Consider the following 72089-nt stretch of genomic DNA (forward strand, 5'->3'; position numbering starts at 1 on the left):
ATGCGGAAACACTTCCTACGTCTGCACCTAACACTCTAACATGTACCCCGAGTCTAAACACCCCTAAGCTTACACTTATTAACCCCTATTCTGCCGCCCCCGCTATCGCTGACCCCTGCATATTATTATTAACCCCTAATCTGCCGCTCCGTAAACCGCCGCTACTTACATTATCCCTATGTACCCCTAATCTGCTGCCCTAACATCGCCGACCCCCACAACGTCGCCTCCACCTGCCTACACTTATTAACCCCTAATCTGCCGACCGGACCTGAGCGCTACTATAATAAAGTTATTAACCCCTAATCCGCCTCACTAACCCTATAATAAATAGTATTAACCCCTAATCTGCCCTCCCTAACATCGCCGACACCTAACTTCAATTATTAACCCCTAATCTGCCGACTGGAGCTCACCGCTATTCTAATAAATGTATTAACCCCTAAAGCTAAGTCTAACCCTAACACTAACACCCTCCTAAGTTAAATATAATTTACATCTAACGAAATTAATTATCTCTTATTAAATAAATTATTCCTATTTAAGCTAAATACTTACCTGTAAAATAAATCCTAATATAGCTACAATATAAATTATAATTATATTATAGCTATTTTAGGATTAATATTTATTTGACAGGCAACTTTGTAATTATTTTAACCAGGTACAATAGCTATTAAATAGTTAAGAACTATTTAATAGCTACCTTGTTAAAATAATTACAAAATTACCTGTAAAATAAATCCTAACCTAAGTTACAATTAAACTTAACACTACACTATCAATAAATAAATTAAATACAATTCCTACAAATAACTACAATGAAATAAACTAACTAAAGTACAAAAAATAAAAAAGAACTAAGTTACAAAAAATAAAAAAATATTTACAAACATAAGAAAAATATTACAACAATTTTAAACTAATTACACCTACTCTAAGCCCCCTAATAAAATAACAAAGACCCCCAAAATAAAAAATGCCCTACCCTATTCTAAATTACTAAAGTTCAAAGCTCTTTTACCTTACCAGCCCTGAACAGGGCCCTTTGCGGGGCATGCCCCAAGAAGTTCAGCTCTTTTGCCTGTAAAAAAAAAAACATACAATACCCCCCCCCCCAACATTACAACCCACCACCCACATACCCCTAATCTAACCCAAACCCCCCCTTAAATAAACCTAACACTAAGCCCCTGAAGATCTTCCTACCTTATCTTCACCATACCAGGTTCACCGATCCGTCCTGAAGAGCTCCTCCGATGTCCTGATCCAAGCCCAAGCGGGGGGCTGAAGAGGTCCATGATCCGGCTGAAGTCTTCATCCAAGCGGGAGCTGAAGAGGTCCATGATCCGGATGAAGTCTTCATCCAAGCGGGAGCTGAAGAGGTCCATGATCCGGATGAAGTCTTCTATCAACGGTATCTTCAATCTTCTTTCTTCGGGAGCCATCATCTTCCATCCGACGCGGAACATCCTCTTCTCCCGACGCCTACTAGCCGAATGACGGTTCCTTTAAGGGACGTCATCCAAGATGGCGTCCCTCGAATTCCGATTGGCTGATAGGATTCTATCAGCCAATCGGAATTAAGGTAGGAATATTCTGATTGGCTGATGGAATCAGCCAATCAGAATCAAGTTCAATCCGATTGGCTGATCCAATCAGCCAATCAGATTGAGCTCGCATTCTATTGGCTGTTCTATTGGCTGTAGTGACTACCATTATTACTGCAGCATATATTGCTCCTGATGCTAATGCAAAAATAGCAATTAGACATGTGCACGGCTAAAAAATTCGGTTCGTTTTCGGTTCGGATCGATTCGGACTTTTCGAATTTCGGTTCGGATCAAATCGGATTCGGCAAAATTTGAATGAATTCGTTTCGGATTTATTCAGATTTGAATAAATTTGTTTCAGATTTATTCGGATCTAAATAAATTCGATTCGGATTTATTCGGATTCGGCTGAATTCGGTTCTATTCTGTTCCGAAATTCGGTATGTTTTAGTACACTAACACCCATTTAGTACACTAAGGCCTAGATTTGGAGTTTGGCGGTAGCCGTGAAAACCAGCGTTAGAGGCTCCTAATGCTGGTTTTAGGCTAACTCCGGTATTTGGAGTCACTCAAAATAGGGTCTAACGCTCACTTTTCAGCCGCGACTTTTCCATACCGCAGATCCCCTTACGTAAATTGCGTATCCTATATTTTCAATGGGATCTTTCTAACTCCGGTATTTAGAGTCGTGTCTGAAGTGAGCGTTAGACATTTAACGACAAAACTCCAGCCGCAGGAAAAAAGTCAGTAGTTAAGAGCTTTCTGGGCTAACGCCGGTTTATAAAGCTCTTAACTACTGTGCTCTAAAGTACACTAACACCCATAAACTACCTATGTACCCCTAAACCGAGGTCCCCCCACATCGCCGCCACTCAATTACATTTTTTTAACCCCTAATCTGCCGACCGCCACCTACGTTATACTTATGTACCCCTAATCTGCTGCCCCTAACACCGCCGACCCCTATATTATATTTATTAACCCCTAACCTGCCCCCCACAACGTCGCCTCCACCTACCTACACTTATTAACCCCTAATCTGCCGACCGCAAAGCGCCGCCACCTATGTTATCCTTATGTACCCCTAATCTGCTGCCCCTAACACCGCCGACCCCTATATTATATTTATTAACCCCTAATCTGCCCCCCACAACGTCGCCTCCACCTACCTACACTTATTAACCCCTAATCTGCCGACCGGAGCTCACCGCTATTCTAATAAATGTATTAACCCCTAAAGCTAAGTCTAACCCTAACACTAACACCCCCCTAAATTAAATATAATTTTAATCTATTGAATATTGGTGTTATTAAAACTATGTTTTCAGCTGAGATCACTTAGTTGTGACATTCATAGTTAAAGGGATACAAAACCCAAAAATCTTGTGATTCAGAGAGAGCAACCCATTTAATGAAAAATCTACCCATTCACTGCTATTATAAAATTTGCTTCATTCCCATGGTATTCTTGGTTGAAGAGATACCTACGTGTCTGGAGCACTACATGGCAGGAAATAGTGATTCCACCTAGTACTCTTGCAAATGGTTAACATTCTTACAAAACTGCTGCCATAAAATGCTCAGACATGTCCACGTTCATTAGCTTACGTCCCTGCTTTTTAACAGAAGATACGAGGAGAGTGAAGAAAAGTGGATAATAGAAGTAAAATAGATTTAAAATTGTATGCTCTATCTGAATTATAAAAGAAAAATTTGTGGTTTCATGTCTCTTTAGCTATTTCAATTTCAATCCATTTTCATCAGCACTACTGCTCACCCAGCTAAATAAATATTTTAGGTAGAATGGGAAGACTTTGCACTCTTTTTCTATCACATTCACTATATGGTTATTTTGCAATTTTCATAAGTTTTTTTTAAACAATATTTGCTTCTATTGATTGTGAAAGGTCCATTTACATTTTTTTACTGATAAAATAGTGACTACACGCTTTTATTCAAAACACATTTTACTGGATTTTACCATTCTTTGTTACAATGCTGCCTTGTTGTTTTGTATCTTCCTAAGAGACCCTTAAATGTGATTGCACTTTTGTAAATGGGTTTTTATAGCGGACGCGCATCCATGCATGCTTAGTACAAACTCGTTCACAAGAGTACCTTTCATAGTGCCTACATTACTGAACTCAAGGTCACAAATGCTTGTTCAGGATTAAAAGTTCAAAAGTACATGGGAAAATGGAAAGGACCTTTAAAAAACTTTCGCCTAGATTACGAGTCTTGCGTTAGCCTTAAAAAGCAGCGTTGAGAGGTCCCAACGCTGCTATTTAACGCCCACTGGTATTACGAGTCTGGCAGGTACAAGTGTACCGCTCACTTTTCTTCCGCGACTCGAGCATACCGCAAATCCACTTACGTAAATTGCGTATCCTATCTTTTTAATGGGATTTGCCTAACGCCGGTATTACGAGTCTTGGGAAAAGTGAGCAGTACACCCTCTCCTGTCAAGACTCCTACCGCATTTAAAAGTCAGTAGTTGAGTTTTTTGGGCTAACATCGTAACATAAAATTCTTAACTAAAGTGATAAAAAGTACACTAACACCCATAAACTACCTATTAAGCCCTAAACCGAGCCCCCCCCCCACATCGCAAACACTTAAATACATTTTTTAACCCCTAATCTGCTGACCGGACATCGCCGCCACTTCAATAAATATATTAACCCCTAAACCGCCACACTCCCACCTCGCAAACATTAGTTACATTTTATTAACCCCTAATCTGCCATCCCTAACATCGCCGACACTTACCTACATTTATTAACCCCTAATCTGCCGCCCCCAATGTCGCCGCAACTATATTAAATTTATAAACCCCTAAACCTAAGTCTAACCCTAAACCTAACACCCCCTAACTTAAATATAAATTAAAATAATCTAAATAAAATTACTACAATTAAATAAATTATTCCTTTTTAAAACTAAATACTTACCAATAATAGTTACATTGTATCTATCTTAGGATTTTTTTTTATTTTACAGGAAACTTTGTATTTATTTTAACTAGGTACAATAGTTACAGCTATATACCTGTAAAATAAATCATAACCTAAGTTATAATTACACATAACACTACAATATCATTAAATAAATTACCTAAATTAACTACAATTAAATAAAGCCCCCCAAAATAATAAAAATCCCTACCCTATACTAAATTACAAATAGCCCTTAAAAGGACTTTTTGTGGGGCATTCCCCCAAAGTAATCAGCTCTATTACCTGTAAAAAAAAAGACAATACCCCCCCAACATTACAACCCACCACCCACGCACCCAACCCTACTCTAAAACCCACCCAATCCCCCCTTAATAAAACCTAACTCTACCCCCCTTGAAGATCACCCTACCTTGAGAAGATCACCCTATCTTGAGACGTCTTCACCCAACCGGGCAGAAGTGGTCCTACAGACGGTCGGAAGTCTTCATCCTATCCGGGCAGAAGAAGTCCTCCAGACGGGCAGAAGTCTCCATCCAGGTGGAATCTTCTATCTTCATCCATCCGGAGCGGAGGGGGTCCATCTTCAAGACATCCAACGAGGAGCATCCTCTTCTTCCAACGACTAACTCTAAATGATGGTACCTTTATATGACGTCATCCAAGATGGCTATAGGATTGAGATTGCATTCTATTGGCTGATTGGATCAGCCAATAGGATTGAACTTCAATCCTACTGGCTGATTGCATCAGCCAATAGAATTTTTTCTACCTTAATTCCGATTGGCTGATCCCTGAATTTTTTCTACCTTAATTCCGATTGGCTGACGACCGGCTCCATCTTGAAGACCTCCAGCGCGGATCCATCCTCTTCTTCCGACGACTAGACGACGAATGACGGTTCCTTTAAGGGACGTCATCCAAGATGGCGTCCCTCGAATTCCGATTGGCTGATAGGATTCTATCAGCCAATCGGAATTAAGGTAGGAATTTTCTGATTGGCTGATGGAATCAGCCAATCAGAATCAAGTTCAATCCGATTGGCTGATTGGATCAGCCAATCAGATTGAGCTCGCATTCTATTGGCTGATCGGAACAGCCAATAGAATGCGAGCTCAATCTGATTGGCTGATTGGATCAGCCAATCGGATTGAACTTGATTCTGATTGGCTGATTCCATCAGCCAATCAGAAAATTCCTACCTTAATTCCGATTGGCTGATAGAATCCTATCAGCCAATCGGAATTCGAGGGACGCCATCTTGGATGACGTCCCTTAAAGGAACCGTCATTCGTCGTCTAGTCGTCGGAAGAAGAGGATGGATCCGCGCTGGAGGTCTTCAAGATGGAGCCGGTCGTCATCGGATGGAAGAACATAGAAGATGCCGCTTGGAGAAGATGTTTGCCGGTCCGGATGTCCTCTTCTTGCCGGATAGGAGGAAGACTTTGGACCCTCTTCTGGACTTCTTCAGTGGATGTCTAGCCCCCGCTTGGGTTGGATGAAGATCTTGGAGCCAGGACGGATCGGTGAACCTGGCATGGTGAAGACAAGGTAGGAAGATCATCAGGGGCTTAGTGTTAGGTTTATTTAAGGGGGGTTTGGGTTAGATTAGGGGTATGTGGGTGGTGGGTTGTAATGTTGGGGGGGGGGTATTGTATGTTTTCTTTTACAGGCAAAAGAGCTGAACTTCTTGGGGCATGCCCCGCAAAGGGCCCTGTTCAGGGCTGGTAAGGTAAAAGAGCTTGTAACTTTTTAAATTTAGAATAGGGTAGGGAATTTTTTATTTTGGGGGTCTTTGTTATTTTATTAGGGGGCTTAGAGTAGGTGTAATTAGTTTAAAATTGTTGTAATATTTTTCTTATGTTTGTAAATATTTTTTTATTTTCTGTAACTTAGTTCTTTTTTATTTTTTGTACTTTAGATAGTTTATTTAATTGTATTTATTTGTAGCAATTGTGTTTAATTAATTTATTGATAGTGTAGTGTTAGGTTAATTGTAGGTAATTGTAGGTAGTTTATTTAATTATTTTATTGATAGGGTAGTGTTAGGTTTAATTATATCTTAGGTTAGGATTTATTTTACAGGTAAATTTGTAATTATTTTAACTAGGTAACTATTAAATAGTTCTTAACTATTTAATAGCTATTGTACCTGGTTAAAATAAATACAAAGTTACCTGTAAAATAAATATTAATCCTAAAATAGCTATAATATAAATGTAATTTATATTGTAGCTATATTAGGATTTATTTTACAGGTAAGTATTTAGCTTTAAATAGGAATCATTTATTTAATAAGAGTTAATTTATTTCGTTAGATAAAAATTATATTTAACTTAGGGGGGTGTTAGTGTTAGGGTTAGACTTAGCTTTAGGGGTTAATACATTTATTATAGTAGCGGTGAGCTCCGGTCGGCAGATTAGGGGTTAATAATTGAAGGTAGGTGTCGGCGATGTTAGGGAGGGCAGATTAGGGGTTAATACTATTTATGATAGGGTTAGTGAGGCGGATTAGGGGTTAATAACTTTATTATAGTAGCGCTCAGGTCCGCTCGGCAGATTAGGGGTTAATAAGTGTAGGTAGGTGTCGGCGACGTTGTGGGGGGCAGATTAGGGGTTAATAAATATAACATAGGGGTCGGCGATGTTAGGGGCAGAAGATTAGGGGTACATAGGGATAACGTAGGTGGCGGCGATTTGCGGTCGGAAGATTAGGGGTTAATTATTTTAAGTAGCTTGCGGCGACGTTGTGTGGGGCAAGTTAGGGGTTAATAAATATAATATAGGGGTCGGCGGGGTTAGGGGCAGCAGATTAGGGGTACATAAGTATAACGTAGGTGGCGGTCGGCAGATTAGGGGTTAAAAATTTTAATCGAGTGGCGGCGATGTGGGGGGACCTCGGTTTAGGGGTACATAGGTAGTTTATGGGTGTTAGTGTAGTTTAGGGTACAGTAGTTAAGAGCTTTAGAAACCGGCGTTAGCCAGAAAGCTCTTAACTCCTGCTTTTTTCAGGCGGCTGGAATCTTGTCGTTAGAGCTCTAACGCTCACTGCAGAAACGACTCTAAATACCAGCGTTAGAAAGATCCCATTGAAAAGATAGGCTACGCAAATGGCGTAGGGGGATCTGCGGTATGGAAAAGTCGCGGCTGTAAAGTGAGCGTTAGACCCTTTAATCACTGACTCCAAATACCAGCGGGCGGCCAAAACCAGCGTTAGGAGCCTCTAACGCTGGTTTTGACGGCTACCGCCGAACTCTAAATCTAGGCCTATGAATGTTGTATAATGATTGATGATAAGAAAATGTCTGTATATAATATATAACGGCCACAAACATGGATTTAAATTGTCTGTAAAAATAAATGATGGTGATAATATTAAATTAAAAGTAATGGAAGGTTTGAAGTGAAGAAAACAGTAAATGATAAAGGATATGTAACATACATAGTAACATAGTAGATAAGGTTGAAAAAAGACTGAAGTCCATCGAGTTCAACCTATACAAATCTAAAATACTTACAAAAAGCTCCAGTTAAGCTTAAATAACCCCATTAAAATGTGACCCATTTAATACTAGCAATCATATCCATGAATTTTGTTTATATACAGAAATTTATCCAGACTATTTTTAAATGAATCTATAGTATTGGCATTCACTACCTCCTTTGGTAATGAGTTCCACAATTTTATTGCTCTTACAGTGAAAAAACGTTTCCGTTGCAGGAGATTAAATCTCCTTTCCTCCAACCTTAAATTATGACCTCTTGTCAGAAACAATTTTCTTGGAATAAAAAGAGCTTCTGCCATCTCTGTATATGGGCCTTGAATATATTTATATAAAGTAATCATGTCACCTCTCAAGCGCCTTTTTTCTAAAGAGAACAGACCCAGTTTGGCTAGCCTCTCCTCATAGGTTAATTTCTCCAATCCCCTTATTAGCTTTGTGGCCCTTCTCTGAACTTTTTCTAGTTCTGCAATATCTTTTTTAGCAATCGATCCCCAGAACTGCACTCCAAACTCAAGGTGAGGTCTTACAAGGGCTTTATATAATGACAGAATTATGCTTTCCTCCCTTGAATCAATGCCTCTTTTAATACATGCTAGTATCTTATTAGCCTTTGAAGCCGCTGCCCTGCATTGTGCACTCATCTTTAGCTTGTTATCTATTACTACTCCCAAATCCCTTTCCTCCTGTGTTTGGCTAAGTCTTATCCCATTTAAAAAATACGTAGCCTGCTTATTTTTACTTCAAAAATGTAGAACCTTACATTTTTCCGTATTAAATCTCATTTTCCATTCACTAGCCCATAGTTCTAATTTTAGCAAATCCCTTTGTAAAGAGAGTTTGTCCTGCTCTGACCTAATGACCTTACTTAACTTAGTATCATCTGCAAAAATAGAGATGTTGCTATTTAATCCTTGCTCCAAGTCATTTATAAAAATATTAAAAAGAACAGGGCCCAGTACTGATCCCTGGGGGACGCCACTGATTACCTTTGTCCAATCTGAGTATGATCCATTTACTACTACTCGTTGCTCCCTATCTTTTATCCAGTTATTTATCCATGAGCTAACATTTTCAGCTATTCCCAGTCCCTTAATTTTGTGCATTAATCTCTCATGTGGCACTGTATCAAATGCCTTTGCAAAATCTAAGTATATCACATCAACTGATTCCGCTTTATCTATATTTTTACTTACTTCCTCGTAGAATCTAATTAGATTAGTTTGACATGATCTATTTCTCCTAAAGCCATGCTGATTAGAACTCATAATCTTGTTTACACAAATATGCTCATCAATATAATCCCTTATAATCCCTTCAAATAGCTTCCCCACTATTGATGTCAGACTAACTGGTCTATAGCTTCCTGGATCATCCCTGCTTCCCTTTTTGAAGAGTGGCACCACATCAGCTTTACGCCAATCCTGGGGTACCATGCCTGAGGATAATGAGTCTTGAAAAATTAAGAGTAAAGGTTTGTCTATAACAGTGCTAAGTTCACTTAACACCCTTGGGTGTATTCCATCTGGGCCTGGAGTTTTATTTACCTTAATATTTTTTAGTTTTATCCTGATATCCTCTAAACAAAACCCAGTTAGTGTTATGGACTGGCATGATCTATTCAGTACTAATGGGAAGTAGAAGGGGACCTACATTTAGTGGGAATTTTTTTTTATATTGCTAAAGAATGAACATAATGGTGCTGCGTGATGATACTTGTGATATTGGTTTATGGATTTTTGTACTAATGTTTAAAATAAATTTCTCACTGGTTTTGAGATGGGCATGAACCCGTGTCCTTGTGTGTGGTAAACCTATGCTAGGTCTGATGAGCTGTCTGTGAATGGCAGAATAAAAGATGATCTTAATTAAATTGACTCTAATCTTATAGATGAGTCATTTGTAATACTATAGACTGATTGCAATACTTAATCTAATTGGTTCTCTATGTATGTGTGTGCCTTTGGTAATGTTTTGGTGATAAGGGTGTATTTGAAAAAGTAAGGTGAAGTCTATTAATATAAACTAAATGTCGTATGTAATAAATTCTCTATGTGTAGTGGTGGTATAAATATACTTAAATGAAGGCTGCCAAATCGACATTGGCATTCAAACCCTGAGGATACAGGGTTTTGAGTTTGTGTATCCAATAAGTTTCTAGTTGTCTAAGTTTAATTAGACGGTCATAATCAGTAGATGGGGGTACATGGTCTATCGGAATAATTTTGAAAATGTCTGATCTACCATCATGTATCATTTCACAATGATTGGGAACACTATGATTAATTTTTCTTTTTTTACAATTCTTGCAATTTCGATAATGTTCACCCCAATGGGTGCGTATGTTTCTGATGGTACGTCCAATATATTGGACCCCACATACACAGTTTAAAAGATAGATAATGTACTTAGATTCGCAATTAAGACGATGTGATATCCGATAAGTCAGACCGGTGGTATTGGATTTAAATGTTTTTTGGGAACTAATGAATTTACACATATTACATCCTCTTTTGCCACATTTATAGGAACCATGTAATCTTAAAAAATTCTGAGTTTTTTTCGGGTTATTTAAGGAAGATTGGCAATGTTTGACCCTTTTACTTGGTGCTAGTTTATTCCTAAGGGTTGGTGCCCGTCTATAGACGATTTTGGGTCTTTCCTTAACTATATTTTTCAATAAAGGATCCTTTTGAATAATGTTCCAATGTTTGTTAAGAATATTGCAATTTTTTTTGTGATTACTATTGTATTGTGTTATGAAGAGAGGTTCGCTATCAGCCTTCAAATTAGTTGAATTACTGTAATTAGTTGTTTTATTTTCAAATTGTTTGAAAAAGAGATTTCTGTCCAAATCTCGTGCTTTGTTTAGGCATCGGTCAAGTAGGTCTATAGGGTAACCCTTGTCTAAAAAACGTTGATATAAAATCATACTTTGTGAGTCAAAGGTGTTTATATCTGAACAGTTCCTACGTATTCTTTGGAATTGACTAAAAGGGATATTTCTTTTCCACCCAATGTGGTGGTTGCTGGAAAAATCCAGGTAGCTATTGCTATCCACCTTCTTGAAGAAGGTTTGAGAGACAACATTCCCTGTACTATCCCAGCTCAACAGTAAATTCAAATATTCTATGGAAAAATCTTGAATATTTGCTGTGAAAGTGAGACCCATATGGCTGGTATTTAGGTGTTCTACTATTGAATTGGCTTATGTGAGATCCCCTTTTAAAATAAAAATAAGATCGTCAATGTAGCGGCCATAGAATACCAGGTTCACCCAAAAACCTGCAGAAGAGATGTATTGATCTTCAAAAATTCCCATAAAGAGATTGGCGAAGCTTGGGGCGAACCTGGTACCCATGGCCGTACCCTTGACTTGCAAGAAAAATTTATCCTGGAAAATAAAATAATTGTGTTTGAGTATATATTCTATCCCTTCTAAAATAAATTCCTTTTGGAGATCTGGCATATATGGATCATTATCCTAAAAAACAGAAATCGCATTGATTCCCATGTTGTGGCAGATGTTGGAATAAAGAGAACCAACATCACAAGTGATCCATATTAAATCATTATTGTTACATAATAATCTACTGATTATGACCGTCTAATTAAACTTAGACAACTAGAAACTTATTGGATACACAAACTCAAAACCCTGTATCCTCAGGGTTTGAATGCCAATGTCGATTTGGCAGCCTTCATTTAAGTATGTTTATACCACCACTACACATAGAGAATTTATTACATACCACATTTAGTTTATATTAATAGACTTCACCTTACTTTTTCAAATACACCCTTATCACCAAAACATTACCAAAGGCACACAAATACATAGAGAACCAATTAGATTAAGTATTGCAATCAGTCTATAGTATTACAAATGACTCATCTATAAGATTAGAGTGAATTTAATTTAGATCATCTTATATTCTGCCATTCACAGACAGCTCATCAGACCTAGCATAGGTTTACCACACACAAGGACACGAGTTCGTGCCCATCTCAAAACCAGTGAGAAATTTATTTTAAACATTAGTACAAAAATCCATAAACCAATATCACAAGTATCATCACGCAGCACAATTATGTTCATTCTTTAGCAATATAAAAACATTTTCCCACTAAATGTAGGTCCCCTTCTACTTCCCATTAGTACATAGTTATCGTTTACTGTTTCCTTAACTTCAAACCTTCCATTACTTTTAATTTAACATTATCACCATCATTTATTTTTACAGACAATTTAAATCCATGTTTGTGGCCGTTATATATTATACACAGACATTTTCTTATCATCAATCATTATACAACATACATAGAAAATAAGGTTTCAGTCCAATTTAGAACCTAATAACATATATTTAATAATCATTACTATTCCTTTATCTCTGTAATAAAGATACGAGGCCTTGTTATAACAAAAAAATTTTTTAACAAATGGTACCCTAATAATTATCGGTTTTTGTTTATTACTATTACTTTGGCATGTTTTGGTACAATTAGACCAATACAACCTTCATTTGTTATCACATCCGAATAGCTCTTTTAGATAAGCACAAAACCAGCATACACAAGGCCAAGGGTTCTAGCCCAACCTAGAAATTTATTGCAGCTTATATTATTTTTAAGATAGATAAAGTGCTGATCTCTATTGGGATCGGATCTTATGACATTGGCCATTTACATCTAAGAGGGTTCATTCATTAAATGATCACTTATTTAGAATATAAACATGGGCGATGCACTCTCAGAAACGTTACTACAGGTGTCATCCATTAGCATAAACATGCGCTAAAACGGCTAAAATGTTTATTTGTATATGTTTCTTTTTGAAATTACATGACATGTATTTGTTTTCTGAATACTGCTCAACATGACATCGTTATATGTTCAACTTTTAATGTATTACTTTTAATAATCTTTTAATGTTAATGGTTTGGAGATGACCTCCACATTAGATTCCGGGTCATTGTCAGGTATAAATAGTCACCTGTGAAACACCTTTGTATATGCCTGAGGAAACGGTCCTTTACGGACTGAGAAACGCGTAGCAAATAAAACATTCTGTTCTTATACAGACCCGGTTTCTTGCTATTTTATATTGCTGCCTGCAACGTTTTTTATCTTGTTGGATTTTAAAACAGTTTTCCTTATATGGACCATCTCCAGTTCATTTGGGTTCAAATCTGATTATACAAACAGCACTGTTTGGGAAAATCTACACAGCTGTTTGCACCTCTCCACTGGTGATCCGGCTTACCATACGATCTACAGCTGATCCTACCTACACCTCCCTCCACTTATCCATAGGTCTCCCGGGTGAGACCTCCAGCGTACTGACTGCTGGTCCTGAATGTCAGCCTGCCTGCACGCACCTTGTTGATTCAAGGTGCCACTCCACTTGTGAGTATATTTCATACACTTTATTTTCACAGTCGATGTAAACTGATTCACACTATGTTGGCGCCCGTTGTTTTTTCATCCTCACACTTTTCCCCATAGAAATCAACTCTGCTTTTTTGCAGGTGTTAGAATCTTTTTCAGACGAATCAGCCCCATTGATTCCTATGGGGAAATCGTGCACGAGCACGTTTTTCCAGCTTACCGCTACCGTAAGCAGCGCTGGTATTGAGGTGAATTGTGGAGCTAAATTTTGCTCTATGCTCACTTTTTTTGCGGCTAACGCCGGGTTTCTAAAGACCCGTGATACCAGCGCTGTCTGTGGTAAGCGGTAAGGAAAACTGTGCATTAGCACCGCACACCATTACTTACAAAAACTCGTAATCTAGCTGAATATAAATAGATGTTTAGTATAATACTTGTGAAAGTTTCAAAGCCATCATATAACAATATAGAAAGAGTGCACAGTCTTCTCATCATAAAAAACAAATAGATGCATTTAAATGAGTTAACAGTGGTGCAGATAGAAACAAATTAAAATAGTTAGCTATGAAACTAGTGACTAAAGGCCCAATATTCAAAACTTCTCCAGCATGGAGACAACTCACACAATTTTTTTTTTTAGATATTCGTTTAAAACTACATTTTAATAACTATCTGGGACAATCACGACAGCGCAGATAAGACTTACAATCCTATATTAAAAATAAAATATAATATTTAAAATAAAATATAAGATCTTACTATTTGAGATACTGGTGTCCTGAAGTGTCTTTTCCTGCAGATATATTTATATAATTATATAAAAATAACAAAGGGACTGCACTCACTGGATTTGTACAATGTGAGCAATAGCAAATGTATTGCATAATAGTGGTCAGCAGCCCCTTGCTCAGACCATGGGCGCGATCACATATTTGGCGTTGGGGGCAAAACCCAGCATCGCCAATTTTTAGCCTAATCGAGCGATTACATATACGGCAAAGCAGAAAAGTTACACGCGTATATTTTACACATCGGCTGCTGTTTTTACTCCCTTAAACCAACATAGAACTGGCGTCACCAGTCGGTATCACATATGCACACATAGGCAGGCACAGCAAGCCTTGTGCTGAGTAAAAATGTACCGTAACTCCCTGTAAGCCTTAACAAATACCTAAGGCATGCACAATATCAACCCTTAAACCACCATCCCCCCACATCGCAATGTCTAATAAACATATTAACCCCTAAACCGCCATCCCAGATCACAAACTACCTAATAAATGTACTAACCCCTAATCCGTCACCCCCCACATTGCAAACTACATAATAAATGTATTATCCCCTAAACCGCCAACTCCTCACAATGAAAAGTACCTAAAAAACTATTAACCCCTAATCCACCATCCCCCCACATTGCAAACTACCTAATACATGTATTACCCCTAATCATCAACCCCCCACAATGCAAAGACCTAATTAAACTATTAACCCCTAATCTACAAACCACCTACATCGCAAACACCTAATTAAAATATTAACACCTAATCCGCCAACCTCCTACAATAAAAACTATCTAATTTAACTATTAACTCCTAAACAACCAAAAAACGCAAAGTATTATTCTAATAACTAAGCCCTCTAACCTAACACACCCTACCTTAGCACCAATTAAAATACACTAAAATAAATTAAAAAGATAATAACTACCTTAAAAATAATATAAAATTAAAAAAAATAAAAAACCTAACATTACAAAAAATAAAAAAACCTAAGCTTGCAAAAAATAACAAACTAAATTATCCCAAATAAAAAAATATTCCTATTCTAATACCCCATTAAAAAAAAAAAATACAGCAAAATAAAAAAAATACTTAATCTATAAATAAACTACCAATAGCCCTTTAAAGGGCCTTTTGCAGGGCATTGCCTTAAAGTTAACAGTTCTTTCACAAAAACAAAAAACAAAGCACCCCTGACATTACAATCAAATAATAAAAAAAAAAAAATAACTAAAAAAAAACTAATCTACCCATTGCCCCAAAAAGGGCATTTGTATGGGCATTGCCCTTAAAAGGGCATTCAGCTATTTTGCAGCACATACAAAATAAAAAAAGCCCTAGTCTAAAAAAAAACAAAACATCCCATAACCCCCCCAGAAACTAACACTAAACCCAAAATAGGTACTCACCATTGCTGAAGTCTGGCATTCCATCTTCTTCCTGGTGGCGAAAGGTCTTCATCCAGATGGCTTTATCTTCATCCATCGCGAATCCATCTTCTATCTTCTTGGTGGAGGCGGAGTGGTCTGCAGAGGCAGAGCAGTTGGCAGAGGAGGAGCGGTTGACAGATGCGGAGGTCATTGATGACACAGAGGTCCTCTTCATGCGATCGGCTGCCGCACACTGAAGATTGAATGAAGGTACCTCTTTTAAATAGGGCTACCCTTGGATTGCTATTGGCTGAAAAATTCAAATCAGCAAATAGGGTGAGAGCTGCGATGGATGAAGGTGGAGCCATCTGGATGAAGACCTTTCACCGCTGGAAAGAAGATGCATAGCCAGACTTCCGCAATGGTGAGTACCTATTTTGGGGTTAGTGTTAGGTTTATTTTTTTTTGGGGGGGGGGGGGGTTCTTTAGATTAGGACTTTTTTTATTTTTTTATGGCCTGCAAAAAAGCTGAATGCCATTTTAAGAGCAATGCCCATACAAATGCCCTTTTGGGGGCAGTGGGTATATTAGGGTTTTTTTAAGTGATTTTTTTTTTTTTGTTAAGGAGTACTTTTGCAAAAGAACTGTTAACTTAGGGCAATGCCCTAAAAAAGGCCCTTTAAAGGGCTATTGGTTGTTTACTTAAAGATTAGTAGTGTTTTTTATTTTGGGGTGTTTTTTTAACGGGGTATTAGAATAGGAATATTTTTTTATTTTGGATAAATTCATTTGTTATTTTTTGTAATGTTAGCTTTTATATTTTTTGTAATCTTAGTTTTTTATTTTTAGTAATGTTAGTTTTTTTATTTTCTGTAATGTTAGTTTTGTTTTAATTTAGGTAATGTTATTTTTTTTTTTAATAATTTAGCTTTTTTATTTTTGTAATCTTTTATTATTTTTAAGGTAGTTAGTATCTTTTTAATTTATTTCAGTGTATTTTATTTTGCGTGAAGTTGGGGAGTGTTAGGTTAGGTTAGGGGGTTTAGTTATTAGGTTAATACTTTGTATTGTGGGGGGTGGCGGTTTAGGAGTTAATAGTTTAATTAGATACTTTGCGTTGTGGGGGGTTGGTGGATTAGGTGTTAATATTTGAAATAGATGTTTGCGATGTGGGTGGTTGGCAGATTAAAGGTTAATAGTTTAATTAGGTGTTTGCAATGTGGTTGAATGGTGGTTTAGAGGTTAATAGTTTAATTAGGTGTTTGCAATGGGAGGATGGTGGTTTAAGGGTTAATAACTTTTATTATTTATTGTGATTTTGGGGGATGGTGGTTTAGAGATTAATAACTTTTAATATTAATTGCAATGTGGAGGGATGGCAGTTTAGGGGTTTGGAATGGCGGTTAATTTTTTTTTGGTCCGGTTTAGATTTTTACGTGCAAAACATTTTTTACGCACTGCAATATGATATACTGGTGTAAGTTACTGGTGACGCCAGAAATGTGTAGTTGGACACTTTTCTGAACCTTACTTACGACTTAAGGCAGTATATCATCTGGTGCCGCGGGTTATGTGATTCATTCGATGTGCAAGGTGAACTTACAGGCACAGTGGGTTTCAGCAAAGAAAACTTTCTCCACATATGTAATCTCGCCCTATATGTGTAACAACAAACAGTGCAACTTAAATAGACAATAAAACCCACCCCCAAAATTCAAAAAATGCTCCAAAAACCATTGTCATGGAAACATACAAACAACCCTGGCTTAATTAGACAAAAACTGTAGTGCAGCCATTCATCAAATTTCAAAAAATGTGTCACAATTGCTTGTGTATAAATTCTTCAAATATATACCCAATTATATGTACCCATATGTAAAAAACAATACATGTGAATATCTTACAAGATATAATCATGGAATTTAGCTACAGGAACAATATCATATCCTTTTATAATATAATTTTTATAATATAATGTCAAGAAGCTGCTAGTTGTACGGGAGATTGCTACCTGGGCTAGACTGCTAGTTAAATAGATAGATAGAATATAGCTTACCAAGTAATGGCTAAGTATTTACAAAGTGTTGTCATAGCATCAATATACAACTTACCCCTGGCTTTAGATGGCATGTTCTAGTGGTTGTTATTGATATAGATTTGTCTGTAGACTTACTTACCAACCAATCTATATGTATACTATAAAGGATGCAATCAGTGCCTGTGTGTCTGTATATTTCTCAAACCCATTTGATATGCGGTCGTTCATCTAATATTAACACTAAACTGGAAGTAGTAAGGGTGGCGTCCAGTTGCTATGGGAACCAACTGCAACATAATATAGTATGTGTCAAAGTACCAAATCTAGTTATCAGCAACATAGTAGCATTAATGCAGTTCTTTTGTGTGGTTTATACACTTATTTATTATGGTTAAAGATATTTGCTATAGCATTGAACGATATTGTCATGTCAAGAACATGAAATAAAGTTGTCTAGCACTGTAGGTGTAGTCACGTGTTACTCTACTTATTATTCAAGCTTGCAAAAGTTATACAACTATGTGGGGTTTCACAATGTTGCCTTAAAGGGACATGAAACCCAAATAATTATTTCATGATTTAGATAGAGAATACAATTTTAAACAACTTTCTAATTTACTTCCATTATCTAATTTGTTTTATTCTCTTGGTATCATTTGTGGATGAAGCAGCAATGCACTACTGGTTTCTAACTAAACTAATGAGTGAGCCAATGACAAACTGTATATATTTGCAGCCACCAATCAGCAGCGAGAACCTAGGTTCTTTGCTGCTCCTGAGCTTGCCTAGATAAATCTTTCAGCAAAGGACAACAAGAGAAGGAAGCAAATTAAATAATAGAAGTAAATTGGAAAGTTGTTTAAAATTACATCATCTATCCGAATCATGAAAGAAACATTTTGGATTTCATGTCATTTTAAGATTAAGAAGAGGAAAAAAGTAGCCACATCAATGTGACATATTGGGACATGCCCCAGACTACTGGATAATCTAGCTTTGAACTTGACTGTCTCAACAGTAAAAATTCTCCCAACTTAGCTATTCATACCCAGTCACTCCATTGGTTCTAAATTAGTTCTAGTTTGAGTGTAATTTAAGGGCCTCTGGTTACAGTGAATATGAGTAGGCAGGACTTGGGTAAATAATCCCAAACATAAGACATAAAAATCAAAGATAGAAAACAGACACTTATTGTGTACTTTGCGCCAACCTTACTCGGTATCAAGTAGCCTTATCATAGATCATAGGTTACTTGTGACAAGTGACAATCAAGGGGATTTTTTGCTTTGTTTACTCTGTATGCTAAAGTACCACTGGATTGATAAACAACAGATTGATTTCTTGGATCTCAATATCTACAAGAATGGAAATGGTTTATCTACCACACTATATACCAAGCCTATGGAAAGAAATTCCCTACTATATGCCACAAGTAACCACCCTCTACACACAGATGATGAGAGTGATCTACAACAACACAGATGAAACGAACCGAACAACACAAATGGGATTAATGAAGGACAGATTTCTACAACGGGGTTATAAACCCAAACTCATCAGAGAAGTGTCTCAAGAGCTAGCACAGGAAACTAAAGAAACCAATCTGGCAAAAGCGAGAGCTAAACAACCTGAAACAAGGATGACTTTTACCACTACATATAACAAAGACAAAATGAGATGTCCAAAGTACCACAGAATAGATAGGATATTGTAAAAACAGACCCACTACTACCACTAGGAAATTTTGATCCACCCTGTGTGGGATTCAGAAGAGGTAGGAACCTACTGGATTTATTGATGCTGACTGATCACGAAAAATGCTATAAAAAAGAACAGTGGCTGGGGACAAAGAGATTGGGTTGCTATCACTACCTGCAATGGAATGTTACAGAGCAACACCTTTCAAAACCTGTACACGTATAAGAAGTACAAGATCCAATATTATATTATATGTACCACTAGTTTTGTCATTTACCTACTAAATTGCTGCTGTGAACATTTTTAAGTTGGAAAAACTTCAGACAATGCAAGAATTAGAATGGCCAACCACAGTGCTACTATACATGCAGCCATCAAAGATCAAGGAGTGACCAAACAGTTCAAACAGGGGCAAGGCATTTCTACACAGTGGGCCATATAGTGACTGATCTACATTTCATACTCATAGATCACATACCCCCACTAAAGAGGGGAGGGGATAGAAACAAGAAACTCATGCCTGGAAGCAAGATTAATAAATTGTCTGGCCATAGATTGGCACTGCTTCTAATAATCAATCCAACAACCTTAATAAAGACCTGGGTGTCATGAATACCTCATGAGTTAGATGTTAATGGGTTAATTTTCTTTAGCTAGTGTAATAAAAACATTTGTTTTTTCAGAAGAAATGTGTTGCTCTGTTTTCCCTTTGATAAGCCGAACACGAGAGAATTTTATAGTCTAACTGGTCAGTTTTATTGCCACAACCTTTCAGCACAGAGAATGATGAAACACAGTGCCTCTATCCAGGTACATGAGGTAATTGACAGGAAAACGAGCCTTGCAATTTAATATACTTTTATAAGTAATAATGCCTCTGAAACATAAATAATGCAAAATATATGGTATTTGATATCAAAATACTTCTACTTACATCAAAAATGGATTGCCTATCTGTGTGTATGAGTTAGATATACATAACAGAAGTTATAAGATGTTATATAATTTCAGCCAAAAACTCTGAACTTTATGACATGTCGTAAAAAGAGGGGAATGGATATTTCTGTCAAAGGAAGGGAGTGGATCTTTCTGGCCCCTCTGTATGAAGGTTATGTCAAGCAATTTGATATCAGAGCAACATGTTTCTCAGTGGTACATCCACCATTTCATCAGAGCCTGTGGATGTACCACTGAGAAATGCATTGATTTTAATAAACCTGTTAACTTTTTACTAAGGAACTTTGTCTCCTCCTATTTGCTGTGGTCCTGATATTGTGCCACTCTTCCCAAGCACTGATATTTTAATTCCTTGGTGCCCAAGTGTGTGTCTTTGGTAATAGAAATGGGCAAGCTGGGGCAGAGTTAACCACCTGATCATGACATCACATACTGCACCCACGCTACCCTGCCAGCAAACTAACATCGCTGAGCCGGCCTCTGCTTCCTCCTTATAGCTGCTTGCCTGGGTCAGTCTCACTGGGGGGGGACCAGTGTGCCCCAGTTTCTGAGTTGCCCTTTGTCTGTCTCAAGGTGTCACTTTCTGTTTGGACATACTCACCCTATGAGGCACCTCCTGTCTCTTTTCTTGTCATTCTAGTATACCTGGGATTCAGAATCCCTTTCTTGGAGTGACGACTCATTGGGTGCTTCTTACACTGTTGGACTTTATACTCCATTGTGCTGTATATTTCCTGCTGTATATGTTATATAGTTTTTTGTTAACATATTTTGTTAATACATTTTGTTTATTGTGCATATAGTGAGCGCCCCCTATTATCTCACTTATATAAGGTGTCTGCCTCTTATATAGTTTGATATAATTTGTTATGATCAATTTTGAGGCTACTTGAAACCGAGTAAGGTTGGCACAAGGTACACAATAAGTGTCTGTTTTCTTTCTTTTATTGTTGTCTTATATTTTAGATCATTTGCCCAAGTCCTGCCTACTCAGATTCCCTCTGTCAGGATCTCTGTCTCTAGTTAGCATAAGGTCAACCCACTTCCCCTTTAAATGCACCTAGCATACAAAACCAGGTGCTTAGTATTTTTAATTAGTTGCACAGCCAGCTAGTTGCTACACTGAGCTCTACCTTGTGGTTTTGTCTCCTATTTGCTTACTGCAAACTTGTCTGGACCTTCTGTCCTGCTAAGTCCCTTCAGCTACAAGGAATCTACAAGAATACTTAAGTACCATCTTTTTACAACTCTTGTCTTCAGGATTATTTACTTCAAGTATTCCTCCCTCATTGTATGCAGCATCTGCAGCGTCTGTTTGTACTCAGTGAATACTCGCCTTCATTACTGAGAAATCGAAGCCGTTTCTCACCGGAAAGGAATATTCTCTCTCATCAATCTCACCCTTTCCAAGACACTTCAGCATTGTACTACTAAGGAAATAGAGATTTGTCATATAACAGAAGCCAAACAATACTTGGATTTACCTATAGGAAGAAATGTCCTTTCTCCGGTCTCAGAGTTAGTCTCTGCCCCTTAATGATGTCATACATACGTCACAAGTGAAGATACATTGTTTCCAATAAGGTTCCTGTTATTTCTGGCAGATTTGAATCATTTTGCTATATTCAACTAAGGTTGTCCACAGTACACAGGAAAAGTTGATATCAATTTGCTCAGTCACTGAGTTCTGAGTTCTAAGTCATGTTTTTCACGCATTAATTCACTTTAATTACATATACTTTCTGCTTCATAGAAAGTTATTTATAAGGGTAATACAAACCAAATATTTATTTTAAGGTATAGTTTTGCAGTTGTGATCCAAATTAGAATATTACTGTGCAGATCTTACACCCTCTAACCAGAGGGCCTTATACTTACACTCAAACTAGAAGAAATATAGAACCAAAAGAGTGACTAGGTATGAATAGCTAAGTTGGGAGAATTTTTACTGTTGAGACAGTCTGTGTTCAATGATAGATTATCCTGTAGTCTGCGGCATGTCCTAATATTTCACACTTTTTTCCACTTCTTAATATTAAGGCAACATTTTGAATCCCCACATAGTTGTATAACCTTTGGTTATAGAACCAAGCTTAAATAATAAGTAGAGTATCACATGACTACACCTACAGTACTAGACAAATTTATTTCATGTTGTTGACATGACAATACCTTTCAATGCTATAGCATATAGCTTTAACCATACTAAATAAGTAGATAAACCACACTCCTACTGATCACCATACCCGACTAGCACATGCAAAGAACAGCATTATTGCTACTTTGTTGCTGATAACTAGATTCGGTAGACACATACTATATTATGTTGCAATTGGTTCCCATAGCAACCGGACACCATGCTTACTACTTCCGGTTTAACAGTAATTTTAGATGAGTGACCACATATCAAATGGGTTTGAAAATATACAGACACACAGGCACTGATTGCATCCTCTATAGTATACATATGGATTGATTGGTACCTAAGTCTACACATAAATCTATATCAACAACAACCGCACTGTTTGTTGTTACACACATGGTCTGAGGAAGGGGCTGCTGACCACGAAACATCACTACTATTTATTATTTTTATTATACTTCTTTGATCTGGCACCCTGGTTGATGACTATTGTTTGGGAAGTGAGAGGGCAGATACATTTGGACTATATATATACATATGTCCAAAATAAGAAAGGAAAAACAGAATGAGTTAATCCAGCACTACTCATATATAAACCAATAAGTAAAATTGATATTTGTCTTGAAATTATCACAAAACAGCTGCTGTTTAAGGTCAAACGAAGGCAATTTATTAAATCAAAAAATCCTGAATGAGGATTAAAAATTATCAAGCATATATAGAATTAAACAAACTAAAGCAATCCATAATACCCCCGGGGGTTAAATGACCATAAATTAATAAAGCTAAATTCTGTACATATGCTGCTGTTGATAGTACAACATACAGTAGTAATCCTAAAAAAAGGAATACAAAGTGACCAGCAGAGCAAATAACGGCAACAAGGTTTCAAACTTTGATTAAGCAAAAATGCGATTATCAATGCATAGCCCAGAAAATTCACATCAAGTTTAAAGAATATAAACAGAATCGTAACAAATCAATTTATGCATCAGCTGTGTAAATCAACCATTAATAGATATATACAGTTCATCCGTTAGTAACAGATACCCAATGTTACTGCCAAGCTTATGTGTTAGTCAAAAGCAAAAGGATTCCCAAAGCATAATGATAAAAGCATGAACAATCGTTAATTGCTTGTAGAAAAAGTCAGCTTATGTAACACAGATCATGCACAACTTCCAAGTAGATTAACTGCAGCTGAATATATCCTTGAAATAAACTTGTTGTAATGGGGTTAAGCAGAAAACACATGCATCAGACTTCATGCAGCTAACTTTAACAGTATTCAATGTATCTGCAAAGCGTCCTGTATATGGAGACACTATATGAGACCGGGTATTGAAAGGCTCGAAAGCCCACAGCTCACAAAACTCGACTTCTCGCCTCTTGCTCACCAGACCAGGCCAGTATTCCGTAGGCTGTACCGAGCTGCCCCTCCGTCTCCGTCTGTCTCCAAACACGCTGCTCCGTCTAGCATGTAGTAACAACAGGTCACACACCTCCCAGGTGGACAGTGGTTGACGTCCTCTACCTTCCTAGGTACGTCACCTTCACGCTACGCGTGTTTCACCCGTAATGAAATTGCAAAGGGCTTTCTCAAGCGTCATGTGCTTTGTTGCATAATTGCAACTTTTATAGGGTAATGCTAATTGCTATTAGGTGAAATATAGGCTTCGGATCGCTTCCATATAAACAAAAAATAGAAGTTTTTTAAATCTTAAACAACATTATTAGAACATTATTTACATTTGGATACTATATATACATCAGTACAGAATCATAAATTTAGAGAGTGGGAGCAAGACACAACGACTATTGTACAATGATGATGAAAGTCGGACTGGAGCTCTCTGCCCTTTACCAATCCAGCCACGGGCCCATCCATCTGGCCCATCAAGACTCACTCTCATTTCATCAGTCCATAAAACCTTAGAAAATCAGTCTTGAGATATTTCTTGGCCCAGTCTTGACGTTTCAGCTTGTGTGTCTTGTTCAGTGGTGGTCGTCTTTCAGCCTTTCTTACCTTGGCCATGTCTCTGAGTATTGCACACCTTGTGCTTTTGGGCACTCCAGTGATGTTGCAGCTCTGAAATATGGCCAAACTGGTGGCAAGTGGCATCTTGGCAGCTGCACGCTTGACTTTTCTCAGTTCATGGGCAGTTATTTTGCGCCTTGGTTTTTCCACACGCTTCTTGCAACCCTGTTGACTATTTTGAATGAAACGCTTGATTGTTCGATGATCACGCTTCAGAAGATTTGCAATTTTAAGAGTGCTGCATCCCTCTGCAAGATATCTCACTATTTTTGACTTTTCTGAGCCTGTCAAGTCCTTCTTTTGACCCAAAGGAAAGGAAGTTGCCTAATAATTATGCACACCTGATATAGGGTGTTGATGTAATTAGACCACACCCCTTCTCATTACAGAGATGCACATCACCTAATATGCTTAATTGGTAGTAGGCTTTCGAGCCTATACAGCTTGGAGTAAGACAACATGCATAAAGAGGATGATGTGGTCAAAATACTCATTTGCCTAATAATTCTGCACTCCCTGTATATATACATCCCAACTCTCCCTGAAGTTCAGGGAGTCTCCCTGATTGTAATAGCGGCTCCCTGATGCCAGCAAATGGAATGCAATCTCCCTGAAATTCCAAGTTACATGATCCAATGTGGCCCAAATCTGTAAAAGTATTTCTTTAAGGAATGCCTTTAGTTGCTGTAACGTTATAGAACCCTCAAAGCATGCATCGGTAACCAAAAATCCCCCATTGTTATTAATAAAATAAAACACAAATACTACCTTATTTATTGAATGTAATTAAACTTCATATTCTAAAATATTGAAGCATTCAACAAGTGTACGATCACTGGAAAGAAAGGATTGTTGTATTTGGTTGTGCAATAAAGCTACTTTTTTAAATGTGACTTTAGTGGGAAGCTACTTTAAAGGGACAGTCAACACCAGAATTTTTGTTGTTTAAAAAGAAAGATAATCCCTTTATTACCCATTCCCCAGTTATAACACAGTTATAATAATACACGTTTTACCTCTGTAATTATCTTGTATCTAAGCTTCTGCTGACTGCCCCCTTATTTCAGTTCTTTTGACAGACATGCAGTTTAGCCAATCAGTGCTCAGTCCTAGGTCACTTTACATGCATGAGCTCAATGTTATCTATATGAAACATGTGAACTAATGCCCTCTAGTTGTCAAAATGTATTCAGATTAGAGGCAGTCTTCAAGGTCTAAGAAATTAGCATATGAACCTCGTAGTTTTAGCTTTCAACTAAGAATACCAAGAGAACAAAGAAAAATTGGTGATATAAGTAAATTGGGAAGTTGTTTAAAATTGCATGCCCTATTTAAAACATGAAAGGTTTTTTTGGACTTGACTGTCCCTTTAATGATAAGTCTCTGTTTTATTTAGGGTTTCAAGGTGTCCAATATATAACTGGGGGGGGGGGGCATTGCAGTAGTTTTTGCAGGTTAGGATGTCTGTGTATATATATATATATATATATATATATATATATATATATATATATATATATATATATATATATATACAGGTAACCCTCAGTTTACACCGGGGTTAGGTTCCAGAAGGAATGGTTGTAAATTGAAACAGTTGTAAATTGAAACCCAGTTTATAATGTAAGTCAATGGAAAGTGAGGTAGTTAGGTTCCAGGCCCCTCTCAAAATTGTCATAAGTAACACCTAATACATTATTTTTAAAGTTTTGAAATGAAGACTTAAAATGCTAAACAGCATTATAAACCTAATAAAATAATCACACAACACAGAATATACAATTAAACTAAGTTAAATTAACAAAAACATTTGCTAAACAGCATTATAAACCTAATAAAATAACCACACAACACAGACTTCACTTGCATTTTTCTGCAAACAGTTCTTTCTATGCATTCCAGTCTGGACTGATTTATAGACAGGAAGATCTTGTTCCTTTGAAATTTGCTCGATAGCTCAGGTCTGGTTAAACTGATCAATTTCATCTGGCTTGGCTTTGCTGTAACACAAGCGGACAGCTCCACCTACTGGCTATTTTAATCAATGCACTGCTTTTCAATAGCAGTCACATGAGTGGAAAAAATGTTGTTATTCTGAAACAGTGTAAATTGAACCGTTGTAAACCGAGGGCCACCTGTATATATACTGTATATATATATATGTGTATATATATATATATATATATGTGTGTGTGTGTATATATATATATATATATATATATATATATATATATATATATATATACAGTATGTGTATATATATGTGTGTGTGTATACTGTATATATGTGTACCGTGTTCCCACTCCAATAGTGACGAATGGATCTTTAATGAATTGGTACCATGTATGTTAATAAACCTCTAGAATGTCTCCAGTGGCCATTTCAGAGTGTTTAACATAAGTGCAAGATAAAAGACTCTTTAGCAATGAAATAGTGTTAAAGATGTCTAAAATTTCCTTTCAAGGACTTATCAAGTGCCCAGAGGTGTCAAATTTGATAAGCCAAAAATGGTCTCGAAAAGCTGTTCTTGAAATCATACTGTGTTCGCCAAAACCTTTTAAGCTCCATTCAAAAAATAGAAATTTTATCAAGGTTTTGAAAAGCAGTTTGCAAGTTACGGAATCAGTAGAGATCGCACTATTGTGTTAATGCGAATTGATATGTAGCTTGTTTTGGACAGAAAAAGACCTAAAAATGCTGCTCCCAGTAGATTGTGATTGAGACTGTCAGGTAATTTATATTATTAAAAATTCACATCTATTATATGTAATATAACAAATATAACTAACAGCAATGAAAACTAATTTATTCAGATCTGCTAATGTGTCCTTCATATACACATTTGTAGCACTTCAAAAGGCATTTTGAAGTAATCAAACCAAAGTACAGCTGACAGGATTAAAGAGTGTTCCCAAATAGTAGCTCTTCCTAATGTTGAAGATATTATTAAGCTGACACGGCTTGTCCCATGCAGATGCACAACTGCCAACATCTAAACATCTAAATTACATTTTCTTACCAACCTAGCAGGATTAGCCAGTTTGTAAAGCTGTCAGAAAACTGAGCTGCTGAGTAAACTATAAATACATCTAAAAAAGGATTCACACATTAGTGAGAATACTATCAAAAGCATTTAAATTACACTACATGCATTTCATAAGAAAGAAAAAACTGAGAAATTAATTTGTATACATAATAATTTCAATAAGCTAAACTGATGTAAAAGGGTTCAGGTAAAATTGTTAAAATAAAATACAAAAATAACTATCTGCACCCTACATTTACTGCAGTTAACCCTATCTGTAGTCCCTCCCATTGCAATAAAAATTGAATGGAATTCTGCAACATTACAACTGCGTCCAACCTTACAAATTAGTTATCTTATACAATAATTACTCCCACCAAAGTCTCCCCACTATTGTATAAATACCCCCATTTAGCCAAAGTAAACACCTTTTCAATATTATATATATATTATCTAAAAGTCTGCATTAAATGAAACCACCTCCTATATAATAACCCCTTTAAGTTATCTTAGTAAATCATTATACAAATTGTGTTGTTACTTTACTCAGGATGCCTAAATGCTGTTGTTAAACTTGCTGTTAAAGGGATAGGAAAGTTAAAATTAACTTGTATGATTCAGATAGAGCATCTAGTTTTAAGACACTTTTAAACTTCTATTTTGCAATGTGCTTCGTTCTCTTGGTATGCTTTGTTGTTAAAAGAGTACGCACATATCATACAATAGTAGAAGGTAGTTGCTGAGTGGTTTTGTCTCTTGTGATTGGCTAACTAGATGTGTTCATCTAGCTGCCAGTAGTTAAATGCTGTTCTTCAGCAAAGGATAACAAGATAATGAAGCAAATTTGATAATAGAAGTAAATTGGAAAGTTGTTTAAAATGGTATGTTCTATCCAAACCATGAAATAAATTGTTGGGGTTTCCTGTCCCTTTAACAAAAAAAAAGTTTGTAAAACAGCAACAGACTTGAATAAAGGCAATGTTATGCTATAGCAGAAAGTAGTAGCTGTTGCTATTATTTGTGAGCTTTAGCAATTACTGAACTCCTATTATGATTGAATCCGTAACAATTTGTGTGGGAAATGTATTGCTTTTCATAGTTTTCCAATTCAAATCCAATCTAATCCATTTTAAAAACCTTTTATCACATATTTTTTTTTAGAATGATATGATTCAATTTAATTTGCATAGGGACATGTCAAAAAGCAATTCTAGCCCATTTTTTTGTACTTTTTCTAATTTAACAACCTTGACTTCTGGAGAGCTCATGCTTTGACAGCATTTTTTTGGTGGTTGATATGGTTTTCTTTTTTTTGTACATAATCATTTCCTGGGGTGTTCCTGAGGTGTCTGTTCTTGCACCTGTTCAAGAGAAGGTATAACCAACTTTGCATTCCGCTTGGTCTAGATCAAATGAATAGTTATATTGAAAAACCTGGATGTTTAAACAAAGGAGAGGGATCAAAAATGTAACCCCACAAAGTGAAAACGTATTAATTTAGAATGTAAAAGTCCAAAGGTTAATTCTAGACTGTGACACTGAATGAAAGTAACAAATGAGGAGCAATGCCTTTTATGTCAAATTATTAGAATTTTGGTAAACAATGTAGTTGTCAGACCCTGAGGTACAGTAGAGACTGAGCTATACTTACTCAGCATGAAGTCCTGGAGTTCAATATGAGTCATGCTGTTGTGGTTGGTAGGGCCAGTGGACATGCAAAGCTCAAGAAGGATGCTTCTGCAAGAGTCCCAACCCCACTAAGGGCCTGATGATCTTAACCTCTCGGCTATGGCAAGATGACCTAATACATCTCGTCAGTACCACAAGGTCCCTCAAAGTCTTTTAAAAAAGCATTTTTTTTTTCTTGAGAGTTTCTTTTAATCTCTGGATGTGAAGGAGATTACGTTGCAAAATAATGCTAAAAAAAGCTCCTAAAGATTTGTTGAGATTTCTCTCCATGCCAGCATGTTTTCGATCATCAGGCAATAAGGGAGTTTTGACTTACTGTGTCTGTTAGCCAGGGGTGCACTGTCTCTCAGATATGGAGTCCTCAAATGAAGTTCCTGAAAACCATCTCCTGCCTCATTGGCCCCTATTTATCAAGGTCTGGCGGACCTGATCCGACAGTGCGGATCAGGTCTGCCAGACCTCTCTGAATACGGCGAGCAATACGCTTGCCGTATTCAGCATTGCACCAGCATCTCACAAGAGCTGCTGGTGCAATGCCGCCCCCTGCAGACTCGCGGCCAATCAGCCGCCAGCAGGGGGGTGTCAATCAACCCGATCGTACTCGATCAGGTTGATTTCCGGTGATGTCTGTCCGCCTGCTCAGAGCAGACGGACAGGTTATGGAGCAGCGGTCTTTGTGACCACTGCTTCATAACTGCTGTTTCTGGCGAGTCTGCAGGCTCGCCAGAAAAACGGGGCATCAAGCTCCATTTGGAGCTTGATAGATAGGCCCCATTGGCTCCAGTCATCAAACTAGGTAATAATCTCATTACCTTATATAACAACCAAGTCAAGATGGATCAAGCGGAGATGTCAAATATTATACCAAACTTATCCCAGCAATCCCTTTCTATCTTGGCCCATACTATGCAAGATTTACAGGCCTCATGATTGAACAAGCTGCAAGGAGTGGAGAGTTTACAGGCTCAGTTAGTGTCTTTGGGCATTGCTCCATGTGTGCATTCTGCTCCGGCTGCTTATGTGACTAAGCTGGCTAGTTTATCATCAGCTTCTAGCCTACAGCAGTCTTGTTACTTAAATCATGCTGAGACAAATGTACCATTAGCAGAGAAGATTAATGGAGACAGACAGCAGTTTCTGCATCTTCATCTGCTTGTGAAATTATACTTACAGTAAAGCCTATGACTTATATTACAGTTTTTGTAAAAGTTTGTACTGGTACTGCTAGTAAACCTCAGAGCTGGGCCTATAAACTTATTCAGAAAAATAGTAAGATTCTTAATACTTGGGACTCTTTTGTTAATGCCATGAATATCATGTTTGATGCCCCTCATTTTGTCTCCTCAATCTGCACTAAGAGCTCTTTGACAGGTAAGAAGACCTGTAGAGAACTGTGATTTTCATTCTATCTCCAGTGACACTAACTGGAATGCACCTGTTCTCCTGGATTGGCTTCATCTGAGCCTTTCTGAACAGCTTAAAGAGGAACTGACTTAAGTATACCCACCCATTTCTTTTTAAAGTATGACTACCCTTGTTCAGATCCACAGGTGACTTCATAAGAAAGCCGGGTAACACTAACCAGTGAAACATGGAAAGATTGCTGGTGGGAGCCTATTTATAATACATGCTCTAATACCGACTGTGCACTGTTGTTAGAATTGGCATAAGCAAGCCTGCGGTTATTTAGGGTAGTCAATCACTACCTATTTATATATTATGAGCACTAATAATGTTAAAGTCATTGTGTTTAATGTCATGAAGAGAATTTTAACCGTGCTACCATATAAACTGGACTAGTGTGATTTAATCCAAGTTTGGCTTCTAATGGTTACAATTACTAATGATCAGGAGAAGGAGAAAGGGAAGGAATAAAGGTTATATTTTATAACTGATTCATGGAAATTACATCAAGCAGCATTGAATAATTAATAAGTACTACAGCTAGATGGGAAGTTAGGGCCCTATGTTAAAGAAATCCCCATATTTTAATATAAGAAAGGGACAAGTCAAAGGGACATGCTGGTACAAGCAGATCTGGTTGAAAAGTATGAGACACAGAAAACACACTTCTTAACAAAGAAAGGGGGAGTGTATAGTTGCCATGGATGTGCTACCTGTGATAATTTAATAGAGGGGGACACTTTTTATCACAGTCATACAGGCAAAAAATTTGAGATCAAACAGGCACTAAACTGTGAGTATAAGTATGTAGTGTACATTATCAAATGTCGAAGTGGAGAAATGTATGTTGGTAAGATGGAATGTAAGCTGACAGAAAGCATGGCAGTACACAGATTCAGTATTATACAGGCATTGAACACAGGCAAGACTGATCAACCTGCAGTGAAACACTTTTATAGATCATAAGCACCCTGTCTCAAGTCTGAGATGTTGCCCTATAAATAAAGTACCAAAGGAAAAGGGATGGAAAAAGAAAGACATTATTGTTGCAGAGAGAAGCACAATGAATAGTAGAATTGGATACGGTATCCCCAAGAGGTTTAAATACCTACTTGTCTTTAACCTATTTTCTATAATATGATCCAGTTTGTGAACATATTTGATATTTCTGGTGAAGAGGTTATGTATGTATATATATATTGATATTTTGTAGTTGTATAGATGGCAAGTACTAAACTATGTCTTTTCCGATACAGCTGTGTAATGTTTAATAATGGAGCATGCAAAGATTGCTATTATCCTGCCATCCAGCAGATGACTATATACTCCAGGAGACTTTAAGCTGTGGTGTGTGGAAAACACATAAGGTAACCATCACGTAATTATTGGTGTTTATATAATTGGGCTTTTGGGAGTGAGATTATTACCTTGAGAAATGCCCAGGTGTGGGCTGAAATATTGGGATTTAACTCACTGAAAATAATAAAGATATGTCAGCATTTAAGAAATGCTGAGTCTTCATACTTGAAACATGAATTAATAGAAAGACTTGGCGATGTTATATGGTATGGTGTGCCTAATCAACTTGGAATATGTATATTATAAATACTTATACTGGAGCAGTCCAAATATAATACTATAAGTTACATCACTGCAATGATAAACTAAACAACAAAGCTTTTGTCTGATATTAAAAATAAAGCTTAAATAGCTAAATTAAGCTATTGGAGACATGAATGTTTTTAAACCTGAACCCACTTTTAACAAAGAATAATAAAGTATTTTTTTATTTTTATTTTACCACACACATCATATTAAAGGACTATTTGAGTTCTTAACCAGTATCCTTTTTTTCAGTTCTGTAAACTGAACAAGTATTGTCACTAATTTGATACATAGCACCTTCATGCCACAATATGAATTAAATGAAGGCTTTATATAGATGTAAAGAGGCAGAGTCCCTGTTTCTGCAAATATTATAGTAGTGTCATCAGAACTTATACAAACTGGAATTTCATGAAATACATCAGGAGAGGCTCTCCTGTCAGGCTTAAGGTGTTTCTCAATGTGTATCCTTCTGTTGCTGAGTCGCTACCTCAGGAGGAGCCTAAGAAGATTGTAGCTATTAAGGGCCCTTTATCTGCTTCTGAATGCTTTAAGTAAAGAGACTTGAACATATGCATTTATTGTGGATAAAGGAGGTCACTTTCTTTGCCATGTGAGACCAAATAATGTCATTTACCTTTTGATACTAACTTGGTTGTGGTTGACCTTCTTATTAAGATGGCTCATTTAATTCCTGCTGCTGGTCTACTTTATGCCAGTATGACAGATACTTTATTTGTGAAGAAAGTTTTCATAATGCATGCTCTACCACTGAATGTTTTGTTTGACAGAGGCTCCCAGTTTACTTCCAGGTTTTAGAAACATTTTACTTTCTAGTTTGAATATTATCTCTGTCCTCTCTGTATCATCCTCACACTAATGGTCAGATGAATGAACCAATCAGAATCTGGAACATTATTTTAGACTGTCAACTTACTGCAACAGAATTTCCATACAATAGTCATGTTCACCAGTCCATAAACGATTAACCATGTGGCTGTTATACTTGAACTTCCTGCTACCTACAGAATTCATCCAGTTTTTTATGTATCTTAGGTCAAGAGATGTTGTGATTATCCTTTCTCTCAGTCACCTTACTCCACCTCTTCTCTCTGTGAATGGTGTGGATTGATTTGAGGTGGAAAAGATTTTGTATTCCTCTATACATCATGGTCTTCTTCAATATTTGATCAAGTGTAAAGATTCTACTTCTGAAGAGAATTCAGTGGGATCTTATTGGTTGGTAGGGTTGGTAAGTTTAGGAAGGCTAGGGCCATGCTAAGAGAAATAAGGTATGTGGGGCTGGAAGCCCAGGTTGCTCTATCTGGCCTTAAGTGGTGTAATAATTTATCTGTTAAATAATAAGGTTAATAATGTATGGATCTTAACTTAGAGAAACTGACTAATGTTGTGAGAAATCTATTCCTCTAATGACTAAAACTATTTAGGAAACTGCAGGGTTATTTTACTGGATGTACTGCTTGCGGCTGTAAACATATGTAGCAACAATGTTGTAACATACTGCTAGATTACGAGTTTTGTTGGTAAAGACTTGTATTGCTAACAAGCCTTTTCTTCCAGCGCTCACTTTAAACAACGCTGATATTACAAGTTTTCTGAATGGCTGCGTTAGCCTCAGAAAAGTGAGCGTTGAGCAAATTTAGCTCCACATCTCACTGTAATACCAGCGTTGCTTACGGTAGTGGTAAGATGGCTAAACGTGCTCGTGCACCTGCAAAAAAGCAGCGTCCAGCTTCTAACGCAGCCCCATTGTTTCCTATGGGGAAAGAAAAAATATGTCTACACCTAACACCCTAACATGAACCCCGAGTCTAAACACCCCTAATCTTACACTTATTAACCCCTAATCTGCCACCCCCGGCATTGTCGCCACCTACATTATAATTATTAACCCCTTATCTGCCACTCCGGACACCGCCGCCACCTACATTATAGTTATAAACCCCTAATCTGCTGCCCCCAACATTGCCAACACCTACCTACACTTATTAACCTCAAATCTGCCACCCCAACCTCGCCGCAACCTAACTACACTTATTAACCCCTAATCTGCCGACCAGACATCGCCTCCACTTTAATAAATGTATTATCTCCTAAACCGCCGCACTCCCGCCTCACAAACACTAGTTAATTTTTATTAACCCCTAATCTGCCTGCCCTAACATCGCCGAGACCTACTTACATTTATTAACCCCTAATCTGCCACCACCAACGTCGCCGCTACTATAATAAAGTTATTAAGCCCTAAACCTAAGTCTAACCCTAACCCTAACACCCCCCTAATTTAAATATAATTTAAATACATCTAAATAAAATAACTACAATTAAATAAATTATTCCTATTTAAAACTAAATACTTACCTGTAAAATAAACCTCAAGGTACAGTGGATATAAAAAGTCTACACACCCCTGTTAAAATGTCAGGTTTCTGTGATGTAAAAAAATGAGACAAAGATAAATCATTTCAGAACTTTTTCCACCTTTAATGTGACCTATAAACTGTACAACTCAATTGAAAAACTAACCGATATCTTTTAGATAAAGGGAAATAAAAATAAAAAACTAAAATAATATGGTTGCATAAGTGTGAACACCCTTAAACTAATACTTTATTGAAGCACCTTTTGATTTTATTACAGCACTCAGTCTTTTTGGGTATAGTTTTTCAGCATGGCACATCTTGACTTGGCAAGATTTGCCCACTCTTCTTTGCAAAAACACTCTAAATCTCTCAGAATGCGAGGGCATCTCCTGTGCACAGCCCTCTTCAGATCACCCCACAGATTTTGGATTGGATTCAGGTCTGGGCTCTGGCTGGGCCATCCCAAAACTTTAATCTTCTTCTGGTGAAGCCATTCCTTTGTTGATTTAGATGTATGCTTTGGGTCGTTGTCATGCTGAAAGATGAAGTTCCTCTTCATGTTCAGCTTTCTAGCAGAAGCCTGAAGGTTTTGTGCCAATATTGTCTGGTATTTGGAACTGTTCATTATTCCCTCTACCTTGACTAAGGCCCCAGTTCCAGCTGAAGAAAAACAGCCCCAAAGCATGATGCTGACACCACCATGCTTCACTGTGGGTATGGTGTTCTTTTGGTGATATGCAGTCTTGTTTTTGTGCCAAACAAATCTTTTGGAATTATGGCCAAAAAGTTAAACTTCGGTTTCATCAGACCAGAACACCTTTTGCAACATGCTTTTGGGAAACGTCAGATGTGTTTTTGCAAAATTTAGCCGGGCTTGGATGTTATTTTTTGTAAGAAAAGGCTTCCGTCTTGCCACTCTACCCCATAGCCCAGACATATGAAGAATACGGGCGATTGTTGTCACATGTACCACACAGCCAGTACTTGCCAGATATTCCTGCAGCTCATTTAATGTTGCTGTAAGCCTCTTGGCAGCCTTCCAGACCAGTGTTCTTCTCGTCTTTTCAGCAATTTTGGAGGGACATCCAGTTCTTGGTAATGTCACTGTTGCACCATATATTCTTCACTTGATGACTGTCTTCACTGTGTTCCATGGCATATCTAATGCCTTGGAAATTCTTTTGTACCCTTCTCCTGATTGATACCTTTTAACAATGAGATCCCTCTGATGCTTTAGAAGCTTTCTGCGGACCATGGCTTTTGCTGTATGATGCGACTAACAAAATGTCAGGAAAGACCTACTAGAACAGCTGAACTTTATTTGGGGTTAATAAGAGGCACTTTAAATGATGACAGGTGTGTACTGACTCCTATTTAACATGATTTTGAATGTTATTGCTTAATTCTGAACACAGCTACATCCCCAGTTATAAAAGGGTGTTCACACTTATGCAACCATATTATTTTAGTTTTTTATTTTTATTTCCCTTTACCTAAAAGATTTCGGTTTGTTTTTCAATTGAGTTGTACAGTTTATAGGTCACATTAAAGGTGGAACAAGTTCTGAAATGATTTATCTTTGCCTCATTTGGTTACATCACAGAAACCTGACATTTTAACATGGGTGTGTAGACTTTTTATATCCACTGTAGCTACAATATAACTAACAGTTGTAGCTAGCTTAGGATTTATATTTATTTCACAGGCAAGTTTGTATTTTTTTTAAAGTGTCAGTAAACCTAAAATATAATGTTATATAATTCTGCACATAGTGCAGAATTATATAACATTATATTAGTGCTATCGTTAAAAAACGTAATATTCCCTTTTTCATTTTTTATAAATATGACAGTTTCTCAGACCCACTCTCTGTACTCTGCTGAGCGGGTGTGTTTTTATTCCACAGCGCATCGGGCCAGCTGTATAGTCACAACCCGGCCCGACCGCGCCATAACACTAAGTGCAGCTCGCTCCTGCTGTCAGACAGAGCAGGAGCGAGCTGCACTTAGTGTTATGGCACGGTCGGGCTGGGCTGTGACTATACAGCTGGCCCGATGCACTGTGGAATAAAAACAGACCCGCTCAGCAGAGTACAGAGAGCGGGTCTGAGAAACTGTCATATTTATAAAAAATTAAAAGGGAATATTAAGTTTTATAACGATAGCACTAATATAATGTTATATAATTCTGCACTATGCGCAGAATTATATAACATTTTATTTTAGGTTTACTGTCCCTTTAACTAGGTAGAATAGTTATTAAATAGTTATTAACTATTTAATAACTACCTAGTTAAAATAAGTACAAAATTACCTGTAAAATAAATCCTAACCTAAGTTACAATTACACCTAACACTACACTATCATTAAACTAATTACCTAAACTACCTACAATGAATTACAATTAAATTCAATAAACTAAATTACGGAAATAAAAACCCCACTAAATTACGGAAAATAAAAAAATGACAAGAAGTTTAAACTAATTACACCTAATCTAAGCCCCCTAATAAAATAACCCCCCCAAAAAAAATAATAAAAAGCCCTACCCTATACTAAATTACAAATAGCCCTTAAAAGGGCCTTTTGTGGGGCATTGCCCTAAAGTAATCAGCTCTTTTACCTGTAAAAAAAAAGAATACAATACCCCCCCAAAATTACAACCCACCACCCACACACACCTACTATAAAACCCACCCAATACCCCCTTAAAAAAAAACAACACTACCCCATTGAAGATCACCCTACCTTGAGCCGTCTTCACCCAGCCGGGCACCAGTGGTCATCCGATCCATCCAGAAGTCTTCATCCGATGGGCCAGAAGAGGACATCCAGACCAGCAGAAGTCTTCATCCTATCCGGGCAGAAGAGGACATCCGGACCGGGAGAAGGCTTCATCCAAGCGGAATCTTCTATCTTCATCCATCCGACGAGGAACGGCTCCATCTTGAAGAACTCCGGCGCGGAACATCCTTCTAGGCCAATGACTAACGACGAATGACGGTTCCTTTAAATGATGTGATCCAAGATGGCATCCCTCGAATTCCGATTGGCTGATAGGATTCTATCAGCCAATCGGAATTAAGGTAGGAAAAATCGGATTGGTTGATGCTATCAGCCAATCTGATTGAAGTTCAATCCAATTGGCTGATTGGATCAGCCAATAGAATGCAAGGTCAATTCTATTGGCTGATCCAATCAGCCAATCGAATTGAACTTCAATCCAATTGGCTGATAGCATCAACCAATCAGATTTTTCCTACCTTAATTCCGATTGGCTGATAGAATCATATCAGCCAATTGGAATTTGAGAGACGCCATCTTGGATGACGTCATTTAAAGGAACCGTTATTCGTCTTTAGTCGTCGGCCTAGAAGGATGTTCCGCACCGGAGGTCTTCAAGATGGAGCCGTTCCTCGTCGGATGGATGAAGATAGAAGATTCCACTTGGATGAAGCCTTCTCCCGGTCCGGATGTCCTCTTCTGCCCGGATAGGATGAAGACTTCTGCCGGTCTGGATGTCCTCTTCTGGCCTATCGGATGAAGACTTCTAGATGGATCGGATGACCACTGGTGCCCGGCTGGTTGAAGACGGCTCAAGGTAGGTTGCTCTTCAATGGGGTAGTGTTAGGTTTTTTTAAGGGGGTATTGGGTGGGTTTTAGAGTAGGGGTGTGTGGGTGGTGGGTTGTAATGTTGGGGGGGTATTGTATTCTTTTTTTTATAGGTAAAAGAGCTGATTACTTTGGGGCAATGCCCCGCAAAAGGCCCTTTTAAGGGCTATTTGTAATTTAGAATAGGGTAGGGCTTTTTATTATTTTTATTGTTTTTTATTTTATTAGGGGGCTTAGATTAGGTGTAATTAGTTTAAACTTCTTGTAATTTTTTTTATTTTCTGTAATTTAGTTTTTTTTCTTCGTAATTTAGTGTTTTTTTTTTCGTAATTTAGTTTATTGAATTTAATTGTAATTAATTGTAGGTAGTTTAGGTAATTAGTTTAATGATAGTGTAGTGTTAGGTGTAATTGTAACTTAGGTTAGGATTTATTTTACAGGTAATTTTGTACTTATTTTAACTAGGTAGTTATTAAATAGTTAATAACTATTTAATAACTATTCTACCTAGTTAAAATAAATACAAAGTTGCCAGTAAAATAAAAAAAATCACAAGATAGCTACAATGTAACTATTAGTTATATTGTAGCTATCTTATGGTTTATTTTACAGGTAAGTATTTAGTTTTAAATAGGAATAATTTATTTAATTGTAGTTATTTTATTTAGATGTATTTAAATTATATTTAAATTAGGGGAGGTGTTAGGGTTAGGGTTAGACTTAGGTTTAGGGGTTATTAACTTTATTATAGTAGCGGCGACGTTCGTGGTGGCAGATTAGGGGTTAATAAATGTAAGTAGGTGTCGGCGATGTTAGGGCAGGCAGATTAGGGGTTAATAAAAATTAACTAGTTTTTGCGAGGGGAGAGTGCGGCGGTTTAGGGGTTAATACATTTATTAAAGTAGCAGCGATGTCTAGTCAGCAGATTAGTGGTTAATAAGTGTAGTTAGGTTGCAGCGATGTTGGGGGGGCAGATTAGGGCTTCATAGGTATAATGTAGGTGGCAGCAATGTCCGGTCGGCAGATTAGGGGTTAAAAATATTTATTATAGTGTTTGCGATGTGGGGGGGGGCTCGGTTTAGGGGTTAATATGTAGTTTATGGGTGCTAGTGTACTTGTTAGCACTTTAGTTAAGAGTTTTATGTTCCGGCATTATCCCATAAAACTCTTAACTACTGACTTTTAAATGCGGTAGAAGTCTTGCTAGGAGAGGCTGTACCGCTCACTTCTTCCAAGACTTGTAATACCGGCATTAGGCAAATCCCATAGAAAAGATAGGATACGAAATTGACATAAGGGGATTTGCAGTATGGAAAAGTCACGGAAGAAAAGTGATCGGTACACCTGTACCTGCCAAACTTGTAATACGAGCGGGCGTTAAAAAGCAGCGTTAGGACCCCTTAACGCTGCTTTTTAAGGCTAAAGCAAAACTCGTAATCTAGGCGTAAGTAAACAATAGCCAAATGGCAACATATTTAGAATGGAAACTTATATGAGAGGAGTTGAATGTGTGGTTAAATAAAGTGCAGTGGTACTAGTAATTAAGTTACAAGGACTACAGCAGTTATTCTACTGAATGAGACAGTTGAACTCGCTACAGCTGTTTGGTGTTTTAAGCTCCAACAGAAATGAGTTTAAACTATTAGAACAGATTCTGTTAACAGAAGTTATCGGTACCTGGGGCTTTGTATGCAGATCGTAAAATGGCTCTGGTCCAGAGCTCTCATAACAGAGGCAGCTAACCAATGTGGTCATTGATATTGAGGAGGAACAGGCTTGATGTCTGTCGAGCAGTCCCGAACTAGCTGGAGTGTTGTCACTATGCTTGTCATGTTCAGAACTGAGTATAAAAGTGAGGAGACTGTAAATGAAAAGTAAAACTGAAATATACTTGATTATCAGTTTCACAAGTTTGAAGTGCAATCCCAGGAACCTAGGGATTAAGATGAGAGGATGAAACAACTTGACAGGTTGGATCTCAGAGAGATTAGAGCTCCAGGCACAAACAAGGTATGTGAGCTAGAAAAATTACCAAGCACCTAGGAACAGGTGGGACTGTTTTTATACGGGAGAGAATGAAGAAGTAAACTCCCTACTTAAAGGAAAAGGAAGGTTATGACAAATGGAGTACACTAGGAATAGCACTATTTGCATGTTTCTCATTGGAAGTCTGAATTGGAGGTCTTAAACAGTAATTTCTATCTCTTATTCAGTTCTTAGCTATTTAGTATGATGATTATAGCAATTATGTTACTGGTTATAAGGACAAATACTGTAAAATAATTCAGTAATGGCTAGGTATGTTTATCCTAAGACATAACTAAAATTTCACTTAATGATGTTTCTATGTTTATCAATAGCAGGCATATAATCTAGACCATATTACCTACTCTTGAAACTAACTACATTAGAACAGTCTCTCCTAATTAAAATTTTCAGTTATGTAATACTTCCTACTGTCTTTAAAAATTGACTTGTGCATGGTCAAATGTCAGAACAGCTGCACTAATACTATAGTGTACTCGTAGCAACGTGAATATAAAGGACATTAGAATATATGGACGATATCCAGCCGCAGAATAATTCTTCTTCTTCTTATTTTTTTTTTAATAGTTATTCAAAGGCATTTATTTTAGTTTTGAAGAATAGACGCACTAGAGAGTTAAAAAAGGGAAACTTCAGCAAGCTAATTGCTATAAACTTTACTTCAATAAAACCGCAAACATAGCCCTAATTAAAAAGAATCACAAAAGAAATTACATTTTTACAACAGATATAAAAATAAAATCAGTATCAAGGAAAGCAGAAATGTACTCTTTAAATTACAATTTTAGCTACCAGATGTTAGTACTATCATAAGGACATTGACAGTGGATTTTAATTAGGATATTACATTACTGTTAAATCAAATTGTTTAAATAACAAATAAAACATAAGATGAATTTTACTTTCAGCTGAATCAACTCAGAAATGTCCTTGATATCGAGACATGACCTTACATTAGACAAGGGTTTGTGAAAAAGAGCAGAACAAATTGTTCAGAATTATAGAACAAAAGATTATTACTGGAAACAATCATACTTTTAATTAAGATTCTAGTGTAGTCTTATAAAAAAAAATCTAAAATGGAAAATGTTAACTAAAGCTTGGATACACTCATAAGGAGTATTTTCTGTACATTTAGGGGGGAAAAAAAGAAATGTTTAAAATCAACTATGAATTCAAGTGCTAAATGTTACAATATATCCTCAATGAAGAGTGACTGTTCATTTGCTTTAGAATTGAGCAAATCATAAGCAGGTAATAAAGGAGAAACTATCACATAGGGAATGAATACTGATTTCACAGCTTCATTGGAACGTTAAGGAACAGTTGGAAAGAAATAACTCATGCAGGTTAGCCTAACAAGACTTAACTTAGTGAATAGGGTCATGGTCCCAATGTGAAGTATGATATTGTCAAGTTAGACTTCTTTTTCCTCATTTTTTCTTTACAAAGAAATAGTTGATATAATTGTTCTAGAGAAAACTGAACATGTAGGTCAGAGCAAGCTATTTCAGAATTATAAAAATGAACAAAATTGTAAGTCATAAGATCAGAAAGTGGAAATCTTTTATAAGATAACTTTAATGACAAAGCAATGGGAGGATAAAAAAAAAGTGATAGCTGTCTTAATTTGAACATGCTAAAAATGGTTTGAATTTTTATTTTTGTGTGTATAGAGAAAACTTATTTAATTTTAATTGTTTTAATGCAAACCAAACAGATCAAATCAAATTGCTAAAAAATATCTTGATTAAGGAATAGAGTTTAATCACGATAAATAGTTTCTCACAAAAAATAAATAAACATTGTTCACACAGTATAGATTAAAGTCCACTTTATAAAAATTCACACACAAATATAATAAATACATTTGACAAATAAAACAATTATATAAAAAATACTTGCACTATTAAAATCAATCTGAAGCAGCGTTGTTGAAAGTCCATGGCAGTTTGACCAGACACTCCACACACTACGCATTTCAAGGTCACACCTCTTCTTCAGGTATAAGTCTACCATTTGATAATTATCTGCATGTTGACTGCTGCAAATGAAATCTCTTCGATGTTCATGTGAAAACAGACACTTTAATTATCAGCAATACTTTTTCATTATTGATAAGTGAAATATGTCTCTATAATTAACATGTGCCAGTTCTAAAATGATTGCTGAGAAGCCCAAAAAGTTTGCAAATGTAACATTGGTTTTGCACATTATCAAAACACACATAAATTACCCGCCACCATGTTGGATGATGTTAAAAAGCAACATCACCAAAGAGAAACAAACACTACCTGCACAATCAATTTAATTTTAAAAAGTAATTAAAAGCACTATTAAAAGGGATCAATCAACATACAGGCCCTTTAACCAAGCCTCCTAAATTGCCATTTTGATTTGCCCTTAGTCCTACTCATTTAACTTCTTGGTTATGAAATCATTGGAATAATGACAAAGATAACAATATTGTACTATGTTGTTTTGAGGAGGTAAACAATTCTAGCTTTTGGGGTAATAATGGCAAAAGCATTTTAGGCATAAGATTGTGATCAAACCCATCACACCAATACATTTTAGTATATTTTACAGTAATGCTATCTCTATCTTAACAGACATTTCCATACACTTGTATTTGATCATATAATATTAAAAATGCTATATAAAATGCTAGATGGTGTGAAACTACTCAAGTTTACAAACAACTAGAATAATCTTGAAACCACACTAAAAAATGAAACTAGTAAGACCATCTCTAGGTCAAATAATAACTTTATTTATGCTGGACCATTAATACTTTTCACAAGCACTTCAACATATTCTCATTACCATGACTTATCAATTACAAATGATTATGTCAGGGGTGAAAAAGCACTGAGTAGGAATATGTTTTCTAAATAGTTTCTTAAGGTTTAAGAGATCTACAATATTGTATGCTTTTTGGTGAATGGAATACATAATTAACAAGTCTTATTTAGACTTTCCAGCATTTGAATGTCACAAAGATAGTTAATGTTATATGTACATATAAGTATAACTGGCATTGTAGCATGGAAGCTGTGTAAAAGAGCTCCGTCCTTTTCTGGGTTAGTCACAACTATAAAAATGTAACCCATCTAATCCTTGTGCATTGTAGAATGAGCCGGCAGACAAGGAGGCCTCACTTCCTAAAGTATAGAAAGCAGGGACCCAGGATGCCTTTTAGTGGAGAGCTTCAATCACATAGTTATAGACAAGCAAAAATGCACTGAAGTAATGGTAAATACAAGTGTAAAACAAACGCTAGGAATTACCATCACTAAAAATGAAGTGGAGTTTAAGTGATCATATATGTAAAAAAAAAAAGGGTGCTAAACTCACACTGAATGTGCAGTTGCACATCGTTAAACTCAGCGGCTCCGGCAGCCCATGCACATCGGTCTCCTTCAATGAGGTGATGTTAGCACCTCTAAAACAATAGCTGTGCATGTAAACTGACAGTGTTCTGTATGCACACACGGCTATTGGTTTGGAGGTTCAAGCGTCACTTCATTGGTAGAAGAGCGATGTGATGTGGGTGGCAGAAGGTGCTGAGTTTAGCGATGTGCAACAGCATATTCAGGGTGAGTTAAGCACCCTTTTTTTACATATATGATTACTTAAACTCCACTTGATTTTTAGTGATGGTAATTCCTAGCATTTGTTAATCACTCAGATTTATCATCACTTAAAGAAAATGTTGTAGCAAATTACAGCTTGATCTTACTGAATTTTTACGTCCATTTAAAGGTTAATTTGCTAATAGATGCTTGCTTGATTTTTGTCTATTTAGGAAATTGTCTAACATAAGCTATTGTCTAACTTATAAATAAATGTGTCTTTATTCTCCTCACATGCTGCATGCTAATTAATAAATGACAGTTATCTTTAGTTTACTAAGGAGACTGTTATATCTAAGAAAAATAATTGCTAATATGTAACTGTGGAAAGCTCTGACTTTATTAATGGCATGAGTGGAAACTGCACTTGCAAATTAAATTCAATTTAATGTATTATTTTTGTGAGATATATTCTTATGTCAGTTGGTGAATGGATTTTTTTTTTAAGTACTCCATCAAAATTAATAATCTATAATTATTTTAGAGAGTCTTTTCTTTTTTTGCACTGTTTTAGAAATAATTGTTTCTTGTTCTTGGGATTATGGTATGCAGTAAATAATTAACAGACAGGTAGACTACAAGTTATGCGCGTTAGAGGGTATTTAACAAACGCAACAAAAGATCATTATTTTTCCCTCCATAGCGCTGCCATTACAATTTTTCAAACAGCTGGCTTGTGCGTGAGATATGGTTGCATTAAGCTCCATACCACACAAAATACAAGCGCTGTTTTGACGTACTTGTGCACGCTTTACCCATAGGCATCAATGGGGAGAGCGTGTTAGAAAAAAAGCTCTGTAACGCAGCCCCATTGATGTCTATGGAGAAAAAAAGTTTAAACCTAACACCCTAACATAGAAAACAAGTCTAAATATCCCTGATCTGCCGTCCCTGACATCGCCTACACCTACATAATGTTTTTAAACCCCTAATCTGTCACTCCCGACATTGTCACCACTATGTATAATGTATTAACCCCTATTCTGCCACTCCCCAACATCGCCACCATTATAATAAACCTATTAACCCCTAAACCGCAAGCCCCCCACAGCCAAATATACTTAATTAAACTATTAACCCCTAAACTGCAATCCCCCCACAACGAAATATACTAAATTAAACTATTAACCCCTAAAACGCAAGCCCCCACAACGAAATATACTAAATTAAACTATTAACCCCTAAACCACAAGCCCCCCACAACAAACTATACTAAATTAAACTATTAACCCTTTAACCGAAAGCCGCCCACATCACAATAAACTAATTTAAACTAGTAACCCTTAAAACCTAACCCCCCCTAACTTTATATTAAAATTACAATTTCCCTATCTTAAATTAAATTAAAACTTACCTGTCAAATTAAAAAAACTAAGTTTAAACTAGCAAACTAAAATAACTATTAAACTAAAATTAAACTAACTACAAAATCCTAACACTACTATAAAAATCACAAAGTATCTCATTACAAAAATTACAAATACTAAATTACAAAAAATAACAAACACTAAATTATGGAAAATAACAAACAAAATTATCAAAAATAAAAAAAGAATTACACCTAATCTAATAGCCCTATAAAAAGCCCACCCAAAATAAAATAAAACCTAGCCTACAATAAACAACCAACAGCCCTTAAAAGGGCCTTTTGTAGGGCATTGCCCTAAGTTATTAGCTATTCAAATCAGCCAATAGAATTTCTGTAGCTCTCATTCTATTGGCTGATTTGAATTTCAAAAATCAAATCAGCCAATAGGAATGCAAGGGACGCCATTTTGAAAAGGCTCTCTTGCATTGAAGATTCAGTATATGGCGGCGACTGTATGAAGAGGATGCTCATCGTCGGATGTCTTCAGGATGGACCTGCTCTGCGCCGCCAGGATGAAGATAGAAGAAGCCGCCGGGATAAAGATAGAAGACACCGCCTGGATGGATGAAGACCTTGATGCCTGGATCAAGACTTCTCGCTGCCTGGATGTCCGGACTTCAGGAACTGTAAATGGATCTTCGGGGGTTAGTGTTAGGATATTTTAAACTTTTTTGGGTGGTTTTTTTTTTAGTTTAGGGTTTGGGCTTTTCTTAAAAGAGCTGAATGCCCTTTCCAGAGCAAACAAAAGAGCTGAATGCCCTTTTAAGGACAGTTCCCATACAAATTCCCTTTCCAGGGCAATGGGTAGCTTAGGTGTTTGTTAGAGTTAGGTTTATTATTTTGGGGGATCTTTGCAGGTTTTTTTTACAGGTAAAAGAGCTGTTTAACTTAGGGCAATGCCCTACAAAAGACCCTTTTAAGGTCTATTGGTAGATTATTGTAGGCTAGAGTTTTTCTTTATTTTGGGTGGGCTTTTTATTGTTATAGGGATATTAGATTAGGTGTAATTCATTTTTATCTTTGATAATTTTGTTTGTTATTTTTTGTAATTTAGTATTTTTTCCATTTTTGTAATTAGATACTTTGTATTTTTTTTCTTTAATTGGTAGTTAGTTTAATTTTAGTTTAATAGTTATGTTAGTTTAAACTTATTTTTTTAATTTGACAGGTAAGTTTTAATTTAATTTAAGATAGTAAAATTATAATTTTAATATAAAGTTAGGGGGGTGTTAGGTTTAGGGGTTACTAGTTTAAATTAGTTTATTGTGATGTGGGGGGCTTTCGGTTTAGGGGTTAATAGTTTAATTTAGTATATTTTGTTGTGGTTCAGTTTAGGGGTTAATAGGTTTATTATAGTGGTGGCGTTGGCGGGGAGCGGCGGAATAGGGGTTAATAACTTTAGTATAGTGGGGAGATGTGGGCGGACAGCAGATTAGGGGTTAATAATATTTAAATAGTGTTCGCGATGCAGGAGGGCGGTGGTTTAGGGGTTAATAACTTTATTATAGTTGTGGCGATGTCGGGGAGCGGCGGCGCAATGATGGGGAGCGGCGGAATAGGGGTTTATAATTTTTTTTTTCCAAAATAGTTTTTTATTGAGGTTTTGCGATAGAAACAACATACAATGATAGCCTTATAACAGTAAGGACAAGTATTCCATTGTTCAATAAACATAGATATGTGTAAAAGAGAGAGGGAAAAAAACAACAATGAATGATGGTAAATAGGCTTAACAAACCTCTATTTTATATTTAGGATAGCTTAAATGACTGACTAAGTAGTTGGCCCCTCGTGGACCATTTGGACAAGAAAGTGAAAGACATATGATAGTCAGATTGGAAGCTACTTTTGGGATTCATGCAACTGATAGTATTTAGCGGGTAAGCACCGCTTAGGGTTTAGTATAAGTAGGGCGTTGTAGCAACTGATATAATGTAAAAGTTTAAAATTAAGCAAAGAGAAGAATTAGCATATACACGAATAAAAACATATTCTCTCAATGAAAACATGGTTTTAGTTGGGTTAACAATCAAATAATAAAGACAAGCATTCAAATGTTAATTACACACAGAAGTACTGCTAGCTAATTACATAAAATTTATATTCATTATATGAAGAATAACTCTCTCTGGGGTAGTTGGTTACTTGGTATTTGCCTGTAGAATCTATATAATGCTAAATAATTACTTAAGTATATCAATATTGACAAATGTATACTAAGCTTATCTATTGGATATTTTCAAAACTCCCTCGTCAACTTTATAGAATAAGAAGGGGAAAATGTATAATATAGCTAGCCTTCCTATAATGAACATGAATTAGTGCAACTAAGATTGGCATTAATGGTAATACGAAACGAAAAACAAAATCAAAATAATTTTTCTATTGTTAGGGGGGAATATTGTATGTGTAAGTAACTTGTTAAGGAGCTTATAGTGTACGTCATGAGAGGTCTTTAGTAAGCCACAGTGACATGTCTATGTGATATCAATTGTTAGAGATGTATCTGGAGGACATAGAAAAACATGAATTCCATAACCATTTTGAATCTGATAATGGGAGGACTATGAAGTAACTCTAGTAATGGGAATATGTGCACTCCTAGATTAACGTCAGAAGACAAAACAGAATTGATGATACCCACATCTTTTGCATTATGTACAAGAGTATGGTACATGAAGGGAGCACCAAAGTAAACCCCATGACATTATAAGGGAACAAGCTATACAATCCGAAGTTAAAATAATGATTTTGCCCGGTGCTACAGATCATTACACTTTAAACCCCAACGTTATGGATGCAAAATATAAATGACAGGGATCTGCCAAATATTTAACTAACACCTTGACTACGTCTCACAAATCTCAACTGTAAGGGCTGTATAAAATTGTAAACAGGTGACATGCATTAGACCAGATAGGTAGAAGCATTACTTGACAATATTGAGTGCTAAAAATACAAAACACAGTTAGAGAGGCGGAGCTTAGCCATGAATGAAGATGGCCGCATTGTGAGAGAGCTCTGTGCAAGTGCGATCGATCTTCACCCCCCTGCCCTATCTACACTGTGGGGAAACCTACCAACTTATCCTCACTTGACAGCAGAACATGCCCTGAGCTGGAGGAGCTTTTTTTTTAAAAAAAAGAAAATCTCTCACTACACTCTATGAAGTGTGTTCCGTTGCCCTGACTCAGCTACGGAAACAAAGTCACAAAAGACATACCACTCCTTGGCCTCAGATGGATAGGCGTATCATCTGAGCTGAAAACTGTCTTATTCAAGGGTAACACTCACCCGGAACCGTGCAAATGAGCTCTGCTGCATAGAAACAGCTTTGAGCCTGACACACCATTTTTTCTGATGCTACGCAGCAGGGCATAAATGCTCAAAAGACGCTGGCACCTAGAGAGCTGTGCACAAGGAAATTCAAACGATCACCTAAGGTAAAGACACTTGCTGTCAGATAATATGATCCAAAATGCAAGCTAAAGTCAATATGTGAGATAGGGGCAGGTTGCAAACATGAGATACCTATAATTAGACCACATGTGGAGAAGCATATTAAGTACAGATGGGACTTCCCGTCAAGCCTAATAGTCTCCAAGAGTGGGACTACATATACTTATAAAGAACGACAAGATCTTGAAGCCTTCACTAAGCAACTGGGCCTTGAAATCGAAGCACCCCACATTGGACCTTCAACAAAATGCCCACAGCTTAACTATGAATATCAAACAAAGCCTAAAGAGCATTCTTCTAAATGGCACAAGGTTCAATACGAGTCAGGATGATCGTGTAACTTGAACTTCTTTTATCAAGACAGTGGTGAGACTTTTGTCATTTACTTTGGCGATTTGCCCCACTCCTCATTCTGTGAACAATTGACCGGCTATAGATTTTTCATTATGAGGAGATAGCACTGATTGCAATGTATTTTATGTAGTTTAAATGATGTCTTCCCTATACATAATTAGGATTCTTTTACCTTCCCTTATCCCTCCTCATTAGTTGTTCGCTTTAATTTTACAAAAGTATCTCCTGATAGCACCGACTTACCTCAAAACCGTGTTACAGCTCCACACTACATAACTGACACACCATTAGTGCAGCTCCTTGTTATCATAATATTTATTATTTTGCAGTTTGATGTTATGCAAATAGTTCTGTTCGATGTTCCCTCATATATGCTCAATGCACTACCCAACATGGGATTGTCGTATTAATCTTACAATGTTATCAATCTCCCAATTGACATCAATAGGGCAGGGTAGATCGATTACCATGCATCCCTCTCCCTTGACTGGAGATATTTCTCTTGTCGTTTGTTACAACTGTTATGATTTTTTATGTTTTAATGTTATTCTTACTATCATTTGTTGCAATGTTTAAAATGTGGTCAACACCTTTCATAACTCTGTTCTCTAGTATGCAGAGATGCATCAGGTTTATTATCTTGCCCTCTCTCTATTACAACACACTGGAAACACACTTTACCTCTAGTAGACTTCCAACATTATTATCTTCTAATATGTCTAATACTCCACTAGCAATAGCGCAATGCATCCTACACTAACACCTAACTTAACTCTTCTAACAATTAATACTAAAGGTCTAAATAGCCCTAGCAAATCAGTGACCAATATAGCCACCTTTCTTTGCAAGGACACTCAAAAGCCTGCCATTCATGGATTCTGTCAGTGTTTTGATCTGTTCACCATCAACATTGTGTGCAGCAGCAACCACAGCCTCCCAGACACTGTTCAGAGAGGTGTACTGTTTTCCCTCCTTGTAAGTCTCACATTTGATGACGGACCACAGGTTCTCAATGGGGTTCAGATCAGGTGAACAAGGAGGCCATGTCATTAGATTTTCTTCTTTTATACCCTTTCTTGCCAGCCACGCTGTGGAGTACTTGGACGCGTGTGATGGAGCATTGTCCTGCATGAAAATCATGTTTTTCTTGAAGGATGCAGACTTCTTCCTGTACCACTGCTTGAAGAAGGAGTCTTCCAGAAACTGGCAGTAGGACTGGGAGTTGAGCTTGACTCCATCCTCAACCCGAAAAGGCCCCACAAGCTCATCTTTGATGATACCAGCCCAAACCAGTACTCCACCTCCACCTTGCTGGCTTCTGAGTCGGACTGGAACTCTCTGCCCTTTATCAATCCAGCCACGGGCCCATCCATCTGGCCCATCAAGACTCACTCTCATTTCATCAATCCATAAAACCTTAGAAAAATCAGTCTTGAGATATTTCTTGGCCCAGTCTTGACGTTTCAGCTTGTGTGTCTTGTTCAGTGGTGGTCGTCTTTCAGCCTTTCTTACCTTGGCCATGTCTCTGAGTATTGCACACATTGTGCTTTTGGGCACTCCAGTGATGTTGCAGCTCTGAAATATGGCCTAACTGGTGGCAAGTGGCATCTTGGCAACTGCACGCTTGACTTTTCTCAGTTCATGGGCAGTTATTTTGCGCCTTGGTTTTTCCACACGCTTCTTGCGACCCTGTTGACTATTTTGAATGAAACGCTTGATTGTTCGATGATCACGCTTCAGAAGCTTTGCAATTTTAAGAGTGTTGCATCCCTCTGCAAGATATCTCACTATTTTTTACTTTTCTGAGTCTGTCAAGTCCTTCTTTTGACCCATTTTGCCAAAGGAAAGGAAGTTGCCTAATAATTATGCACACCTGATATAGGGTGTTGATGTCATTAGACCACACCCCTTCTCATTACAGAGATGGACATCACCTAATATGCTTAATTGGTAGTAGGCTTTCGAGCCTATACAGCTTGGAGTAAGACAACATGCATAAAGAGGATGATGTGGTCAAAATACTCATTTGCCTAATAATTCTGCACTCCCTGTAGTTATTAACCCCTAATCTGCCCCCCCCCCATGTCGCCACAACGTACCTACAATTATTAACCCCTAATCTGCCGCCCCATCGTTGCTGCTACTATATTAAATTTATTAACCCCTGAACCTAAGTCTAAACCTAAGTCTAACACCCCCCTAACTTAAATATAATTTAAATAAAACAAAATAAAATTACTACAATTCACTAAATTATTCCAATTTAAAACTAAATACTTACCTATAAAATAAACCATAAGCTAGCTACAATATAACTAATAGTTACATTGTATCTAGCTTAGGGTTTATTTTTATTTTACAGGCAACTTTGTATTTATTTTAACTAGGTACAATAGTTATTAAATAGTTATTAACTATTTAATAACTTCCTAGTTAAAATAAAGACACATTTACCTGTAAAATAAATCCTAACCTAAATTACACTGCACTATCATTAAATGAATTACCTAAACTAACTACAATTAAATACAATTAAATGAAATAAACTAAAGTACAAAAAAAAACATACACTAAATTACAGAAAATAAAAAAATAATTACAAGAATTTTAAACTAATTACACGTAATCTAATCCCCCTAATAAAATAAAAAAAGCCCCCCAAAATAATAAAATTTCCTACCCTATACTATTACAAATATCCCTTAAAACGGCCTTTTGCGGTTCATTGCCCCAAAGTAATCAGCTCTTTTACCTGTAAAAAAAAAATACAATACCCCCCCAACATTAAAACCCACCAACCACACACCCAACCCTACTCTAAAACCCACCAAATCCCCCCTTAATAAAACCTAACACTACCCCCTTGAAGATCACCCTACCTTGAGCCATCTTCACCCAGCCAGGCACATGTGGTCCTCCAGAGGGGCAGAAGTCTTCATCGGATCTGGCCAGAAGAGGACCTCCAGACGAGCAGAAGTCTTCATCCAGGCGGCATCTTCTATCTTCATCCATCCGGAGCGGAGCGGGTCCATCTTGAAGCCAGCTGACACGGAGCATCCTCTTCTCCCGATGACTCCCGACGAATGAAGGTTTCTTTAAATGACGTCATCCAAGATGGCGTTCCTTGAATTCCTGATTGGCCTATAGAATGCGAGCTCAATCTTATTGGCTGATTGGATCAGCCAAAAGGATTTTTTCTACCTTAATTCCGATGGCTGATAGAATCCAATCATCGGGAGTCATCAGAAGAAGAGGATGTCGCCGAAGAAAAGTGAGCGGTACAAAGCCCTATCGGGCGAAACGCGTCAGGGGAGAGTGTTGACTCCTTCACACTCGATTTTTGTGTCTTTTTAACTGCCCAGTACCATTTATCTATGTACCGCTAAAATTGTACTCTTTCAATATTTTTTAGTGAGTGACTTGGGTTCATATGGGGATATGGTACTGACTAGTACCCCAGCATTATAATAATACTATTTGCCCTCGACAATGTATCAAGGGACTTGAACTGAATGAATGTCCGAGTGATGAGTTAAGTTTACAAGTTTGTATTAGTGCACCGGGCAGCAAGCACCGGGCTTATCCACTACAAGGCTCTGTAATATAAAACATACAATATAGAAACTGGGTTGTGCCAGATATAATTTTTAACTTTATATATAGCCTATCAATAAGTGGATAGTAGATAATACAAACTCACAGATGATATCCTGCTCAGACTGTGATTAATTTAATCTTAGCTGTATGAGTGTTGCACAGCTGATTGGAATGAACAGTAACCGTGGGGAGCAACTGCAGCTCCAATAATTATAACAGTAAAAACTCACAGCCTGGGTTGTGCCAGACTTAGCCATATTTATATACTGAACTGTGTGAGATGATATGCAGTGGTGTGTGCCTGAAGAAATACTATGATTAATGAATAATGGTAAACTTATATTTGCCAACTGGGTTATTATTATCCAGATCGATCCACTAAAAAGGCTCTTTAATTTACAAATACCTAACTTACTCAGCCTGGGTTGTGCCAGACTTAGCTATATCAGATATATATAGCCTTTCACACATAGTGGATGCCGGAATAATAGCACTTAAGCTCATTGTGATTATCCTGACAGGATTACTAACTCTGACACCTAACAGACATAGCTAGGCAGAATAATTATTCATATGACCTGGTAATAGCTGCGGGCTATCACCACAGTGTACCGAAGTTAGAATATGGACTGAATAGCAGCCTGGTGTGTCTGATCCAGTGATACCGTGATTAGAATACTGGAGCAGAGGGAGTAGCAGACGATTACTCGATATAATGATAATCACTCTGACACTGAGGACCATTTTCCTTGTCTCTATATTTGACATGGAAAAATTATAATTCAGTAATATAATTCAGTAATCCAGCGATAAAGGAATACCAAATAGAGGGGGCACGTTTCACCCAATCTCTGATTATATGTACCCAACTCACACTTGTAATTACTATCTGTTTTAGTTATATTGCAACAGTGTTTAGCGGACTTTATTTTGTTACTTTTTGGATCACTCATGACTGTGAATACATACAGGCCTAATCCCAATAATTGGTGATCCAATAAATGTTGATACTACTAGTATCTGGTACTGGAGTGTATTTTAATTGTGTGTGTACTTTAACCAACAATTTGGTTTTTTTAATGGTTATAATAAAAGTTATTTTTATAAAATCCTGGTGGGACCACCCGCCCTTAAGTTTAGGGCCCAGAGTGCTATAAGTGCATACTTTTGGAATCTTGGTATCCTATATATCATTTTTCCATTCGGTTGGATTAATTTTGTGCACAAGCACCATTTCCTCTATACAGTCATACAGTTACTATACATTAAACAGGAGAATACATAGATAAATAATTAAAGAGGAAAAGCCCGAGGAGTGCCACTATTCAATTGTGTGTGTTAAAAGTGAGCGGTACACCTGTACCTGCCAGACTCGTAATACCAGCGGGCGTTAAAAAGCAGCATTGGGACTTTCAACGCGGCTTTTTAAGGCTAACGCAAGACTCATAATCTAGACGATTGTATTTGCATTTGAAATGTACTTCAGATTGTTTATGTACTTAAACTGTCAATTAAATAAAGTCTGTACAATCCTCAATAAAAAACAAAATTTATGCTTACCTGATAAATGTATTTCTCTTGTGGTGTATCCAGTCCACGGATTCATCCATTACTTGCGGGATATTCTCCTTCCCAACAGGAAGCTGCAAGAGGATCACCCACAGCAGAGCTGTCTATATAGCTCCTCCCCTAACTGCCACTCCCAGTCATTCGACTGAAGAAAAGCAAGAGAAAGGATAAACTATAGGGTGCAGTGGTGACTGTAGTTTAAAAACAAAAAAACACCTGCCTTAAAATGACAGGGCGGGCCGTGAACTGGATACACCACAAGAGAAATAAATTTATCAGGTAAGCATAAATTTTGTTTTCTCTTGTAAGGTGTATCCAGTCCACGGATTCATCCATTACTTGTGGGATACCAACACCAAAGCTATAGGACACAGATGAAGGGAGGGACAAGGCAGACGCTTAAACAGAATGCACCACTGCCTGTAAGACTTTTCTCCCAAAAATAGCCTCCGAAGAAGCAAAAGTATCAAATTTGTAGAATTTAGAAAAAGTATGAAGCGAAGACCCAAGTCGCCGCCTTACAAATCTGTTCAACAGAAGCCTCATTTTTAAAAGCCCATGTGGAAGCCACCGCTCTAGTGGAATGAGCTGTAATTATTTCAGGAGGCTGCTGGCCAGCAGTCTCATAAGCTAAGCGGATTATACTTCTTAACCAAAAAGAAAGAGAAGTTGCTGAAGCCTTTTGGCCTCTCCTCTGTCCAGAGTAGACTACAAACAATGCAGATGTTTGACGAAAATCCTTAGTAGCTTGTAAATAAAACTTTAAAGCATGAACCACGTCAAGATTGTGTAATAGATGTTCCTTCTTTGAAGAAGGATTAGGACACAGTGACGGAACAACAATCTCCTGATTGATATTCTTATTAGATACCACCTTAGGAAGATAGGAAGAAACCCAGGTTTGGTACGCAAAACTACCTTATCTGCATGGAAGATCAGATAAGGGGAATCACACTGTAAGGCAGATAACTCTGAAACTCTTCGAGCCGAAGAGATAGCTACCAAAAACAGAATTTTTCCAAGATAAAAGCTTGATATCTATGGAATGCAGAGGTTCAAATGGAACCCCTTGAAGAACTTTAAGAACTAAATTTAAACTTCATGGCAAAGCAACAGGTTTAAAACACAGGCTTGATTCTAACTAAAGCCTGACAAAACGCCTGAACCGTCTGGAACATCCACCAGATGCTTGTGCAAAAGATAGACAAATCATAAATCTGTCCCTTTAAGGAACTAGCTGACAATCCCTTCTCCAATCCTTCTTGGAGAAAAGATAATATCCTAGGAATCCTGACTTTACTCCATGAGTAACCCTTGGATTCACACCAATGAGATATATTTACACCATATCTTATGATAGATTTTCCTGGTTGACAGGCTTTTGAGCCTGAATTAAGGTATCAATGACCGACTCGGAGAAACCACGTTTTGATAAAATCAAGCGTTTCAATCTCCAAGCAGTCAGACGCAGAGAAATTAGAATTGGATGGTTGAAAGGACCCTGAAGTAGAAGGTCCTGCCTCAGCGGCAGAGTCCATGGTGGAAGGGATGACATGTCCACCAGATCTGCATACCAAGTCCTGCATGGCCACGCAGGTGCTATCAAAATCACCGAAGCTCTCTCCTGCTTGATCTTGGCAATCAGACGAGGGAGCAGAGGAAATGGTGGAAACACATAAGCCAGGTTGAAGGACCAAGGCGCTGCTAGAGCATCTATCAGCACTGCCTTGGGATCCCTGGACCTGGATCCGTAACAAGGAAGCTTGGCGTTCTGACGAAACGCCATGAGATCCAGTTCTGGTTTGCCCCAAAGTTGAATCAACTGTGCAAATACCTCCGGATGGAGTTCCCACTTCCCCCAGATGAAAAATCTGCCATCTTAGAAAATCCGCCTCCCAGTTCTCTACTCCTGGGATATGGATAGCTGATAGATGGCAAGAGTGAACCTCTGCCCATAGAATTATTTTTGAAACCTCCAACATTGCTAGGGAACTTCTTGTTCCCCCTTGATGGTTGATGTAGGCTAAAGTCATGATATTGTCTGACTGAAATCTGATGAACCTGACCGCAGCAAGGCCAAGCCTGAAGAGCATTGAATATCGCTCTTAGTTCCAGAATGTTTATCAGAAGGAGTGCCTCCTCCTGAGTCCACGAGCCCTGAGCCTTCAGGGAGTTCCAGACTGCACCCCAGCCCAGAAGGCTGGCATCTGTCATTACTATTGTCCAATCTGGCCTGTGGAAGGTCATTCCCTTGGACAGATGGACCCGAGATAGCCACCAGAGAAGAGAATCCCTGGTCTCTTGATCCAGATTTAGTAGAGGGGACAAATCTGTGTAATCTCCATTCCACTGACTGAGCATGCAAAGTTGCAGCGGTCTGAGATGTAGGCGGGCAAACGGCACTATGTCCATTGCCGCTACCATTAAGCCGATTACTTCCATACACTGAACCACTGAAGGTCGAGAAGTAGAATAAAGTACACGGCAGGAATTTAGAAGTTTTGACAACCTAGCCTCTGTCAGGTAAATCTTAATTTCTACAGAATCTATCAGAGTTCCTAGGAAGGAAACTCTTGTGAGAGGGGATAGAGAACTCTTTTCTTCGTTCACTTTCCACCCATGAGACCTCAGGAATGCCAGAACAATGTCTGTATGGGACCTGGCGATTTGAAAATTTGACGCCTGTATTTGAATGTCATCTAGGTAAGGGTCTACTGCTATACCCCACGGCCTTAGGACCGCTAGGAGTGACCCTAGAACCCTCATAAAGATTCCTGGTGATGTAGCTAACCCAAAGGGAAGAGCCACAAATTGGTAATGCCTGTCTAGGAAGGCGAACCTGAGAAACTGGTGATGATCTCTGTGTATCGGAATGTGAAGATAAGCATCCTTTAAGTCCACGGTAGTCATATATTGACCCTCCTGGATCATAGGTAGGATGGTTCGAATAGTCTCCATCTTGAACGATGGAACCCTGAGAAATTTGTTTAGGATCTTGAGATCTAAGATTGGTCTGAAGGTTCCCTCTTTCTTTTGAACTACAAACAGATTTGAATAAAAGCCTTGCCCCTGTTCCTCCTTTGGAACTGGATGGATCACTCCCATAACTAGGAGGTCTTAAGCACAATGTAAGAATGCCTCTCTCTTTATCTGGTTTGCAGATAATTGTGAGAGATGAAATCTCCCTTTTGGGAAAGAAGCTTTGAAGTCCAGAAGATATCCCTGGGACACAATTTCCAATACCCAGGGATCCTGGACATCTCTTGCCAAAGCCTGGGCGAAGAGAGAAAGTCTGCCCCCTACTAGATCCGTTTCCCAGATCAAGGGCTGATCTTTCATGCTGTCTTAGGGGCAGCAGCATGATTTTTGGCCTGCTTTCCTTTGTTCTAAGCCTGGTGGTTAGGTCTCCAGACCGGCTTGGACTGGGCAAAATTTCCCTCTTGTTTTTTATTAGAGGAAGTTGAAGCTGCGCCACTCTTGAAGTTTCGAAAGGAATGAAAATTAGTCTGTTTGGTCCTAAATTTGTTGGACTTATCCTGAGGAAGGGCGTGACCTTTTCCTCCAGTAATATAAAAAATGATCTCCTTCAGTCCAGGCCGGAATAGGGTCTGCCCCTTGAAGGGAATGTTGAGAAGCTTAGACTTTGAAGTAACGTCAGCTGACCAGGATTTAAGCCATAGCGCCCTACGCACCTGAATAGCAAAACCTGAGTTCTTAGCCGTTAGCTTGGATAAATGAACAACGGCGTCAGAAACAAATGAATTGGCTAGCTTAAGAGCTTTAAGCTTGTCAAGGATATCATCCAACGGGGTTTATACCTGTAGATCCTCTTCTAGAGACTCAAACCAGAAAGCCGCAGCAGCAGTGACTGGGGCAATGCATGCAAGAGGCTGGAGAATAAAACCTTGTAGAATAAAAATGTTCTTAAGGTAACCCTCTAATTTTTTGTCCATTGGATCTAGAAAAGCACAACTGTCCTCGACCGGGAGAGTTGTATGCTTCGCTAGGGTAGAGACTGCTCCCTCCACCTTAGGGACCGTCTGCCACAAGTCCCGTGTAGCGGCATCTATAGGAAACATCTTTTTAAAAAACAGGAGGGGGAGAGAACGGTACACCTGGTCTATCCCATTCCTTAGTAATAATTTCTGAAAACCTCTTAGGGATTGGACAAACATCAGTGTAAACAGGCACTGCATAGTATTTATCCAACTTACCACAATTTCTCTAGGACTACAATGGCGTCACAGTCATCCAGAGTTGCTAAAACCTCCCTGAGCAACACGCGGAGGTGTTCAAGTTTAAATTTAAATGTAGACATATCAGAATCAGGTTGAAGTGTCTTCCCTGAATCAGAAAAATCACCCACAGATAGAAGCTCTCCTGCTTCGGCTTCTGCGCATTGTGAGGGTATATCAGACATAGCTACTAAAGCGTCAGAGAGCTCTGTATTTGTTCTAGCCCCAGAGCTGTCTCGCTTTCCTTGTAACCCTGGCAGTTTGGACAATACCTCTGTAAGGGGTATGATTCATAACTGCCACCATGTCTTGTAAAGTATATGCAATGGGCGCGCTAGATGTACTTATGGGCGCGCTAGATGTACTTGGCGCCCCTTGAGCGGGAGTTAAAGGCTCTAACACGTGTGGAGAGTTAGTCAGCATAACTTCCCCCTTGTCAATTTCCTCTGGTGATAAATCTTTTAAAGCCAGAATATGGTCTTTATAACTTATAGTAAGATCAGTGCATTTGGTAAACATTCTAAGAGGGGGTTCCACAATGGCTTCTAAACATAATGAACAAGGAGTTTCCTCTATGTCAGACATGTTTAACAGACTAGTAATGAGACCAGCAAGTTTTGAAAACACTTTAATTAATGTGAAAAAGCAGAATATAAAAAACGGTACTGTGCCTTTAAGGGGAAAAAAACAAACACAGAAACTGCAAAACAAGTGAAAAAAGCAGTTAACTCTATGAATTTTTTTACAGTGTATATAATAGACTAAAATAGCATTTGCACCCACTTGCAAATGGATGATTAACCCCTCAGGTTCAAAAACAAAGCAAAAAAAACGGTATAAAAACGTTTATAACAGTCACAAGCAAACTGCCACAGCTCTACTGTGGCTCCTACCTTCCCATAAAACGACTTTTGTAGGCACAAAAACCCTTTACAGAGGTCCAATATAACAGGGGACTCCTTCAGGGAAGCTGGATGTCTCAGAATGTAAAAAACAACTGCGCAATTAGAGTGCGAAAATAGGCCCCCTCCCCACCATGCACTCAAAGTCAGAGGGCCTTAAAAACTATTCCTAGAGGTAAAATAACAGCCATGTGGAAACCCTAGGCCCCAAATAAAGATTTATCACCTCAGTAAAAAACGTTCCTTTATATATATAACGTTTTACATACTAAGACATAATAGAAAGTAATATGAAAATTACCCTTTACTGCAAGCATGATGCCACTTGTTATTAAATCATTGCAATCAGGCTTACCTTAACTATATCAGGCACTGTCAGCATTTTCTAGTTTTTATCATCCAGTAGCAAAAAATATACTGAGCATACCTCAGGGCAGTTAATTCTGCAGGCTGTTCTCCCAGCTGAAGTTTCCCCATACTCTTCAGTTATGTGTAAGAACAGCAGTGGACCTTAGTTACAACCTGCTAAGATCATCAAAAACCGCAGGCAAATTCTTCTTCTAATTTCTGCCTGAGGTAAAAAAACAGTACAACGCCGGCACCGTTTAAAAATAACAAACTTTTGCTTGAAGATAAACTACACTAATTCACCACATCTCTCTAGCTACTTCCCTTGTCGAGAGCTGCAAGAGAATGACTGGAGGTGGCAGTTAGGGGAGGAGCTATATAGACAGCCTGCTGTGGGTGATCCTCTTGCAGCTTCCTGTTGGGAAGGAGAATATCCCACAAGTAATGGATGACTCCGTGGACTGGATACACCTTACAAGAGAAATATAAATACGTGCAACACACAATATAATCTCAGATTATAAATTACATTTAAGGTATTTAGAATTAATGGGCTGTGTGGATCTACCATATGGCACTTACTATTATATAACTATATGTTAATATCATTGCACAACATGTTCCTAACTCCAATTGTTAACCATAGCAACCTTACAAGTATAGAATACATTTTTTTTTTTTTGGAAGAGTATTTTCTAAGCGCAGGTAATACTAGCACATTTATGCATGGCTTATATCAACTTAGATATATACTTTTTTTTTTTTTGTTTGTTTTTTTCCCTAAGGTAGTCATTGAGTTTTGAACAGACTAATACTCATTAAAACATTCACTTTCATCTGACATCTGTTTCAGACTTTATTATACCTATCCCTGTAATTCTTCTTGACACTATTAGTAGTAGACATGGAATATGAAAACAATAAGCCTTCTACAGAAGGGTTTAACATGTATCGAGTAGTAAAAAAGTGACAATCTTTAAATTGAGGTACCAAAAAATTGTATCATGTTTTGGTACATTTATAAATAGTGTATTTGTCACTTATCACTAATCAGTTTTGGTCTTTTCATGGCTTACAGGAACGCCCAAACTCTTCCTATTGCTTTTTTTGTGGTTTGTACATCCTCATGGTAGAACTGATCTCTGACCGCCTAACCCCTCTCCGGCTGGCCAGACTCCTGGAACTGCCGGTCGGCCGCAAGCTGATCCCTTACAGCATAAATCCTTCATGGTTGGCCAGGCACCTGGAACTGCCTTCCGTCCGCACCGCAACAGATACCTTCTAAACTTTACCCCAGGTCACTCCAGTGGCCGCTTGCCCCAGAGCTCCGCACTTTTGGGGGTTGGTAGCCCCTAGGGAGGACCAGAGGTGGGGTGATTGCCGGAAGGGAACTCCCTTGGGAACCAGGGGTTTTGGACACCCCCACCTCCATATCTTTCCCAGGCTATATCTCTGGTCCCCAGTAATGAATTATGCTGCTTTTGGGGCTGTGACATCTGGGGACCGAGAGCTTTCCAATGAAATCCTGCAAGTGCTCCCCCGGGATCATCCCGAAACTGCAACCTAGGTACTGTGGGTGCTCTATGGGACTGTGGCACCTATGGAGGCACCGGACTGTCTGGAGGGGCGGGAATGGCAGGTGATCTAGGGGTCAGATAAGACCCTTTTGTGTGTATATAAGCAGAGTGTATTTCACAATAAAGCAGTTCTTGTTTCAACTTAATACTGGTCTTGTCTGGTTATTTGGGTGGGCTCTGGCTATAATCACTTTTCAGCTATACAGCTGCAGGCTCCAGGGAGGAAGCAGGACCCTTTGGCGGAGCTACCCAGTCGGAGTAGCTGGTATCAGTCACATTGGCTGGCAGCGGTGGGATTTGCTTCTTCCACACGGTTTCCTGCTGACAGAAGAGAAGCACCACAGTAGCCTGCAACTACTGGAAGCCGAGTTCCTATGGAGAGTACAAGAGGTGCTGGCCCAAGCTGGACGGTCCTGGTTTTGAACAGGATGAGCCTGAGCTGGAGGAAACATTATCTGCCAGCAACTATGGAGGGGAGGTACTTCAACAAGAACAGGACTGTTATGGAAAGGTCCTCCCCCACTGCTGATGAGAGGCTTCTGGTTCCAGCTAGAAGATGAGAGAGGCAGTAATTTTCATCAAAATGTTCTTTTTATTTTTAAATACATATGTATGTATGTTGTATGTATGTATGTAAGTATATATATAAATATATATATATATATATATATACAGTTGTATGCAAAAGTTTTACGGCACCCCTGACAATTTCCATGATTTTCATTTATAAATGATAGGTTGTTTGGATCAGCAATTTCATTTTGATCTATCAAATATACTGAAGGACACAGTAATATTTCAGTAGTGAAATTAGGTTTATTGGATTAACAGAAAATGTGCAATATACATCCAAATGAAATTAGACAGGTGCATAAATTTGGGCACACCCCAACCAGAAATATTGCATCAATATTTAGTAGAGCCTCCATTTAGCAGAATATAGCCTGTAATGAGTGTCTGGATTCTGGATGAAGGTATTCTGGGCCATTCCTCCATGCAAAACATCTCCAGTTCAGTTAGGGTTTGATGGATGCCGAGCATGGACAGCCTGCTTTACAATCACCCCACAGATTTTCAATGATATTCAGGTCTGGGGACTGGGATGAACCATTCCAAAACATTGTACTTGTTCCTCTGCATAAATGCCAGAGTAGGTTTTGAGCAATGTTTTGGGTCGTTGTTTTGTTGAAATATCCAGCCCCGGCATAACTTCAACTTTGTGACTGATTCCTCAACATTATTCTCAAGTTATCTGCTGATATTGAGTGGAATCATGCGATCCTCAACTTTAACAAGGTTTCCAGTACCAGCACTGGCCACGCAGCACCACAGCATGATGGAATATCCACCAAATTTTACTAAGGGTAGCAAGTGTTTGTCTTGGAATGCTGTGTTCTTTTGCCGCCATGCATAACGCCCCTTGTTATGAAAAAAATAACTCAATCTTTGTTTCATCAGTCCACAGCACTTTCTTCCAAAAAAGAAGCTGGCTTGTTCAAATGTGCGTTGCATACCTCAAGCGACTCTGTTTGTGGCGTTGTGTGCAGAAAAGGCCTCTCTTCTGCATCACTCTCCCATACATTTTCTCCTTGTGCAAAGTGCACTGAATTGTTGAACCATGACACAGTGACACCATCTGCAGCAAGATGATGTTGTAGGTCTTTGGAGGTGGTCTGTGGGCTGTTTTTGACCATTCTCACCATCCTTTGCCTTTGCCTCTCCCGATATTTTACATGGCCTGCCACTTCTGGCCTTAAAAAGAAACTGTGCTGTGGTTTTCCATTTCCTCACTATGCTTAAATATCTGCAATAGCTTTTGTAGCCTTCCCATATGTTGAACAATCTTTGTTTTAAGGTCCTTTGAGAGTTGTTTTGATGCCCCCATGTTGCCACTCTTCAGAGAAGAGTCAAAGAGAACAACAGCTTGCAATTGGTTACCTTAAATACCTTTTTCTCATGATTGGATTGCACCTGTCTAAGTTCAAGGCTTAAGGGGCTCACCAAACCAAATGTGTGTTCCAATTAATCTTCTTAGGGGTGCAAAATAGAATATTTCGGCGCACATTAAACTTTTACATTATCAAAAACATTTTAAATATTGCAAACATCACCTATACTTATATATTAAAATTGGGATCTTAGTTACACAATATGGCCATATTTTGCTTAAGCCAGTTACCAACTTACAAGGTGTCCCAATGTTGACTGGTCTCTAACACTGCAAAGTGCTGCCCTTTTGGGATTAAACATTATTACTTTAACTCTGCATATAGAATGAGCTCTCTAGCTTGTTACATACTTACAATGTACTATAATGAGAACACAATGAGTACTGAGTACAGTATTTTGGTTTTGTTGGCTGCCCCTCTAAGAAGAAATAATTAATAAAAGGTGTGCAAAACCATATGGATTTGTATTTAAAGAAAGACTAACCATCTTCTTGGTCTAAAGGCACTCAGGTGTTCTCATTATAGTACATTGTAAGTGTTGCATAAAGCCAGAGAGGCTCATTCTAATATGCATAGCTAAAGCAGGAATGTTAGACCAATCAACATTGGGCAGACCTTGTAAGTTATTGACTGGCTTTAAGCAAAATATGGCCTTATTGTGTAGTTTAAGATCACAATTTTAATATATAATATTGGTAATTTATTGCGATTATTTAAAATGTTTTGATAATGTAAAAGTTAATGTGTGGCCAATATTATATTTTGTTTGTGTATATATATGTATAGTATATATATATATATATATAGTATATATAATATATATATATATTATATATATATTATTTATATTATATATATAATATATATATATATATATATATATATATATATAAATGTAGAAAAGAAGCACTCCACTGAACTTACTCCAACAGTGACAAAAGTTTAATGGAATATAGTGACGTTTCTGTACAGCAACAGTCCCTTCCTCTGACCAATTAACAATGTGTGCAAAACAGCCTTTAAATAGGCTCCAGATAAACCCTCCCCACATGATTGACCAATCACGGCCAAAAGTTCAACACACCCCCTCATAGTGACCAATAGCAATCCACAATAGATAGCAAAATACTCGTATAGTGATAATGTGTATAACAAACATACTAAAGTAAAGTTAAAATAGGACCCTGAATCGTCAATACAAAGGGCACTCATTTCTGTCACCCAGAAAGTAATAAAACGTTATGAGATTAAGCATTTTCTAACTTGCACTACTCAATTTGTAGTATACCTCTTGAATTGCCCCTGTGGTTAAATTTTACATAGGCAAAACAACAGACGACGCGAGAATCAGGATGGCCAACCATAGGTCAAGCATCCATTTGGCCATAAGAAATGGAAAGGCAGACCAGCCGGTGGCAAGACATTTCTTGGAGGCAGGACACTCAGTCAATGATCTAAGATTCAGATTGATCGACCATGTGCAATCCAAGAAGGGGAGAGATAGAGGAAACATGCTGTTACGCAAAGAAGCAAGATGGATATATGGAACTTGGGACCTTGCACCCTAGGGTCTGAACACCCATACAGGATGGCAATGGTTTTCTATGTTAACCTTTGGGGTGTCATGGTCCATGAGTTGGGTGCTTATTGCCCTACCTTACGTGAGAGTCTATGATCCTTTCCCCCCCTATGGGGGTCTTTCTCCTCCCTTTCTGATACACTCTCCCCTTGTTTTTATTACTTTATTACTTTATTACTTTATTTTTACTTTATTATGAGAAATGGGAGATATGTGGAGATATATATGTTCTCATTTTTTCTAATTTTTTCCTTGTTTCTTCTTTCTCTTTTTAATTTTTTTTTTTTCTTTGTCTTCCTCCTTCTCTTTTCTTTTTTTTCTTTTTTCCTTTTTTCTCCCTTTTTTTCTTCTTCTCGTTTTCTGTTCTTATCTTTCTCCTTTTTTCCCTCCCCTTTCTCCCGTCCTTTTTTCTCTTCTTTTTTCTCTTCTTTTTTTCCCCTTTGTCTTTCTTCTTCTTTCCTCTTCTTTCTTTGAGAGTACATTATCCATTGGTTGGGAATGACCTAGTGGGTAATGTTATGGCAACTGTATGGAGACCTTATTGTAATTTTAATGCATTCTTTGAGCCACACTGTTGGGTATTATACAATATAATGTTTAGTAGCAGACTATCTCTGTCCTACTCGAGGGGTCCTCCTTATATCTGATGTTACACAAATACATTGGTTGAGGTCAGTTCTATTTGTGCAAAATATTGTTTTTTATCAAATTTTTCATTCACTCATCACTGTATTTTTATGTTGATTGGTACCCTGTGTTGTCGATCTGGGGCTTTTCTCACTCCATATTTGGTTCAGTGGAATGGCAGGGATTGACTGATATTTCTCCCCTAAGTTTGGTAATATGTTCTTTGTGACCTTTATCTTAATATCACTGGATATTCTTGGTGATCATGCTTTATCACAGAATCATTTTGTGTTTGCGTTAATATGGATTTAACTCTTAATTACACACATGTGATATTTGGGGTGTTTGCTACTGCTATTATAGCAGTTATTTGGGACAAGATTAGTTATGTAAATTCTGAATGATAGTTACTGTTGATTTTTTCTTCACATTCTTCTTATGCCCTTTGTTATATTATAACGGTTTTACTCTAAATTTGATATTTTTTTATTTAATTTACACTAATTAACAGGAGTACAACTTGTAATCTACTTTGAGGATATATTTAGAATTCATTAAGATAATGTCCTGGGTATGTTTTTTGTTTTTGTTTTTTTTCTAGCATAGACTGCTCATTTAGAAGTTATTCTTTTATTTGGTCTGTATGAGTAGGTGCTAATGCCACATTTACGGTTTGTTTACTTTTTGAGCCGAACACGCCTACTACTGGTGAGCAACCTATGAAATAATGACACTGATACGCCTCTTACATCTTGGGTCTCGTATTGGCTACAATATCGCCATTAGGCTTATTTAACTGGTAGGCTTATATCGAAGTTAAGCTGGCTGTGGGGGTGGTCTATTACGCCCATTTGGGCACAGATAGCCTATCAAATCATTGCAGTACCTTTGACACGCCTAGATGTGGGCAGGCTTCTCCCTTCTAGGCTTCTTGATTGGTTGAACATCGCCACTTTGTTTACTTTAGCGATGTGCACTAATGCCTCACAAGTTGATTGTTTGCTGCACGAGATTTGTAAGTTAATCGCAATAGATTCTCTATGGTATCTATTTGGGTCACTGTAGTATATTAGGTTTGACATCTTTGCCGACTACGGTGGGGACTGGACTATTGAATTTGGGATTGTGCTTTGAGTACAGGTCAAGATGATTTGTCTGTGAGGCGCTCGGAGTGAGTGTCTTGGTGGTGTCTCATTTTTCATTCTCTGCGGTTTGGTTTTGTGATCTCTTTGGGCGTCCCTAGTGACAAAGGGCGTGAGCTACGGTTACTCTGGGATGACGTGTTGAGCTATGAGTGTTAGGTAGTTGCTGATTGGTGGAATTTCGATCACCAATTTGTTGGTTCATCACTCTTAAGCTATTTAAATGTTTTACCTGCCTATCTTTGCACCCGGTTGGAGTTTGATTGGCCCCATTTGTATTGACGATTCAGGGTCCTATTTTAACTTTACTTTAAGTATGTTTGTTATAACACATTATCACTATACGAGTATTTTGCTATCTATTGTGGATTGCTATTGGGTCACTATGAGGGGTGTGTTGAACTTTTGGCGCGTGATTGGTCAATCATGTGGGGAGGGTTATCTGGAGCCTATTTAAAGGCTGTTTTCACACATTGTTAATTGGTCAGAGAAGAGAGGACTGTTGCTGTCCCGAAATGTCACTATATTCTATTAAACTTTTGTCACTGTTGGAGTAAGTTCAGTGAGTGCTTTCTTTTCTACATTTCTGCAATTACCTTCATAGCACCCTGACAAGTTGCAAGATTTGGGTGAGAGTGCATTTTAACCAATTCTCTGAGTATATATATATAAATAAATAAATAAACATAACAAGAGTATTGCTTCAGACTTGAAAAAGGAAGGCATTCTACCGAAAGCTTGTCAAGTTTATAATGTATAGCTAGTACAATAAAAAAGTTTCATTGCTCTATGCAATACTCTTTTTATTTTGATATCTAAATCTCTGGACTAACACGGCTACTCCAATCAACGTGTGTGTGTGTGTGTGTGTGTATATATATATATATAATATATATATATATATATATATATATATATATATTTATACTGTATATATATAATAAAGATCTTGGGAGTTGAAATTAATCCTATTTATCAGGGCAGAAATCCTATCCAGCCACATGACCAATTAAGAAAAACATTTGGTTTCTTAAAGGTGTAAGTGGAAACTCAACCGTCATTGTTTCATTAAATGAAAATCATTTTAATAATACAAGTGCATTCAAAAATACATGATGAGAAAAATATATGTGTTTTTTAGAATATATACTAAGAACCAAAGTCCTTAATGATCACACTATCTAAAGGTTACTTAATTGGATACCCTGTTTGAAAATTGTGACTCTGAGATTAGGGAACTCCCCAAAAGATATATATATATATATATATAATATTATATATATATATATATATAATATATATATATATATTATAAATACCGTCCCCTGTTACCGTGTTACCCTCCCTGAGGGACAACTGCCTGGGTTGCAGAAAATGAATTAAATACTCCTTGCAAATAAATGCACTCACAGGTCTTTCTTAGGGTGAAAAAAACAAAGCTTTCTTTAATGAAACGTTTCAGGGATTTCCTCCCCTTTCATCAGCATAACCGTGGTTATGCTGATGAATGGGAGGGAATCCCTGAAATACGTTTCATTAAAGAAAGCTTTGTTTTTTCACCCTAAGAAAGACCTGTGAGTGCATTTATTTGCAAGGAGTATATATATATATATATATATATATATATATATATATATACTCATTACTATTTTATTCATTGAAATGTACTTGATATAATAGTAGTTGTTAGAAAGTTCATCAAAAGTTTACAAAATTCCCAGATCACGAAATTCTAAAGTGACATGCTTATTCTGTGGATTAAAGGTGTAATGTTTTAAAAAGCAAAATCAGTATAATAGCCCTTAGCTACGTGTGCTTAACCTCTTTCAGTGTTAAAGTTTCTTTCAGATAAGAATTGATTGTAAGTAGACAAGAACATAGCTGCAAGAAGCCCTGAGCTGGAAAGGGATGAAACGCATGTAGCTAAGGTGACATACCGTTAGCATATTGGGTTAAAGCATCTCTGTTTTGATCAAAGAACAGATCACAGTTCAATTGCATGTACTAAGGTGGAAATCGCTAATGAAGCTATGGCAAGGTTAAAAGGTGTCATCAAAAATAAAGCAAGTATGGCACAACTTTGATGGGATCTTGAGACAACTCAAGAAATATATAAGTACAGCCCCAGCAGCTATTTCTAGAGCTGCAGTGGACAAAATTGGTAATCTGAGTAAGTACGCTGTGTCAATCATCAAGGGGGGGTGTCCGTATATATACATGTCTTACTTTCCAATTAGGCCAAGCCTTTGGTGGATAAACACCTGAGATAATCTGCAATGGATTATATTACTGAATGAGTCCTATCAAGCAGATGTGGATAAAACTAAGGAAACATCTTTTGGGACAGCTAAAATGTATAAGTCCCAGTAACTCATAGGTACAGCCAGTATAAGACAAAATACAAATAGCAGGCCTCAGTAAAATTAAAATGTGGTGCATGACATAGAATATTTCCCCCCAGAATCACCCAAAATGAAATAAATAAGTTACTCCCTAAGAAAGCAGGAATCATTTTTTTTTTTACTAAAGTGCTTGAAATGTTACAATATTTTTTTTAAACGAAAAAACATAATTATCTACATAAACACATCTTGATTTAACATTTTCTAAAAGTAAGAAATTGACTGCAAGATACCATAAACATACTTTTTAACCAAAGCCCTGGAGGATTGCAAAATACACTCTGAATTTGCCTACTTAGATTTTTCATTACTCTTCTTGAAATTATTATGCACACCCTCTTTCCTCGTATGTCTGTAAAAACTTGATTCAGTTTTTGTACACACATCCACATTTTGTTATGCTCAGCTTTATTGTCCAGGATCTAATTGTTAAAACTGCAAATGTTAAACAATGGGTTTAATGTAATATATGTTATTAATGTTAAAGACTTTTAATAGTCTTTACAATTGACTATATCAACAGACACGTGTGCCTTATCAAATGGTTTCTCTTCATCAATTAGTTTGTACATTTAAAAAAAAAAAAAGAAGGATTAAATGAAATGATAAATTTATGATGTTTCCAAATAATATTTCTATTTATTATACATTTCAGTTAATAATAACCTAATGCATAGCTGTTTTGCAAATGAATGACGTGCATTTAGGAAGGGTAGGATTCTTTTCCATTAATGGAGCACTACTCTCGTGTAATAGAATTTGTTTTGTTTTTGCAAAAGTACAGTAGAAGCTAAAATTCTCCCATCTCCACTCTCTTTGATGTCTCCACCTGGGGATTCATGGGGCAAAGCACCAGTCCATGAGTTTCACTTGGGATGGATGACAGAGGATTGGGGGTGCTCTGTACGAATCCTCTGGCATCCACCCCAAGTGAAACTTGTGGATTGACGCTTTGCCTTCATTGAATCCCCCAGAGAGTGGAGATGGGAAATTTCAGCTTCTAGAGTACTTTGGCCATAAAGGACAAAAATATATAACAATTTGCTGGCAGTGTCAGTTGGTTAATGGAAAAGTACTCTAAATTATCTGTTAGTAGAAGGATATAGGTAGTATGGATTAGGTAGTAGTTCATAGATATCCGTAAATAGTTAGGAGTTAAAAGTATGTAGTTCATAGGTTATAAGAAATAGTTAAAAGTTACTAGATTAGACTTGTAAATAGTTAATAATTAAAAGTTCATACTTCTAAGGTTAGATTTGTAAATAGTTAATCATAAATAGTTAATATGTAGCAGGATATAGTTTTAAATAGGTAATATTTTGCATATTTTCATTCTTTATTATTTTTTTATGCACAGATATGTTTTCATCTATGTAAATATAATTTTTTAAACAAAGTGTTAATTACCAAAAACTGCATTCATAAATAAAACATAAATATATATCTATATTTATGAATACATTTATATTTGTAGTTTTTAATGTTTGACATTTTACAATGCAAATAGTTAATTGAATATCAAGTTACCTGAGGAATCAGATAATAATAGTATAGTGAAATCTGGCATTTCTGGCACAAATGAGTCATGAAAAATATTGTAATAATTCTGAGTGTCTGAAATAGAACTTAAAGTGAAGGTCAATTTTCATGTGAAAGTGCCCATTTTTTAAAAAAAAAAAACTATTAGAAACAGGGGCACTTTCATTCATGAAAATTGACATTGCACCGGATTTTAAAAATACTTACCTTTTTCTTCTGAAACTTTGGATTGCCGTTCTGAAAAGATGCCCCGTCTGCTTCTTCTTGGTTAACTTACCCAGCAATGACAAAACCGTCTTCCTCACAGCGTTGCCTCAGGCAATGATTCCCCGGGAGGGAAGCCTTAATTGGAAGATGCCGGAATCATCATTGCTGACATATGAAGAGGCTTGTGACGGGCTGGTGAAGCACTGGAGCGGCTTCAAGAAGAAAAGGTAAGTATTTTAAGAAAACGGGTGAAATGTAAACTTTTATGAATGAAAGTGCCCCTGTTTTTAATAGTATTTTAAAAAAACGGGCACTCATTCTTCAAAAGTTTGCCTTCACTTTAAACATTTTTGTAGTCAAATGATTTGTACATAATTTGACAATGGACATTTTAAGAAACAGTTCTTATTTGCTGGATTCACATTTTCTGTGTTTACATTTTTCCAGTAATTGTTGGATAGGGGGGGACACAGAATGCACATGAAAGGGATTTGATGGGTCCTCAGAACAAATATTAGACTTTTGGGAAATGTTGGAAACTTGATTTTCCAAACTTTTCCAATTATGTTTTTAGCTTTTAGTTTTTTAATTTACATAATACTTTTTTCTTCCTTAAAACCTTCCTTTTGACATTCTGCACAGTCAAGTTGACTATATCTGCAATGTCACTCCACATGGCATTCGTGGGTTCTTTTCCCTCCTCCGCGATTCCATTAGGTAGATATATCATTGCTCTAAGTTTGTCACAAGCATATCATATTTTTCCTGGGTAAAGAGTGATGCCACCATGGCAATATTTTTCAAAACTAATGGATTTAAGGAAGTGGCCCAATTTAAAAAAAAAAAAAAAAAATTGTTGTGCAATTAGTAAAATGTTTTGTAAATTCTCATTGGCTGTTAATATGGATGATAATTATATTTGTGGTGAAATAAACTTTGCACTGAATAATGGTTGATGTGTGTTTTCTTAATAAAAACTGTGATTGGTTGAAAAGTTTAGTGCAGTTGGTCACGTAGAAGCTTGCCAGGATATTTCCATTCTTGAAAGAGAGCCTGCATCTCTGATAATTGGACACTCTTGTTTGATCCCTCTGTGCTATTTCTTACTGATTGGCTTTGTGAGTGAAGAACACTCACAAAGCCAATCAGTAAGCATATTCATCAAAGTAAAACAAAACAAATCAAAAGAAAACACATCCTACGAATCAAGGCTTAGTCACTATCTTATACAGTCTATCTTATCCCAAGCAGAAGTGAAAATAACGATCATAGAAAAAAGGAACATTGAAAAAATATATATAAAATTCTAACTGCACAATACACACTGTGCATGAACACATATGTCTCATGGTTGCCAAAGCAATCCTCAAATCAATACGAGAGAACATAAGTGTACAATGGACAGGTGCA

This window comes from Bombina bombina, chromosome 1, assembly GCF_027579735.1.
Source record: "Bombina bombina isolate aBomBom1 chromosome 1, aBomBom1.pri, whole genome shotgun sequence".
In the NCBI taxonomy this organism is placed as follows: domain Eukaryota; kingdom Metazoa; phylum Chordata; class Amphibia; order Anura; family Bombinatoridae; genus Bombina; species Bombina bombina.